The sequence below is a fragment of the Acanthopagrus latus genome, chromosome 7, assembly GCF_904848185.1.
Source record: "Acanthopagrus latus isolate v.2019 chromosome 7, fAcaLat1.1, whole genome shotgun sequence".
NCBI lineage: Eukaryota > Metazoa > Chordata > Actinopteri > Spariformes > Sparidae > Acanthopagrus > Acanthopagrus latus.
The window spans coordinates 15,837,308-15,888,261 of NC_051045.1; the positions used below are offsets into that span (position 1 = coordinate 15,837,308).

At 41.2% G+C, this 50,954-nt stretch overlaps 6 protein-coding genes across 12 annotated transcripts; 1 reads left to right on the plus strand and 5 right to left on the minus strand.

The window, feature by feature from the left end:
- Positions 1-1,002: 1,002 nt before the first annotated feature.
- Positions 1,003-4,597, minus strand: ssr4 (signal sequence receptor, delta). Its single transcript, XM_037105582.1, has 6 exons — positions 4,395-4,597; positions 4,056-4,174; positions 3,882-3,956; positions 2,568-2,657; positions 2,377-2,442; positions 1,003-1,660 (listed from the first exon to the last, which is right to left on the minus strand). Exons 1-6 carry the CDS (start codon positions 4,441-4,443, stop codon positions 1,556-1,558), a joined length of 504 nt encoding a protein of 167 aa, XP_036961477.1. The 5' UTR covers positions 4,444-4,597; the 3' UTR covers positions 1,003-1,555.
- A 2,545-nt stretch (positions 4,598-7,142) lies between these two features.
- Positions 7,143-19,915, minus strand: LOC119022805 (rho GTPase-activating protein 4-like). 4 transcript variants are annotated; one of them, XM_037104126.1, is made up of 22 exons: positions 19,864-19,915; positions 15,419-15,508; positions 15,056-15,227; positions 14,745-14,907; positions 14,448-14,510; positions 14,225-14,353; positions 13,980-14,108; positions 12,714-12,935; positions 12,524-12,625; positions 12,034-12,207; positions 11,425-11,509; positions 11,183-11,210; positions 10,987-11,086; positions 10,769-10,829; positions 10,336-10,413; positions 10,091-10,219; positions 9,889-9,994; positions 9,236-9,463; positions 9,093-9,148; positions 8,787-9,015; positions 8,641-8,689; positions 7,143-8,028 (listed from the first exon to the last, which is right to left on the minus strand). In XM_037104126.1, exons 2-22 carry the CDS (start codon positions 15,483-15,485, stop codon positions 7,885-7,887), a joined length of 2,514 nt encoding a protein of 837 aa, XP_036960021.1. In that variant the 5' UTR covers positions 15,486-15,508; positions 19,864-19,915; the 3' UTR covers positions 7,143-7,884. The 4 variants fall into 4 exon arrangements, with proteins under 4 accessions (XP_036960021.1, XP_036960022.1, XP_036960020.1 ...); XM_037104127.1 differs by lacking the exon at positions 19,864-19,915 and adding an exon at positions 19,673-19,696; XM_037104125.1 differs by lacking the exon at positions 19,864-19,915 and adding an exon at positions 18,198-18,335.
- A 321-nt stretch (positions 19,916-20,236) lies between these two features.
- naa10 (N-alpha-acetyltransferase 10, NatA catalytic subuni) lies at positions 20,237-23,006 on the minus strand. Of its 2 annotated transcripts, none has more exons than XM_037104129.1 (8): positions 22,811-23,006; positions 22,558-22,656; positions 22,381-22,439; positions 22,249-22,294; positions 22,041-22,156; positions 21,868-21,912; positions 20,945-21,029; positions 20,237-20,792 (listed from the first exon to the last, which is right to left on the minus strand). In XM_037104129.1, exons 1-8 carry the CDS (start codon positions 22,829-22,831, stop codon positions 20,610-20,612), a joined length of 654 nt encoding a protein of 217 aa, XP_036960024.1. In that variant the 5' UTR covers positions 22,832-23,006; the 3' UTR covers positions 20,237-20,609. The 2 variants fall into 2 exon arrangements, with proteins under 2 accessions (XP_036960024.1, XP_036960023.1); XM_037104128.1 differs by having other exon boundaries at positions 20,237-20,801; positions 22,811-23,005.
- A 2,018-nt stretch (positions 23,007-25,024) lies between these two features.
- zgc:158263 (ceramide kinase family protein) lies at positions 25,025-32,854 on the plus strand. Its single transcript, XM_037103735.1, has 13 exons — positions 25,025-25,472; positions 26,994-27,089; positions 27,328-27,465; positions 27,558-27,686; positions 28,183-28,246; positions 28,352-28,497; positions 28,581-28,655; positions 28,766-28,918; positions 29,179-29,284; positions 30,495-30,598; positions 31,586-31,782; positions 31,867-32,183; positions 32,377-32,854. The coding sequence occupies exons 1-13, from the start codon at positions 25,349-25,351 to the stop codon at positions 32,480-32,482; spliced, it is 1,755 nt and encodes a 584-aa protein (XP_036959630.1). The 5' UTR covers positions 25,025-25,348; the 3' UTR covers positions 32,483-32,854.
- Positions 32,855-33,915: 1,061 nt separating this feature from the next.
- Positions 33,916-38,238, minus strand: LOC119022638 (glucose-6-phosphate 1-dehydrogenase-like). 3 transcript variants are annotated; one of them, XM_037103736.1, is made up of 12 exons: positions 37,792-38,238; positions 37,114-37,151; positions 36,871-36,979; positions 36,566-36,783; positions 36,316-36,477; positions 36,092-36,217; positions 35,916-36,009; positions 35,636-35,822; positions 35,289-35,524; positions 34,524-34,600; positions 34,336-34,428; positions 33,916-34,230 (listed from the first exon to the last, which is right to left on the minus strand). In XM_037103736.1, exons 1-12 carry the CDS (start codon positions 37,918-37,920, stop codon positions 34,140-34,142), a joined length of 1,560 nt encoding a protein of 519 aa, XP_036959631.1. In that variant the 5' UTR covers positions 37,921-38,238; the 3' UTR covers positions 33,916-34,139. The 3 variants fall into 3 exon arrangements, with proteins under 3 accessions (XP_036959631.1, XP_036959632.1, XP_036959633.1); XM_037103737.1 differs by having other exon boundaries at positions 36,316-36,474; positions 37,792-37,920; XM_037103738.1 differs by lacking the exon at positions 37,114-37,151 and having other exon boundaries at positions 37,792-37,923.
- A 345-nt stretch (positions 38,239-38,583) lies between these two features.
- On the minus strand, positions 38,584-48,052 carry galnt6 (UDP-N-acetyl-alpha-D-galactosamine:polypeptide N-acetylgalactosaminyltransferase 6 (GalNAc-T6)). Its single transcript, XM_037103733.1, has 11 exons — positions 47,793-48,052; positions 46,073-46,578; positions 45,167-45,339; positions 42,057-42,206; positions 41,245-41,479; positions 41,050-41,167; positions 40,740-40,940; positions 40,450-40,581; positions 40,245-40,346; positions 39,988-40,146; positions 38,584-39,168 (listed from the first exon to the last, which is right to left on the minus strand). The coding sequence occupies exons 2-11, from the start codon at positions 46,552-46,554 to the stop codon at positions 39,055-39,057; spliced, it is 1,866 nt and encodes a 621-aa protein (XP_036959628.1). The 5' UTR covers positions 46,555-46,578; positions 47,793-48,052; the 3' UTR covers positions 38,584-39,054.
- Between the last annotated feature and the right edge of the window lie 2,902 nt (positions 48,053-50,954).

The following is a 50,954-nucleotide window of genomic DNA, read 5'->3' on the forward strand; positions in this document are numbered from 1 at the left end:
GCTGGAGTGCTGCTGCTGTGTCCGAACACGTACTTCTCCTTGACTATCTAGGAACACCAGAGGGACAGCGATGCCTCTCCTCTGCAAACAAAAATAGCCCAAATTTCCACTGAGAGTACAGCCGCAACCTTCCAACTGAACATGTTTACAGCAACAACAGGGTTGGTTTTATCCATTGATAACTACTTAATATGATCATGAGTACCCTTTAAAATGTCAGATTTAGCCCTCATTTGATTGTTTTAGTGTGGATTCTCCGTCAGTATGTGTAAATCATTATTTAGGGAAATTATTAGAAACTGTTAATCAGATCAGATATAAAGCTGTAAGTATATCTGTATAACAGTTTTTCATTTCTCCAGGAATTAGTCTGTCTTAGTCTGTTCCTGAGTTATGGTGTTGAATCATAGGCAATGAAAGTTTTTCTGCAGAACATTACGTCATCACAACATATACATGTAATCCTATTAGACATTTGCGTGAATGTTGTCATTATTAGCTTATGGATTATTGAGTTAAAGTGTTAAAGTAAAAGTGTTTTGTGAGGTAAGGTGACCTTTGACGATCAAATTCTAATCAGTTCATCCTTGAGTGTTAGTGTACATTTAGAACAGTGAACAGAAGGTCTTTGTTTCATCATTTCAATCCACTTTAACTTTCCACTGTTTTATCCCAGCATTCTGTTTATTTTTCATTTGTGTTCATCTGTAGTAGTTTCTTTTTCTGTGAAGCATTTGTATAGTTTGGAAAAGTTCTTTGTAAATAAAGTGTACTATTTTATTTGTGACAAATTTTGAAGGAATTGCATCAAGGCGTTACTGAGATATTGCATACACAAGAATGGGACAGATGACCCATAAACAATTTCTCAGGCATGGCTATCATCTGCGTAAAAGCATTGAAAAAAGAAAAAAACATCTGGAATAAGTAGCCACGTGTTCAGTCTGCCTTGGAGATAAAGCAATTTATAGAAGGTTTATCACATGAACCAAGACAACACACTGGAAGAAAAACAAGCCATTTATTCATTTCACTGAAAGAGATGAATACACTTGGCCTTTTCAGGCCAGCCAGTGCAGTCACGTTATTTTTCATTTGCATCGAGATCCTGACCTCTCCCTGTTGGTGTTCAACACATCTGTACAGTCCCACTCTGCCCAGTATATCCACACAGAAGGACAGAGGATGAACTGGTCTTGGATTAGGGACATTTTTTTTTAGCAGGACTTAATACAGTACATGATCTTAATTTGTTTGGTTGGCTTTTGTGGTCCAGGTTTACTGTTTGATTTTATCAAAATTACAAAATTTCCTCCACACTGACAAGACAAACTCATGACACAATTCATCTGTAAATTGATAAGCTTGATGGCATTCAGACACAGTCTGAATAAAAAAGAAATACAAAGACTGCTGCTCCTTCTCCTCGTCCCAAAGCAGACCATGCGGCGAAACCTTTTTGGCTTGACACCACACTGGATGATGGATCGTAGGTCATCGCCACCTGAATTCAGTCTTTTACGATCCAGTGGTTAAATAGTGATTGTGAATCTGATTATGCTTGGATGGTGCTCTTAGCGCTGAAGGCCATGTAGTAGACCAGGATACCAATGAGGGCCGCCACCACCTCAGTCGACACCCATGGGCCGTTCCATGCACCCTATAGAGAGATTAAAGAAAATAGAGGCTCGTCACCGGTTTATAGAGGAGAAGTAAACAGCAATGACCAACTACACGTTCCAGTTTCACCTAGTTCCAAGAATACTCTGAGCCTGAAAGCAACATGGGTGATTGCTCAGATTGCACCACATGTCACAAAGTACACAATGACCACAACTCAATAAAAATTCTGTTGTAGTGGGGAGGGAAATCCTTTAGAAATTACTTTGGTCTCTGGGGTAATTGGAAAAAAAATGTCAGTAATCACATGGCTAATTACACAATCTCGAATGTTCGGAGCAACCTTGTCATTCATTGGCAGTTGTATTTTTGGCCACCTAGTGAATGTACATGCAATATTCACGTCCTTGTAAGTCTGCTTTTGGTCATAATAGATCAGTATTTATAGAACCTTTTGCAGAAAAAAGGCTGTCTGCTGATCGATGCCACAAGACTGAATCAAAAGCACTTAAGTTGTAAAGTCCAAATATAGAGTAGAAAGATGCTACACAGCTCTGTAACGCTAAGAGGGGAATCTCAAAATCAGGTGATAATTCTGCGTTTATAACTTCACACAAGTATTCATGTGATTCAATGAATCCTATGAAAACACTTACTGTAGCAGCTCTAATTCTCAAATGTTTATTGAGTTAAACAAGGTTTATGGCACCATGAGTGCAGTCATGTGTTCGATCTGAGGGTCTATGGGAGACTCACCCTGTGGTCAATGTTGACAGAGAAGAGAGGCTCAATGGCATTTACATCTTCATTGTTTCTCTGGGCCTGGAACAAAGCAGATTCAAAATGTGCAATTCACATTAAACATTTTTTCCCCTCAAAACGATGGCACGTTGCAAAGCAAGTGGAGCTTACTGGCAGGAAACTACGATTGACAATTGAGTACTGACCTTGCGCAGGGCACTGTAGGACTCCTCATCGAAGAATTTGACCTGATATGTTCCAGAGCTGGCCTGTTTGTGAGGAAGACTCCAGGACACCTAAGGGAAGAAGTCACATGTTGACAAATATCAGATTTAGTTTTTTTAGAGTGTCTGAATTAGAAGCCTTCGCTCCTCGCCGAGAGGTTGTGGAGTGTGAGCCGCTGAGGATATGGGCTGTGCAGACAAAAAAGCTAAAGTGGTTATGTTCTGTATGGCCACTCAGAGGAAAAGATTGTACCCTGCTGTAGAGGGGTGGTTAATGAACAGGGATGAAAGTGTAATTTCAAACAGTCACTCCACAATGACAATCACGTTGTTGTGCTTCTTTGCAGGGAAACAGAAAAAGATGTCTTGAGTGAGGAGCTCATACACTGTCAACTATTTTCGTAATCAGCTAATCATTTAAGTAATTTGTTTTGGACTGTTGGTTGGACAAGATGCAATATGAAGATGTCGCCTTGGGTTCTGGGAAATTGGGATGAGCATTTTTCACAGTTTTGGGACATTTTAGAGTAACTGGCAGATTCATCCACAATGAAAATACATTGTTAGTTGCAGCTCTACAGGCCATCATATGAAGTGATAGGGTTGTTAGACTGAAGTGACAATTCCCTCCCAGTTCATGTACAAAAGGTAATGTGGGGCAGATGCTGATTATTGATCAGACAGTTGAACAGTCTGATATCAGAATGTTTTTGCTTTTTGATAAACTCCAGATTGTAACAGACTGTTCACCTTTACATAAAAATGTAACTCTTTGTGTCAAAATTGTTGAACAACCAGTGATGGACTGAGAGTACGATTTACTCAAGTAGTGTTCCCAAGTACGATTTTCGGGTAATTTGCAAGAGTATTTCTATTTACTGCTACTTCACACTTCCACTCTACTGCATTTATTGATACATTTAACTTCTAGTCCTTACAGATTCAGATTATTCTGTTTTTATAGGCTTTAAGCTGTGACAGGTTATCAATCAGATATTGTGGGTGAGAGGACACTGCATCAGAAGACATTTTTAAATAAGTCTATTCAATCTGCAATCTCACAGAAAAATCCCTGACACTGATAATCAGAAAGTGCTGAATGTTGGCCTGATTAATGGCCTCCCCATAGTTTAAATCTGTGACCATGTGACAAACTGAGATTTGCAGTTGGACAGCACTCAGTACCCAACTCATTGTGGCTCTATGCTCAGGCCCTCTTCAGGGTCCTTATCTTTCAGATCACAATGAGAGCTAACCCCTCACACAGTGCATATGAACTCGAAGCCACTTCCATACCTGGTACTTGCCAACATCCTGGCCTCTGGTCACTGGGAACTGTCTTCCATTGACATCAGCATACAGAGTCACACTCTGGAGAGCACAGCAGTGATCATCAGTGGAAGACAATGGCACGATAACACCAATATATAATCAGACTGTTTGCTCGAAGTGTTAGAAGTGGACTGTTACCTGAGCTCCGTTGGCACAGGCCAGGCTGAGCTCAACGATGAAGACAGACTCGGAGGAGATGACGGCGTCGGAGGTGGTGTAGGCCGACGGAGTGATGACTGGGTCCGTGCAGCTCTCTCCTGTAACCACACAATGCAGAGAAGGGTTAATGAAGTCTTTGACACCAAGGTATCATCTACACAGAGTTAGCAGCTAACACGCACATCAATAAGACTCATATTCTCCCTAACTCAAAGCACCAATCGAAGTGATTCAATGGGCTACTTAGCTACTAGCTATATCTGGTTAGCATTAAAGCGTAATTTAGCCCCGCAGATTGCAGATTCCCCGCTGACTTACCGGAGCAGGCGACCACCAGCAGAGCGAGGAAAGCGGCTATCCGAATCATGGTGGCGTCTGAGAGGTTGTCTAGGAGGGTTTTGTGTTGTTCCTGAGGTCCAGCAGCTCAACTGTTCTACTCTTCTCACACTGACAGAAGGAAAGAAGTCCACCTCAGCTCACCGCTGCTACCCCTCCGCGGCTGCGCAGGAATGACGTGGACTGTTGCGCCGTGAAGCATTCTGGGAAGCTACCGTGTCGACACGTCATCTGATCTGAGTTAAAACAGAGGATAGGCTTTGAATGAGTGAAAAAATTAGCCATTTTAATACGTTTTAACACACATCTGTTTGCATACAACACTTTAAATGTGGTATGTTTTGTGAAAGCTGTGAAATGCGTTGGTTTTTGTGTGATATTTATCCAGTGGTGGAAGAACTAAGTCCATTTAGTTGAGTTTTTTTTATTTTTTTTTTAGGTAACGTTACTTATACTACTGTATAAATCAACCTCATTACAATAAGAGAAATATTGCACTTTTTTACTTTGAAAAAAAAAATATGTGAAAGCCATACAGTTTACGCTGCAGATTATTTTGAGTTGAAAATATGAATGTGACAGACCAAAAGTAGGCTGCACGACAGTTTTAATAGACTCGTGCCAAATCAGCTAAAACATTTGAATGCATATTATTTATTCATGTGTCAGTGATTATAAAGCTATACAATAATACAACGTGAAAAGAAGGCAATCTGTTGACTTATGAGATCTTTTATTGTATACTTATTATATTTAAAATGTTGATAAAACTTCAACATTCTTATTAAAGGTCCAAGTGTAATTTTGTGGAGGACATTTTAATCAGAAGAAAAAGATCCTCATTGACTGATTTTCTTTATGCCTAGACAAACTAAATGAATAATGTTTTCATGACTAAATAAACAGAATAACCAACTGACCTTAAAGGACAAAACAGTTACATACAATTTTACTTTGTTTATATGTAGCGGACCCTGCCACCTTTCTAGCTTCAAACAGTGTTTTGGGGACCTTATTTTCCTCTGAGAACAACTTGTTCATTCACTTAAGGAAAATGCATATTTGAGTTTCTTTTATTGCATCATTAACATTGTAAAAATTCTGAGGTTAAACATACACTGTGACAAATTGCTGTATATTTACAGTGGATTTAAAACAGTATCCTACCGTATTTTATAATAATCATAAAATACTTTTAAATATTCATCCCTCACATGTGAATTAACAGTTAAATCAGTCATTTAACAATTACAGTAAATAACTGTAATTTAACAGCATAAAATAGTATTTGTAATGCATTGCTGCAAATTTACGGTGGATTACAACAGTATCTTACTGTATTTTTAAACAATTGTAAAATAATGTTAAATATTCATCCCTCACTTGTAAAATAACAGTTAAATCAGTCACTTAACAATTACAGTAGATAACTGTAATTTAACAGCATAAAACATAATTTTACATTATCTTAATGTATTTTAGAATAATTGTAAAATAATGTTAAATAATCCAGTCCAGTCAGTGTTCTATACTGTATATAGTATACTGTTAAAATAACTGACAGTCGTTGCATTGTAAAATAACAGTAAAATACTGGCATTCCTGCTGCCAGTATTTACTGTTTGTTTTTTTTTTACATTGAAATTCTTTACAGTGTAGAAGTTCTATTTTGCATGCAGGATGTTTTCTTGTGATAGAGTGAATTGCATAAATACTCTATGCACCACTGAATTTATTACATCCTTATGGTTTAAAGACTTATTTTTAGGTCTTGAGGCTGATATTGGCCAAATAACATTACCAATATAATACAAGCAAATCCCACATGCACTGTACAAATGTGGATTAGAGAGGTCTTTAATCAGCTAAAAAATCTTACCCACAATACATCCAAACCGTTTTCATCTCAAGCTTTGCAGAAGCATCCAAACATGTGGGTCTATTTAATCAATTACTTTTTCTTTTGTCTTTTTTTCCATCCTGCTGGCATTTTCCATGCGCGTCACCATTAGAATAATTCAGGAATCATAAATATTTGTACAATTTGACTGTCTTAATGAAAGGTTTCTCCATGTGTAAATGTTTAGTAATGTTTTCACTGTCATTCAAGTTAATAGACTTTTTTTCACAGAAGAAATTTTTGAATGTCACAGCAGCAAAAACAGATGTTATCAATAATGGTAATAACCAATGATGGCTGCTTTCTTAAATTCCATTACCATTTTGAAGCCAGGCCCTGCTGTGGTTAATCTGGCAGACTCAAAGTGGAATAGGCCTATCATTAATTACATATGGGCTAATTAAACTACTAATTAGAAGATTTTTGACCTTAATCTTTTGTTTTTGCAATAGTCCTATTGTTTTTTGTTGTAGTTTTTCAGATCTACATAACACATTTCTAAAAAGCCTTACACCATTCATATAAATAGATTTTATAATCAAGACACATTTGATAGTTTAAGCCTACTAATAAAAAAATCAAGTGATACATTCCCTATATTGCAGTCCTCATATATAGGTGACTGAAACTGCTAAAATCAAGAATACAATAAATAAATGGCTCAATAAACAGGTAATGTCATTAAATGCATAAATTATACAAAACAATAATAAATACATAAAAAAACAAATTGATATTTCTGTTTGGGAAAGTATATACATGTAGATGAATGAAGACATACAGAAACAAATCAAAACTGAAATATAAAGTCATGTCACAGTTTTCAAATTAATGCCAACATGTCCTTGTATTATCACCTTTAGTGCATTTAATGGCAATTTAATTTATTGAGTCATTCATTTGTGTCAGATTTTGGCAGTTTCTGTCCTACATACTCAAGCGAAAAAGGAAAGGCAAACCTAGCAGAATAGACAAAATATTTATTCGCCGTGTAGCCTAGATATACAGACAAATCAGAGTGTGAATCAAATTACAAATAATTAAATAATTAGTACAAATTCCTTACAGCTCTAGTAGTCACAGTTTTCTTATCTTTATGTGAATAATGGATGTGTATCTTGTATGGAGATGTGTATTTACTGACTAAAAATGACTGCCAAAATATGTCTTAAAGTGGAAACTGTTTAATATCAACACCTACACAGATGCAGATAGTTGCATAAGCACACTCAGCTGTACACAAAACACGTTCGTGCATTTCAAGTAATCCACAGTTTCCACATTGTACAGCAGGTCTGCAGTCTCAACAGGAGTCTGCTGTAGAAAACATGAATGGAAGGGCTTCTGAGTCAGGAGCCGCCCAGTGGAAAGAAGCCAATCAACAGACCTCAGAGAAGGGACTGTGGGTCAGTGATCTCAGTTTTCTAGAAATAGATGTGCTGAAAGCTGCTGTCAGAGCACATGACCCTACACCTCAGTTTTCATTTGTATCGTCTCTCTCGCTCTTCCCATGTCATCGACTATTGCCTGTCCTCTTCAGTCCAGTGGATCTGCTCCTTTGAAGGGCCTTGCTCATCTCCCTCTGCGTCCATCCCGCCTCCCTTTCCTTTGGGCAGCCTGGGCAGAGGGAGAGGAGGCGGCGGTGGTGGAGGGATCTGACACTCCTTGCCGCAAGAGGAGCTCCTTGAAGACCGAGTCCATCTGGCGACAGACCTCCTGTGAGATGAGATAAACAATGGTGGTGAGAGAGAGGGGAATAAAAAGACAAAACACGTCTTTGTTCTCTGCACCCACTTCTGCTCGAGACGTTCCGAGTGTGTTTGTCAGAAAAGTCAAACTGCACTGTCAGTAATTCGGTGCCACTTTCTATCAAGACTCTTAAAGGGTTTGTAAGTTATAACTCGAATATATTCACTAAAGCTCTGCAGAACCCTTAAAAGCGGTTTATAAATCACTTTTGAGTTGACAGCTTGACAAAACTCATTGCTTTGTGTTTTCCTCACCCAGTATAAAACATGATTTGTCTCTTTAGCTCTCATCAGTTCATCAGGAAAATCTCTAAAAAGAGGGCTCAACAACTTTGCCTCTGGAAAACATCTGAATCCATTTTATGAACATCTTGAAACATTAACAACTTCAGACTTGAATGATAACTTCAAGGAGTTATTGACATTTATAGTTGCAGATTACTCACTAGAACATCATAGCCCTATTACTTTTTATCTATATAAAAGTGATGGAAAAAGCCCTTTGTTACAACTTACAAACCCTTGGTTTGCCTTGTCACATAGTTGGACCAATGAACCAATGAGAAAAATAAAAACAGACCTTGTCTAATTGAATAGGAATATCCTCAGAAGATGAGTGTCCCTGATATCTGTATGTGCAAAAAAAATAATATGATGAAACAGTGAATATTAATTTAGCGCACAAACACAATCAGTTAGAAGGCTGAAACATTCAGTGGTACTCACTCTCTGCGCACATTGCCAGGAGAGTGGAGCTGCCTTGGCTTGCACTGTGGCCCAACAGGAATCTGGAGCATTAGTTTCCCACCCGAAGTGATTCCGCCCCCTGCTGGCCCACCCGACATCCTTCTGCTCTCGATGGAGCCACTGCTGTTGGCTCTGGGGCGGTCTGCCTTCTGTGTCGCGGCTGAAAACAAGCCTGTGCTGTTGTCAGCCGAGTATCCCGTTTCAAAATCTGTAAGCACATCACAGTCTTTTATTCTATTCAAAGACAATATCACAGTTGATTAACTAAGATAAGCACATACTTACCACCTCTGCCATGTGTGTACTCAGCCTCCACATCGCCTTCGTCAATGATAGGCTCACTGTAAAGGAAAAAAAAAACCCTCAGGGGATCCCTCCACCAAATATTGCATCCTTGTAGCGTTGTGTGTGAGCATCTATTCTCTCACCAGTCATCCTCCTCCAGTGTCATGCATTTCTCATACACCGGGCCTTGTAATTCACTCTGGCTGGGGAAGATGCTCTCATGCTGGATGATGAGGTTCTTCACAAGGGCGTTGATCTGAGGCTGCAGGGTGACGACATCGTCGTCGTTTTGCCCTCTCACCAGGCTGGGGCCGAAACACACAGCCAGGTTGTAAGGCTGCATCATGTTCTCGTCGCTGTATTGAGACACACTGGAGGCAGAGACACAGAGTTAGAGAATACATAAACAATATACAAAAGCATATTGATCAAACTAACTAAACGAGTCCACTGGGGACCAACTACAGCTATTAGATCTGGGAAAGGTCACTTAGTTAGTTAGGGTGATCTCCCCAATGATTTTAGATTCATTCAGCTTAGGTGGCACCCAAAACAGGCTACTGAACCCTAAAACCTGAACCTTTTAATGGTAGGGAAAACTCTGGAGTTTTCATTACATTTGATTCTAATAAATATACATTGTGGAAGAACAAGCCTCTGATCAAGCTAATAAGACACAAGCTAACTAGTAAAAACATTTTGTCCCTCCTCTCACTAGAAAAACATGGTTTCCTGTGAGACATTATCATTCATGTAGACTCACTTCCTGAACAGCAATGACTGTTTAAATACTCACTGATGAAGGAATGCAAAGAGGTATCTCATGACGATGATGACCGGCTTGGGGTAGGAGGAGATGACTGTTTTGAACTGAGCTGCTCTCTCCGCCTCGTTCTTTATTTCTGAGAAAAGGTGATGAAAGAGAGATAAGCTACTGCTGTGCGCTCTCAGTCACACTCATTTCACATTTCAACACATGTGCTCACACACACACTTACGAGCGTGCTCCAGAAGTTGGCTGGTGCTTCCGATGGGGAAGAGGGGATTCTCCAGACCTCTGAAGTAGAGCTTCAGCACTCCAGCGACAGAGTCCAGGTCACATCTCCGTTCAGCCAGTGGGTCCTCTCCTGCAGGGGAAGCCCACAGCACACTGCCCCACATTATTAATGCTCACCGGGGGGGGGGGTACTCTGTAAGGATGCATACGAGTCACAGAAACACACACAAAAACACACAGGCCTACCTCGCTCAAAGGCGTCCCTCAGGTTGTTGACCTCCATCTGAGACCCCGGCACCCTGAATATCCCTTCATGGTGGAGACCTGATGAGACAGACAGATTATTAGATTCCCTTAGTGATCTAAACGATCTGAGAAGATTCAGATTCAATGCTTATTGTAACCGTGTGTCTGGGGACAATCATGGTAAATACAGCTGCAGACTGTGTGTTGCTCTCAGCCCCTTCATTTCAAGAAACCGATGTCTGTTACAGTAGACTTTTACTCAAGCAATTTTTTCAAATGCTACACAGTGACTTGAGATGTTACTTTAGTTTTATTTGTTCAAAGGAAATAAAACAAATGGGATCACTCTCCTGTAATAGTCAAATATGTTTTTGCGCTTGAGCTGCAAATGCGCAGCTGCTGTTTCCGTGCTCCCTCCGTCTTGAATACTCACCATTTAGGTTGATGAAGCAAATGCAGCTTTGCACAACAATTGGGATCTGTTGTCCTGATGCCTGAAAGGAAAACACATCACAGGATGCAGTTCCCAAACAGCAAATCCAACACATCATTGCCAACCAAAAAAAGAAAGGTGGCAGTATATTGGATATACCACGACATAGAATCGATAAAGAGGACAGGGTGAGACGGTGGTGTCATGGTGGTAGCTACCTGTATGAATGAGAGCATGTCTCCATTAAAGAGTTTGTGGTTGTGCTTCAAATTGGCACTCGAGTGATTCTTCCTGATTCGCATAGACATTCCATTGTGTCTGCAGAGCCAAATACCATGATGTGAAGACACAGTTAACAAAATTAAACCAAGAACACACCAACTCTATATTAGAAGTAAACATTTAAATCCATACCTAGGCTGATGTCCATTTGACGCCTCAGCTAGGAGGAGAAAAAGAGGAAAAATAACCAGCATAAATGAGAGCCAGACAGTAAGGAATAATCAGAGGATCAATATTTAATCTTTGGAAGCAGGTTACAGTAAAACGATTTAGCTGGTAATGATGCCACACAATGCAGCAACTGTTATCAAATGACACTCTGGGTCAGCAGTTTGCCTTTTGGTGTTGATTCGTGAGAAATACAGAAGCGATACCTTTTTCCACGGCCACTTTGAGCTGGTCATGCTTGGCTTGCAGTTTACATACCAGGGAGCTGCCTAGAAGGTACTCTTTCACTCTCTGTGAAACAAATCAGCAAAAACTAGCTGTGAAATAAAACTGAAAATAGCAGTGCATGTTCAATGACACTTTGGTGTCTACATGACTGTGAGTCAGTTGCCTTGATCAAGTGTGCAGTACCCATCCTGGATTTATTCTTGCCACTGAAAATAACCCCATATATATCATAACAAGACTACACATGTCAAAAAATAAAAACTATACGGAAACAACTCTGGAAACTAAATGAAACTGAACTGCATTTAAAACGAAAAGGAAAAAGGAAAAACTAATGAAACATAAAAACTATGTAAATAAATCTGCAAATCAGATGCAACTGAAAGTCATTATCATGCTGTCACCATCAGTCCCTGTGGTCCTCATTATTGTCTACCAAAACCCAACAGTTTATCCAAGAAACCACATCTGACATCCATCAGCTGTATATCATATCATTCAAATCATTTTACCACCCTCATGGCGTGTTAACAAAACAACAACATATAAAAACAACAACATAAAAAAAAGAAAAAAAAGTGCCTTACAGTGAAGTAGAGGTTTTCTATTTCCTGCAGGTTGGCTCTGCGTCGGGCCACACTGGGCTTGACTGTCAGGTTCTCGGTGCTGCCCTCCTGAGAGGACCCACTGCTGGGGTCCAGATCATCGTCACTGATGTTCTCCAGCAGGGACGACTGGGCCGCTGACATGCTCTTACTGGCCTGCATGACAGTGTGTGGCAGAGATAAAAAAAAATAAAATAAAAAATAAAAACTAAATACAATCCTGCATAATATCATTCATTTATTTTGAAATCAACACACAAATTAAGTCCAATACGTTGTTTCTTCCCCACGTATTTACATATAGGCTCACCTTCATATATTTACCTGAGCTTTCCATCTACTTTGATAAATTACAGTAAGAAAAGCCCCGGGCTCATATGTGACGAGTTCTAAACATTTGTGGACAAAAGAGACTTAGCAACAGAAAAGTGATAATGAGGTGTTAAGGGTTGTGTGGTGTGGTGTACTCTACCTCCTCTGTCTCCTCAGTGACCGCTCTCAGTCTGGTTTGGATCTGTTTGAATCTGGTCTCCAGCTCGCATCTCATCTCACACTCCGCACTGACCTCAGTAACCTGACAGACACAGGAGAGTTCATTAACACAGAACAGCCCATTAATCCACTGAATGCACACACACACACGCACACACACAAATACAGACCTGGTCTCCATCGTGGGGCTGGTAGGAGAAGCGGAGGGGCATACAGAAGGTGTTATAGTTGTCCTGCAGGAGGGTGTCTCTGTCCTGACTCTGGTCCAATCCGGACACGGTGACTTGGAGCTGCTGCAGCCCCGTGCCCAGGTTCTGCTGGTCCCGCCACCGACTTGACAGGTAGGCCTGCATCACCCGGCTCAAAGAGATGTGGTACCCTGCATCTGCACACTGAGGGAGGCATGGACAATGGACAGTAATCATCTATATAACTAAGGAGACTTCCTACACACATGATACTAAAGACCAATGCCAGCCGACTGCTAGTGAAGTATGAGTTGTATTCAAGTAACATAAGACGAAGTTAATGGTGATTTAAGAGGAGGAGGAGAGACCATAACACAGTCTTCAGGGCAAGGTAAACCAACTGAGCTCTATAAGTGACACATAAGTTAAGAGTACAGTCGCCACAGTTTACCATAACTCATATATTAATAGCTTAATCATTTTATCAATATTATTTCTTTTTAAACTTCATTGATGATCATTCAAATATACAAACATGGCAGACACGAGAGAGAGACACAGATTTGCTGGATGCATGTTGTGAAACATTTGGATGTGCATTTCTTTGATACAGAACTTATATGACAATAACCAGGTCTTCCACCAATCAGTTCCTATAAAAATGTGGTCCCAGAAAGCTTATTTCTCTCAAAACAATCTTTTTTTTTTTAATGTATATGTTTATCGTTCATTTAGCATCCATGTAACATCACATTGATCATCAAAAGGGGGTTTATTCTACTCTGATGTGGTGACATTTGGTTAGATGAGACGGGCTTTAAGGAATAGCTTTCAATACAATTACAAATTGCTCATAAACACTAACAACGATGCTGCCAAGTAATATTAAAAGGGATGATAATTAGAGCAAAACAAAGCCATTGGAACTGACGTACACATGTGCTGTATTATGACAGCAAATACAGTGAGAGCCTTCATCCTAACACTCAAGCACGACACAACCCCGAGAGGCCTTTTTAAATTTGGTACTGATGACAGCTGCATGTGGGTACAGAACGTTACAACTCAAAGAAAGACAATAACTGATCTTAACATGTCATTCCTGATCGGTCCATGTGGTGTGAATGGCCCAAGAGGTGGTAGATCATAACCCTTTGTGAGACATTGTGTTTGTTTCTGTGCAAAGTTAAAAAAAAAAAAAAAAAAAAAAGACAACAGAAACAGAAGGGTGTGAACTGATGTGCTCACATCTATGAGGGTGGAGATGTCTTGAAGGTAGTACTTATTCATGGAGGCGTTGGCTGCAGCCAAGTTCAGGAGGTAATCGTTTCGAGCCTTGCTGCACTTCAGGTAGACTTCTTGGACCTTACCTTGTCTCTACAGAAAAAAAACAAAAAAACAAAACAAAACCCCAACCATCAATAAAAGGAGAATTAGATATTGTACACAAACACACTCTGCATGTATCACCACATAAAAGGGCATTTATTTACTTTCTCTATCAACCTCCCCAGTTTCTTTGCAGCACTCTGCTTCTGCTTTTCTTCCTGTTTCTCTGCCTCCTTCAGCTTCCCCTCTGCACACACGTATTCAGAGTGGTACTGGTAGTATGTCCTCCATGCCTGCACACATACACACATACACATACAGCCATGCTTTCCTTTATTTGTTTGGTGGACTGAAAGTGTTTTTTTCAGTGGTAGGTTTCACACTTACAGTTTGCAGCTCTGTGGTAACCTTGAGTAGCCCATCTTGCAGCTGAGTACAGACGTCTTTACTCTGGCAACAAAAGACCACAAGGCGAGATGGCACAACACAGAAGGAACACAGTGAACCACAACCTGTGAGTTAATGTCAAGAGTTCAAGAGAATTACAGTGATTCAAGGTCTGAAGAGGAAAGTGACGGCTTTGTTTTTCTGACTCAGGTAAATTGTACGGTACAGGTGTAGACCTGTCCCAAATAATGAAAGGCTCTGCTGGTGTTTGGTCAATGCCGGTGCTCATATCAGTACCTTCTTGGCAAGACGTTGTGTGTACTCTAGGCAGTGTGTGAGTGGCTGGAGGAGGACGTTGCTGCAGCTCTCACTGAGTCCACTGTGGTCCTTGCTTTCTTGGCGGGTCTGGGACAGCAGGGCCAGCCAGACCTGGGCCACCGAGTGAGTACTGGGCTCCTTCCTGAGCACAGGTAAAAGAGGAAAGGAAAAACATAAAAAGCTGTTTGTTACCACCAGGAAGGCTCAACAACTGCACCCTCAAATGAAAAATTAACTGCTAGTTCATTCTAGTGCATTACGTGCTCTTCCAGAGGCTGTTTTGCCTTTACCTCTTTATCCTAGAGGTGAACCGTTCAGCAAGTCTTTCAAGGGAGCGAGCGTACTCGCTTTCGATCTCACCCCGTCGTCGCAGGTAGTCCGTCAGGTCCTGAAGCTGCTGGCTCTTCTGCTCGAGTTGAAAGTCCAACACCTTCAGCTGGTCTACAAGCTGGCAACGTACCTCTGAAAGGCGGGGGGGACAGGGAGAAGGAAACACATACAAGAGAGAATATGACTCATTCTGAAAGTCTTACTGGGGTTGAGAGACTGAGTTTTTCCACACAAAGAGCACATGTTGATCACAGTTAAGATGGTGTGTGTGATGAAGAGGGAGGGGTTCCGAGAAGAGTGCCATTTTAAAGCCACCATTTTACCTTTGATTTGTGTGTCGTAGTCCACCAAGCCAACCTTTTCCTTCCGGAGTTTCACATGGGAAGTCATAGTTGCTCCAACTGGGTGGAATTCTGGATAAAAGGAAGTGGATATTTTGTGTGGTTTGCATGAAATCCCAGCTGTTTCATGTCTGTTGCAGAATCACAGTCTGCCTCATGTTCATGCAAGCTATTCTGATCTTCTTAACAGAAAAAAACCCATAAATAAACCAGCCCTGCGCCCCACTGCTGCACCCAAGCATGCCTCTCTACTCTACAAACTCTCACACCGTTGGTGATGAAACACCCCCCACTCAACCGACCACGCTAACTTCCTCCTGCAACAGAACGAGCAAAAAGTGCATGTTCATCTTACTGTAACACATCTCTGCAAACTGGTCACCCTCTGCTGAACGGCAGATGGCTAGAAAACCAGTTGGCATGTGCTGCCTGCCGCACCGGTCGGTCACACTGCAGAATTGCATTGGGGGCAAAAATAGCTCCAGCAACAGCTCACTTGCCCTAAAAATAGGGTGAACCCCAAGCTGCTACAACTCAGTGGGGATGTTTGTTCTTAAGACTATTGGTGGTTCTACCCACAATGCTCAAGTTTACTGATGCACTCACTGTACATTCCCAATTTTTAAGAATAAATGGCTCATCAACCTTAGTATTTATTGATATCTCTCTAACCAGATGACTGTGAACCTTTAATAAAAGTTGTATTTTAGTGCAGACCCGCCTTTACAGCAGACACCATGAACAAAAGTAGCTGTTGTCAACTTTGGTTTCTTTTCATTTTTAAAATCGAGATACAGCTCGATTTTAAAATATCATGCGACGATCAGAGTTCACAACGAACTAACTGGACGACAGAACCATTATAGAAAGTATATTCCCGTTTAGGCTCAAGTTTTATCAAACCGAAACTCGGGTTTAGAGTGGACAGACATCACTGTCATCACACAGACACCATTGAGTAACATTTCTCTGTAAAACAGTTTTTTTGGTTGTATGACAGAAACTGCGCTTTATGATATCTTGCCCTTTTCTCAAATCATCCTACGGACCTTTGACAATCTGAGAATCAACAACTAACCAAGTAGATGAAAGAGAATCTTTACAGAAAGTGTACTCCGGTTTAGGCTCAAGTTTATCTATTGAAATAAGAGTTTAGACTGGACAAACACCGATGATAATAATAATAATAATAATAATAATAATAATAATAATAATAATAATAATAATAATAATAATAACAACAACAACAACAACAACAACTGATGAACATTCATCTGAGATTATGAAGTTCAGTGACACTAAAGACTGACTGACATCTGATGGGCCTTTGACAATTTGGGAATCAACATCTAACTAAGTAGACGATGGAGAATCTTTAGTATATTCTGTTTTTTCCTGACCGAAACTGTGTTTGACAAACACACAAATCGACAGTCATCATCTCTAAAACAGTTACGTGATAAGCTCTGCTTTTGGTTTCTTGCCATTTTATTGTCAAGTTGTAAGACCGAAACTAACAACTCTGCATAACGTCTTGTCCTGTTCTCAGCAGACGATAGATAAAGAAGTGCAGAGAATAGGGCCGCAACATCTCGCTGCATGACAGTCTTTCCAAGCATTGTCTAGCTGAACTTTGAGAACCAGAAAATTGACAGCTTAGCCACTGGTACGTACAAGATATCCCTTGTGAGGATGACTTTTAGTTCACATCAGAAAGGGGAAGAGTAGGGTGTTTTCTTGCTGGATCATAACCCTCTGTACACAATCACCCCCCACCACACACACACTCTCTCTCTTTCCCCCATCCACTTCCCCTTTTTTCAGCAGCAAACACCACTCATCAGCATTCTCTTTAGCTGAGACGTTATCGGACCTGCTACAAATGAGTCTGCTGTGTTACAGCAAACCCAAAACTCCCTCATAGAAAAGGAGTCTCTCCCAATATTCAATTTTCCAGCCTATGTCACCCTTTTCCATTAGCCATTTCATACTTTCTCTGTGTGATCAGCAGTGAATCACCAGCTCCTGTCGTCACAACATGCTGTAATATTTTATTTTCAGTTGGTCTCAACCTTGCACTTGGTTTTTTCAGTTGCTGTAACAGTGATCATGCATGTTTCACAGTGAGGTTTTCACAAGCTCAAACACATACGTGCTGCCTGACCTATGAGACATTAATGACCTGAGGGCTGCGACTGTAGCCGACAATAACATATCTGAGATAATCAAGCGAGAAGGTCACTCATAACAACTTGCTTGGCAGCACAAAAACACGTTTGTTGGATCTAAACTGGCCTGTTTTGGTGAGACGAATGAAAATCAGGAAAAGTTTAATACATCCAAATAAAGAGAGAGTCCTACCTGACGAGGAGCAGTCTTGACTAACGTCTTCTCCACACTGAGGCAACTAGATAATGCCAGTTAATAGCACAGTAAGTGCTCAACTGTTTCACCTCCCCCTCACAATGGACACGGATGAATGTGGGTGGAGAGGAACTCATCTCTCTCTCTCTCTCTCTCTCTCTCTCTCTCTCTCTCTCTCTCTCTCTCTCTCTCTCTCTCTCTCTCTCTCTCTCTCTCTCTCTCTCTCTCTCTCTCTCTCTCTCTCTCTCTCTCTCTCTCTCTCTCTCTCTCTCTCTCTCTCTCTCTCTCTCTCTTTCTGTCACACACTCACTGCTCTCACTTTCTCGCCCATCATCACACTCTCACATTCAGTTTGAACCATCAGTGTGTAGTATGGAAGTGCAAAACGAGTAAAAACCTCTTTCTTCCCGAGCCTCTCTTTCAAGCTGCCTCTTGAACTCCAGAGAAGGTTTTCAGTCCAATCAGACACCAGCTGTTTTCACTGATTAGTCCCTCTGCACTCCGGCTATTCACTGGGTACTGAGTGAAATCAGCTGCCATGGTGTTCGGTTGGAAAAACAACACAGAGGGCAACTCTAAGCCAAGATTAGCTCCCATGCTGTGTGACCACACTTTGTGATGAGTGCAAGTAATTGCTGCATGATTCATCTGATAAATCAATTCATTCTTTTTGTCTATGAAATGTCAGAAAAATTGCGAAAAATGTCAATTAGTGTCTCCAAGAGCCCAAGATGAAGCTCTCCAACGTCTTGTTTCATCCACAGCCGAAAGATATTCAGTTTACTGTCACCGAGGAGAAACAGAACCTGAAAATAATCACATTTATGAGGCTGACCATTTAGATTTTTGAGCTAATTCAATTTAAGAGCTAATAACTTAAATTTATAAATTGATAATCAAAAGAGTTGGCAATTAAGTTTATAAATTGTAATCAATTAATCAGTGTAATCAGAGTAATGTGTGAACAGGGAGCAGTGACGGAATGTAACTGTAAAGTATAATTCTGAGATATTTCTACTTTACTTAAGGGTTTCCATTTTCTGCTACTTTACACTTCCAGTCCACAACATTTTAGAAACAAATATAAAACTCTTTACTCACTACATTAATTTGTAACTTTAGTTACATGTTACTTTGCAGATTACATGCTGCATCAGAGCCAAGGAAGTGCATATTCAAATGTATTAATATGCGATTGGAAAAAACACTGATTTCAATAAGGAACTGCTGAATATCTGATCCAACAGCCAAGCTAATAATCAATCAGAGCATACAACACTATACAGTACTAATATATACATAAGTAAATATATGTATAATTAACTCTAACTCTGAAATTATTGACTTCTACTTAAGTAGCATTTGTTCGAGGGAGTTTCTGTATCATCCAAGTGATATTTTCATGTTGTCTTTACTGTTAGTCCAGAATGACTGCCGGATACTTTTTACGACGCTTTTAAAACTCGAAGCTAATAAGGGCCTTTGACTTCAGATACATTTTCCAGTAGCTGTCATCACATGCACACTGGTGACAAAATAAAGTAACATTGCTGCTATCAAATCCTAACTCATCTAAGCCTGATCAGCCTGATTTGAACAGGCGCAGCGTTGTCATCTTCTCTCACCTCCAGCTGTAACGTGATAAATGGCATGAAGGCGTGAAACAGAGCTATTTTCAATGTGTCGCAAACCGACAATCTTTTCAGAAAGGCCAGAGTGCAACATTTGCTGTTATCTGTCATGCACTTCTCTCTCAAATACAACTCCAGTTTGACAAAGGGCAATGTTGACTGTAGGAGGTCACTGCTTAGTTCTCATGTATTGAATTACTTTTCAGTTTAAAGCGAGGCTGAACTTAGCACCTTGAATTACCTGTTAGCAATTAAGGATTCCCACTGTCTGTTAACTCAGCTGTGAAGAAAGAGGATTCAAGTCCAAAAATGTTTTAGGAAGTACTTTTGTTGACTAAGAACATTTTCACTCTCGTCACAAATACCATATATCTGCATGAGGAATTAGCATTGATAGGAAATGTTTTGCACAGACAGAAAAATGTGACGAACCCAATGACAGCGTGTACAGTCCGCTTCCTTCATTTCATATACTGGCGTCCAAGGGTCACATCCGCTGTAGTTTAACAGTGTGCCTGCAAGTCTTTATTTGATGATACCACTAGGAGTCACTAAAGTTGGGAATTGTAAAATCCTACATACTCTGTAAGGCCCATTCACTGTCAAAGGGAACCTTTATTATCATGTGATTGCGTGAAACAGAAGTAACATTTGTGACAGTGCGAATTCAACAATAACCACTTCACTGGCTGTGTAGCAACAAAAAGAATACATTGAGCCACTTCTTTAACTTCCTTCCTACCTACAAGTAAAACTACTATGCAGCTTTAACCATCACTTTTAGGAATAAGTGCCACGCCACAAATTTTATTTGAAAGATTTATTTGCAGTAATTCTGTTAAATAATGTAGAGATTAGAATGAAACAGCTTTGTTTTCAATTCTGTTAATCTCACAGAACTTTGGGCTACTTTTGATAATGACAACAGCAATCCAATAAAAACACTGAGACCAATCATTCACTTTAGTTTCATTTAGATAACACCCAAATTCATGTCATTATCCAACGACATTTTGTTCAGCACTGCACTGAAAAGTGAGACTTCAGAAAAACCAGAGATGAAAATGTGTGAACAGCTTTGATGCACAGATAGTCAGTTTGTAAAGTCAGAGACGTTGCCGAAAAGAGATAAAAAGTGGAAGTGAGTGATGAATTTAAAAATGTCTAGGACTGCAGCGTCATTGTGAATCAGACGAAGAATCTTTAACGTCCGTGCTTTCTGTCGCCTCGCTGACTTCGCTCAGCTCTTTGCTCTCTCCTCCGCTGTCTCTCTCACTCTCTCTCTCCTGGTCGCCGGATCCTGATGGGCTCTGGCCAGACGGTGCCTCCTGACCAGAGACGCGCACTCCAGGCTTTCTCAGCTGTGGGGCCAGCAGACGAAAATACAACAAATTTCACAATCAGAATCAGCTAAAATTTGACCGTCAGAATCAGCTCAGTTCGGGGGTGTTGCGTGTTAAACGAGGACCGCCAACACAAATTGCCACAGCAGATACACTGAGAGTCTAGTCACCTCGTCAGCCATGTGGGCCAGGTCTCTCTTCATGGCATAGGCATCCTCCCCGTCTGCGTAGTATTTAGGCTCCACCTCACTGATCCTGTGGGAGACCATGACAACAGATCAGCCACAGTCAGAGCAAATATCTAAGCTCTGGGGGTTTAAGCAAAGTAAGGAGTTTGGATTTCAAACAAACATTATTTAAATTTGACTTACTCTTAGGCCAAATTATTAATTTTATTTATTATATCCCTGGTTACTATGCAGAATGCTCTGGACCCTTAATGTTGGGAACAAAAGTTTACAGAAAACACAATTCAACAGTTGACTTAAATAAATAAATATGAAATAAAAATAAATAAAAACATTGTAGAAACTTCCATTTACAGTATACATCATGTGGGTTAAATGAAAATCAGGTAACAATGATGGCCGACACTTTCATAAACAAATATATTTGAAAAGGATCCCTTAAAATTGATTTTGTGCGAGAGTGTTTGTCAAGCATTGCGAGGCATTTGTCTTACTTGACTCTGATGGTCTATTACACTATCTACAACACTATTTAAAACACCTCAGAGATATGAATACACATTGCTGTTATTAGTGTAAATAAAAGATGCCTGGTCATATATATGTATAAGCCAAGTGTGCATTCACTACCACAAAGTCTTGTGGCTTAATACTTATTTTCTGACTTCAAAGATATCTTCAGCACTTCTGTGCTGCATGTATTTACAACATATTGGTCAACACATGAAAAATTTGCACGGACACAAATATATCTGCAATAAGCGGATTGGTCGATATATCAATCATGCTAATTTACTGGTTTAGTACCATTCATAAACCAAGCTACAGCCACACAACTTGTGTGACATTATCCTTGGAGCATTAACTAAATGTACTGAAAAGATGTTGGCAAAGAAACGACTTACTGGAATTTGAGTGTGTTGGAGTACAGGTGCAGGGCTGCTCGGTTGCTGCAGTGGAGATAAAATATGGGTAAGTCTATTGAAAACAGGAGCACTAATACACGTAAACGGAGCAAGGGTACATGGTAAACAGGAAACCATGCGACAATTTACCATGACACAACAATGCACAGTACCTTTTGCGAACATGAAGCGAGACATATTTAGCATTGAAGTTTTCTATCATGGCCCGGCTGGCCTGGTCCATCAGCTTCTGAGCCAGGCCAAGTCGTCTGTGGGAGCGTTTCACTGCCTGTAGTGCACAGATCAGGGTTTTAGTTTCCTTAGAGGAGCCAGCCATATACATCAGTAATACGAAATTAAGTTTTTCTCAGTCAGACTCACCAGGGATGTGATGTGACCATGGGGGACATCATCTGGGTCCTCCTCCCTAGAGAGAGTTCAAAACTATTTGTTGAAACACATTCAACATTTACTTTTTTCAAGTGGCGTCATGTAAAGGTCACAGATACTCACATCTTTGCTAGGACATATCCCACAATTTTGCCATTTTCGTCCTCTGCAATGTATGAGAGCTGAAACAACAACAAGGTGTCAAATATGCAGACGTATATACACTCTGGGGGTTTTGATGTCAGGACCACTGGTGTTGGCAGAAACACAAAAGGCAAAGGAAACTCCACTGAGAATTACCTGGGGCCAGGACAGCCCGTGGTAGAAATAGTATTTCATCTGGTAGTTTTCTGGCAGACATAGCAGGTTGCAGTGTTGCATGTTCATAAGATCCTCCGGCTGAAATAAAGAAACTGAATGTCAGAAAGGTGCATGTCACGATGATAACCCCTTAAACGGTGATATGATCAGCTAACGAGTATGCTATAGTAGCTAGCTTAGCTTTAAGTTAGTAGAACCAGCATGGCTGTCGACAGGTTTTCAGAACACTTACCCTTGCGTTTCGTATGTTCATTTTAGTGGTTGGTTTGTTCACTGGACTGTAGAAACAGAAATCAATTGTGCTATGTTACACGTATCAATCAATTCATAATAAGTACACTGGAAGATTTAAAGAGCTTCTCTCGCTAGCTAGCTTAATCGACTTGCTAGCAGAGAAGGAAAGGGAGGAAGGAGCGTGCCACAATAACGGCAGGCATTTCCGGTCACGATGTGCGCTGGGACTTCAAAGTAAAGGTTGCAACCGTTGCATGAAGCGCGAAAACATGCCATACATGACCTTTATTTTGAAGTAGAGATTGGCCTCGATGGGAACTCGGATGTTATGTTGTGGGTTGTTGTCTCACACTTCACACACCTACAGGAAGCATCAGGCTGCTCACCAGCCAGTGAAACCTGCTGGCTGCTGAGGGGCCCCTGATCCCCAGGTTCGACCCAACCCCATATTCAGTGTGTGCATACTAACAACCACTACAACGTCAGCTTTATTTGGCAAAACATGTCTCATGATCCGGTCTTGTGTGGACCTTGTATTGTAATATAGTTATTAAAGTCCTTATTAATTGTGTTGTTCTCACATGACCCATATTATTAAGTAAAGTTATGTTTAATCAATAGCACAATCAAAACTTTACCACAAACCTGCATGTTGTAAGGCAGTTAGGGTCAGTGGGCCAAAAGTGCAGTTTTGCCCTAGAGACCCCTATTACGTCAATCTGTCAGTGATGTTCTTCCATCTTGACTTTCATACAGCAAAACTTCAGCACCAATTTAGATATATATATATATATATACAGTAACATGTACGTGTTATCATTTATTTAAAAAAGAGAGAGAGTTGTTTAAAAATCTTTGGAGTAAGTCCGAGGAAAGTCTGACGTCAGTTGAGACAAGAAGATTTAGGTCTAGTCACAATTCCTTGAGTGAAAGTGCATGACTGTTCACAAGTTTTCACATACTAATAAATCCTTTCAGGTCTTGGATGCTGAGCATTAAAATGACTTGACATTAACATTATGTTAGTTATGAGAGAGAAACCTGTGAGGCCCCAATCATCCAGTATCAGTTTTATGTCTTTCATATTGGTCGGAGAAAATGCCTGATCAAAATTTTTATATTTTTGCTTTATGTCAAGTCCTCAGATGCCTAAGAAATATCAAGTCCAAGTGTAGATTTAGGCTTTCATGTCCAAGTCTCAAAACTCAGGTTGGAGTGCTGTGAAATCACTTGGGATCACTTGGGACACAGGCTTTTAATTTGAAATCCCCAGGGTTAGTTTCTGCCTGGCAACATGGTTGAGGGCCCATATTGTGTTGTTGCCCAGGAGGCCCCCTAATGAATTCGTTTTGCCATGTTTGCTACAAAAAGCTACAAATATCCTGTCCTGCCTGTGGGGATGGAGACTTCACTGTTCAATAAATGGAACATAAATCATGAGACATTATTTGTTGATTCATTACTCTTAATTTAGAACCATCATAGATTACTGATGACTATCATCATTACGTATTGCAGAAAATAAATGAATAAAACAAAAATCACATTTAAAAAGAAAACTACTGCTGTTAAAATGTGGCTGTAAGATTTAATGTATGCACCCTTAAATTACTCTCAGTTTGATATAATTGCATACAAACATTTCACATCAGCATTGGTTCAATGTATAGGTATACATTTATTGGACAGGTTGGTATTATTATTAGTTTTTTGTTTGTTGTTGAGGTTGTTATTTTATTACCCCTCAGTTTATTTTGTGGTTGTAATTGTTCCTTTTTCAAAAAACGTTTTAATTCACAGATATCTAGAGATATATCTGTAACACATCGTTTAGCTCTATAATTGCAACACTTACAAATTGATGAGTAATTGTGGTTATTTGCATGTCAAGCAAACTGCTTAAGAACTTTTAAGTACAGATCCTGTGTGGCAAACAGCAAAATGTTGAATTCTACGTGACTGTTAGTGTCATTAGTCATTTGGAAATGATTCGTAAGAATATGTCATTTGCATTTCCTCTACAGAGCTCTATTTGTTTTTTCACAAGTGAGCGTAATTTTAAAGTTCTCACTCTATCATCTAACCCTGCTGATCACCACGTTTAACTTTACATTTCATAATTGACTGTGACGAGGTCCAATCACAAGCCTTTGTGCTGCTGTCATAATTGGACAATCGTCACCACTTCAGGTGAAGCTCTGCCATCCAATCAGCAGCGCAGCATGCAAATGTCGCAGGTGTCACCAGCAGGGAGGGACCGTGGAGGAAACAGTTCCAGAACAACACGGAGCGTCTTTGGCTCTTTACGCGGACGTTTTTGTGAATGTGTCTTCCACGCAGGTCCTCAGGCTCATTTAGAGGAAGATGAGAACGTTCTCCCATTGGGCTCGCTGACCGTCACCCTGTCACCCTGTCACCCTGCTCTCCTCTCACAGAGATGTGACAGTAATGGGTGCCAGATGTGATCATTCGAGTTTTGCGAGGAACCAGAGAGATCGACGCTGCGGCTGAAGCGCACTTTTTTCTCTCTCTCCAGATGGAGCCAGACCTGAGGCTGGAGTCGAGTTTGTGGGTCGGGAACAAAAGATACCGGGCGGTGCTGACAGGCTGGCACTTCAACTGGACCGAGGTGGACAAGAAGAACCGCGACAAGAAAACAAGTAGGTGGCTGTTAACTCTTCAAACATCAGGCGGTCGGCTAACGTCGCTGTTTCTAGCCCACTTTCCTCTCTGTGTGCTGAACTGATGACACATATGACTGATGACAAACCTGAGCCAAGGAAACAAGAGACGACAACACTTCAGCTGTAGTCTCACTAGGAGGAGGGACGAGTTCACTGAGCTGCTCGCAGAAAACGTGAAGAACAAGTTAAACAGCACGAACGTGAAGCACAATCTCTCCAGACAGTTGACTGAAAACACAGGCTGCACAGGAGACACACACCTCCTGACACACACTGATATCAGGCTTGGCCTTGAACTGTCAGTCTGTGTTTTGTTTCAACGCTAAAACCCCCAAAACGTCCTTCAGCCTTTACTCAAGGAAAAACACCACACTGTAAAAATACTTTATTTGTATTGATATTAATTCATAGTTTTGTTCTTCTGTGTATACTTGCAGTGTATAAGTCATGCATACAACATAGTGACTGTGAATACACACATAATGTAATTTTTTTTTTTATTCTATCAAAGTTTATCTTAATATTTCATCCATATATCTTATCACTATGCTCTATCTTTCTATTTGCTTCCCAGCTATAAGCTCACTGACCTCAGTTTTCTACTGTTCCTCTATTAATTTAATGAGAAAATGGAAAGTGCTCTCAGGAATCCATCTAATGTCAGAGGTTGTGAAGACGTGAACGTGTCTTCTCTGTGATGACAACGCACTTGTGTCCATTTAAAACGTGACGATGATACATTAGAGTCAAGACAAGTCAACTCACTTTTAGTTACGCAGTCCAATATCAAAAATCACCAATGGGAAAAACCATTAACCGTAGAGAAAAGGGCAAACATGTAGTGAATGCTGTGTGTACAAAATAGACCAAAATAGTAGTAATGACATTGTGATTTCTCAGGATGACAGAACTTTAGACTCTGGCCAGGTTTTCCACGACAGTACAGAATATGTGACTTTACGCACGTTCCAGTCCGCTAATGTAAACAAACAGCCAGCTTCAAGTGTAACTCATAAGTTTCACAGAGCCCCTTTAGACACAGACACTTTGACTTATCATTAACAGGTGTAACTAATAATAAAGATGAAGGCCCTGCTCTTCCTAGGTGTGCCGGTGAGCCAGCGTGCACAATAGGCCTTTTTTCTCCAGGAGACAGCTTGACGTGTCATAGGAGGAAAAAGCACGACATGTGTGATATTAACGAGATCTCTGTTATAAAAGTGTCCCAGTAAGTCATGACAATGTGACAAGGAGCCAGGACTGAGGCGGCTAAATGGAGTTTACTCTACTTCAGTGCCACTACCATCACATGCTTTTCCCCATGCGACTTGTCAGACAGGACTATAAGAGAGCTTCCATGTTGGAGCAGCTGAATGTGACGCCCGTGCTTTAACGTCTACGCCGTGAGGACAGTGGTGTGAGGTATTCTATTCACTGTATGCAAAGGAGCGTGTGCACTGAGGTTTGTGCTGTGTGCGCTTGTCTGTGTGATTAAAGTTTCAGTACCTGTGGCGGAGGTGGTTGGAGTGGAGGAGGGCCGGGTGGAGATACTGCCCCAGAAGTCGGTTGAGGACACAGACAAAGACTTCACAGGTGGGAGACTCTCGGATATCACAAACCCAAGGCCACGGTCGGTGCTTAAGTAAATAGCAATGAGCCGGGCTCTTTTGCCATTGAGGTTAAAATGAGATTGGGTTGAGATGTAATTTCCATACAGGTGCGCAGCAGACAAGCTTTACAGTAAAGTGAAATATGTGCCTGTCAGCCCCCACGCTCAGGCAGTTGATATTGCGGTTTAACAGGGAGGTTTTGTCTTCTTTCAAATCTCCAGTTTTCTATGTGAAGCGCTTCAGCAGTGGTGGCACTTACGGGTTACTATGGAGACTGGGCCGGACCCAGTTCAGCTGCCCCAGTCGGGCCCTCAGAGACCAGTGGACGAAACACCTGCGAGCTGCTCTCAAAACCCACAGTAAGGACGGACAAATTCTTACTATGGCCCCTGTGTCTTTTTAATTTATAAGAACTGTACTAATTACCTTTGAATCCAAATCTGTCGGCTAGGTCCGCTGCGTCCACACAGGCTGTTGGTGTTCATCAACCCGTTTGGAGGGAAAAAGAAAGGAAGAAAGATCTACCATTCTGTGGTTGCCCCCCTGTTTGAGCTGGCAGGTATCAGCTCTCATGTGATAGGTGAGAGACAACAAAATGCAAAATTAAAGGGGTTCTAGGTAGTTTTGGAGAAGAAGTTCAACTCAAAATTTAAATATTGAGAATATTAATGAGATGAGAGGTGAAACGTCTTCAAGAAGCTGAAACAAGTCTAGTTGCCTACGATACAGCACTTAAAATTACCATCACCTGGATGACTGAGACCTTAATCAACAGGTAATAACAACATGAATTATAATGTTATAAAATAACTATACTCTTTTTTTCATAACTGAATAAACAAGCTGTTCTCTGAGAAAAATTAGGTCTGTTTGAAGATAGAAAGGTGGCAGGGTCTGCCACATATAAACAAAGTAAGAGAGTGTGTTTATTTTGTTTGTTTAGGCATAAAGAATCAGTCAATGAAGATCATTTCTTCTGATTTTAATTTCTTCACCATAGCTTCGTTGTGCACCTTGAAAAGTGTAATGAAAGTCATTTTTCAGTCTATATGTCATCATTACAATTATTTTTTTAGTGACTGAGCGGGCGAACCAGGCCAGAGACCACCTCCTGAAGAAAGACCTGGCAGGCTTTGACGGGTGAGAGCTGTCAGGGTGCAAACACTGTGGTATGAGAGCACAATAACGGCTAAGCTCGCTGGGAGGTGCCTCCCTAACAGAAGCTCTTGTGTTTGTTTATAACAGCGTGGTGTGTGTGGGTGGGGACGGCATGTTCAGCGAATTGCTCCACGGTTTGATTGGGCGGACACAACAAGAGGCCGGCCTTTGTGAGAACAATCCTGCTGTCACTTTGCAGCCTTGTCCGCTGCATATTGGCATCATCCCTGCAGGTACTGACACTGATACTCACACACTGATGGAGCGAGATCCGGGGCGGTGGCTGCAACACGTTCATGTGTTGTGTCTGTTGCAGGCTCTACAGACTGTGTGTGTTACGCCACAGTGGGCGTGATTGACCCTGTTACTTCAGCTTTGCACATTATCATTGGTGAGGAGCGACTTTTAATCATCGTTTTTGAATACACAAACAATATTATTAAATCTGAGCTCCATAGTTTAGCTTCTACTACCATTCTTACGTCCCACAATGCCTTGCAGGAGACTCTCAGCCTCTGGATGTGTGTTCAGTCCACCAAGCCTCTTCTCTGGTGCACTACTCTGTGTCTCTGTTGGGCTATGGCTTCTACGGTGATGTGCTGGCTGAAAGCGAGAAACACCGCTGGATGGGACCTCTACGATATGACTACTCTGGTATGAGTCATTCAGAGAACAGGAATGAGCACATGCTGAGTTACATTAGAAGCTGTTAGATTATCTGTATTTATTTTTAGCTTAAAGCTAAATTCAACCTGAAACCATCGCTGTGACTGAGATGAAAGAACTTGTGGCTCATGGGTGAGTTTTATGGAACGAAACCCCACGAAGTTCCCACGCTATGTTCTTTTTAAAAATGTTGTTTGTACATCTAGTGCTGTGCGTCTCCAGCAATCTGATGGCTCCTCTTTGTCTAGGCACCGTGGTGTACCTGAGCAACAGAAGCTATGCAGGCATAGTTCACTATCTACCAGCGGACCCGCAGGACTCCAGCCCGAGAGATAGAACACGCTGCCTCTCAGGGTGAGACTCCAACAACTGACAAGACATGACACAAAGAAGGGTATATACGCAGTGTGATTAAGGGAGACACATCATGCTCATTTTCATTTTTCATGATTCTTGCATGGCAAAATACCTGCTAGGCGTAGATTATTTGATGATAAATATTTGATATGACAAATATTTGACATGGTGACAGTGTGATGTCATGAAGTCACGAAATCAAAGGCGGGTCTACTGATGAGGCATTTCAGGAGTGGTGTTTACTGTGGGAGAGAGGAGCTTCTGTTGGTGTTCAGCGTATGACCTTTTTTAACTTTCAATACCTTTTACATAAGTGCCCATATAAAACACTGAAGGAAAGGAAACAAATGAAACATGATAGGTCTCCTTTGATAATATACATAAAAATGACAATAGGAAAAGGAGAAGATTTGAGTGGGATCATAATCCCATGAAAATGTTTTTTAAAAAAAACAAAAAACAAAAATTTATTTTAACAATCTTATTTTTCAAATGGAACCTTGTATTTACTGTTTGGATGTGATTTTTTTTTTTTTTCTGTACTTCACCAGTATCACAGAGGTGATGTTCATTCACTTAGTTTCCAGTGTTATGTGACTGAGACGAAGCTATAAGTGAAACAACTATCACATAAACAACACCAGCACAATGTTTGCATGTTGTGTCTGTCCATGAGTCCCAGTTGTTTAAGGGCAAGAAGTGGAAAGGTGGCAGTGTTGGAAGAATGATCATAGTAATGTGAACTTGTAATGTGAAAAGGCCAAGCCTTTTTTCATTCCTGGCCTTTCTGTAAGCTCTTACCCTTAATCTGAGGGTGATTCTAACTGGCCCTTTTAACGAGAGAAGGAGAAAGTCTCCCTGGGGTCACCATCCGTATTATTCAAGTTCAAATTAACTATTTGAGATGTCGTAACTGCCACAACCTGCAGCAGGGACTCAGGTGTTGGGTGCACCTTAAGGAGGGTAGGAACCTTGTCAAGAGGAACTTGATCTGGATGAAAGGTGAGACTCGGCCGGCCGTTGGAGTGAACAATGCCTCGGTCTTTGTCTGAGGCAGCTGCCTCTGGCTGTCAGCAAATGGTTTATGATGCTCTTATGAATGGGTGTCAAGGTCGAGGAGCTTGTTATTTCACAGACTTCCAACCAGTGTGAAAATTCATTGTGTGTGTGTGTGTGTGTGTGTGTGTGTGTGTGTGTATGTGTTCAGGTGCAGTGTGTGCTCCAGAAGCACTGAGAGACTTTTCCATCAGTCTTCAGATTCAGGCTCCCTGTACAGCTCCCACAGCAGCCAGTACACCAGTGACTCAGAAGGTAATAACACAAAAGTAACACATAAAAGTCCTGTGTTTGTGTTTTGTGCATTTTATCCCAAATCATGTCTGATTTAAAGCTTCATTTTTGCTGCTTATCCTTTAGACTGGAGTTAGATCTAATGGGGAATGGGAATCTTGGCAGTTTCCTTATCTGTCACAGTGTCATTTATCATCTGTCACTCATTGGTCATCCTCATAAATGAATAAATTACACTCGAAAGACAAAAGCCAAATATTACAAAATTGAACTTAGTCAATGAAAGTTTTAGGGTCATCTAACATTATTCTGTCTAATTATGGCAGAATGAATAAAGTTAATAAACAAACTGACCTTAAAGGACAAACACAGTTTCATACTTTGTTTTACTTTGTTTATATGTGGCGGACCCTGCCACCTTTCTAGCTTCACACAGTGTTCTGGGGACCTTATTTTCGTCTGAGAACTGCTTGTTTATTCAGAATTAGTTGAGTTCCGGTTCATTACCTCAATAATATTGTAAATATAAAAATGTCATAGTTTTGAATAAATAAATAAATACTCTGGACTACATTGTGCCCCTTTAAATGTGTAGTGCAGTGTTCTTTTATTGTTAGTTCAGACACCTACAGTAAACAGCACATTTTTTTTTTTTTAGAAGTAGAACAAATAAACCAACAAAAGAAGACAATGGACAATTAAATGAGGATGTGAATGAACAGGGTGGATATCACAAAGGTTTAGAGATACAGAGGCAAGTTGAAGCAGAAACATCATGTATGTCACATTCCTTAAATTAATATATGCCTAAAGTTATTTTTGATACCAATTTTGGTACATTTAATGATAATTTAATTAATTAATTATTTTTAAAATTTATTTCTCTATTTTCTTTATCTTGGCAGTTTCAGTCCTCCATAGTGAGGCTCATATAGGGTCATCCGTGACTGTAGGATTTGTTTTGTTAATGTAGCATCAGGTCTTTCTTTCTTTCTCTTGTCTCTCCAGGTGAGTGGGTGACCGTGGAGGGCAGGTTCCGGTGTGTGTCGCTCACTTGCATGTCTAGCTCTTGTCCCAAGTCGCCTCTGGGCCTCTCTCCCTCTGCCCACCTGGCGGACGGAACAGGGGACCTCATCCTCGTATGGGACACTCACCCTCTGGGATTCCTCAAGTTCCTCTACAGGCACACGACCACACAGGACCAGGTACGGGGCGCTCTCGCATTAAACCAAAGCTGGACTAGCAAGTTCAAACACCGCCTGACCAAATTCATCTCACGCTTGTCTTAGTTCGACCTGCCGTTTGTGGAAGTCCACCGCGTGAAGGCCGTCCGTTTCTCCCTCCCCTCTGGAAAAGAGGAGGAGGGATATGAAGAGATCGGAGGGACGAGTAGTGCAATAGATGATGAGGAGAGAGGCTACATCGAGACTGTGAGCAGGAATGGATCTCAGCAGCACCTGGCAGAGGGATGCACAAAGCGACAAACGACAAGCGAGCAGAAAACAGCGACCCCCTTCCTGTGTGGTCTGTGCTGCAGCAAAGCTCCTGCTGTGTCCGTGTGGAACTGTGATGGAGAGATCCTGCCCAATACTGAGATCAACTGCAGGTGAGAGAGTTCAACTGTCCATGCTGTGTTTTGTGTTGTCATATGATACTGTACTGTCGAGGTTCAAATTGAAGTGTAATGCAGCTTTTTCATCCAGTAACAGACAGAAAGCAATAAACTAGAGTGCACAGGTTGATAACCATGAGTATTTTTCTGCAGCACATGTTTTAACTGTGTTCACTTCTTCTCTCAGGATTCATGGCCAGTTAGTGCGTCTGTATGCCAGAGGCATTGAGGACGGAGCAGCTGTACACAACTGCAGCAAGGAACATGACAACAAGTGTGAAAGGATATTCTGAACCAAGTAATGTAATCGAAATGATTGACAATGAGAAAAAGGGGGATGGTAGGGATGTTTGTAAGGAAAAGCTAAAACCTTGCAGCCTGTCATGGCCAAAGAGCTCCTTGTATTTCAGGTACTTTTACATTGCAATCATGAAAAAACTATTTATTCTTATATTAATGTGCGTTCATTGAAAACTGCTCCTAAAAATACTATTAACTTATCTGTAGTGCAGGTTTTTCTGCACAAAAACACAAATGTGCACTGTTTGTTTGCAATTTCTGGTCTTTAAAATGTACTGTACTTTTAATTGAGCTTTCAGAGAATAAAATCATAAATCATCGGGCAGCGTCAATAGAAGTTTCAAGACAATAAATGACTGACCTGACTCTGACTGACTTATTCTTTATTGTCATCAACATTAGCTCAGTAGTGCAGAGCAGTTACGGCTTCCTTTTTGTCGTGCATAAACAGTCATGCAAGGGGAACTGTTTTTTTCTTTACTGTTTTTGTGTCAACATAGCTACCCATTTTGCTAGTCCATGATATTATTACTGCGCACAGTAAAAGGCGCTAAACTAGCTGCTTGATATAAATAATTGCAATGTGTGACACGGAGATGTGGTGTGAAGTCACAAAGTCACAGAATTAAAGTGAGACTACCAACAAGGTGTTTCTTTCTGTAGGAGACAGGAGCTTCTGTCGGTGCTGACTCTGACCTTTTGAACATAAATTATCTTTTATATGCACAAGAACTTATTACCCACAAAAAAATCTAAAGCACGGTAGGTCTCTTTTAAACAAATTAAATCAAATTACACGTGAGAGTAACAAATATAAAAGTATGATGTCCCAGAGGAGAAGTTATTTGATAAACACGTTTGTCTTTGCTGCACTTCCCAGGGTCCTCCGAGTACCCGAGCCACATTATCTGTTATTTGACAGAGTGTGTGTGTGTGTGTTGTGTTTGTTGATGGGATTCCTCCAGCTAGACCACGAACCTGGCAGAGAAAGACATGGGTGGAAAGAGACGTCAGTCTGCTGCAGGCGGTTGAAAAGTGAATTGAGTGAGTGAGTTGTAATGTTAAAACTTTTTTTTATTATTTTACAGTCTGGAAATTAGTGTAAAGCACCTACCTGGAAGTGATTCTTACCTAAAACGGGACATTCAAACTCCTCTTTGTTTACAACTGTTCTTTCAAACCAGACCAACAAGCACTCCTAGTTGAAATATTATGTGTATATTATGTTGTTGCTTTGCATGCATCACATTCAGTGACATTGTGGTGACTCACACAGGCCTGCCGGCAGCAGAAAACAGGCTGGCTTATTTTCTTAACATACCAGCAATCGTGTAAGATATTCATGCTCTACTCGCCTGACATGTCTGTAGGCTGTAGGTGTTAGGTGTGGCCACTGCCATTAGAAAAAAAGAATGAAGGGCGGGTGGCCGAGTGAGTGATGATTTATTGAGAAATGTACAGGTGAACACTCAAATCAGGCTACTACAGTTATTTTTGTCCTGTGTGATTCGGAATAAAAAAAGCAGTGTGATTTTTTTTTTTTTTCATGCAGACAAAATCAAACAATAGTACAGCAGTGAAAGATTGCAGTAAACTTTATTTTAAACTTTCCTACAGTGTTGTGTGTGTGCATGTGTGTGACGGGGGGCATCATGTCGAGTGGGGCTGCACCCACTTGTATGTTCCCTCATAGCGGAATCCCGCCCTCTTCACGAGATCATCCGACTCGTTTGGACCGCGACTACAGGCGCAGCGGAGAAAAGGAGAGGAGGAAGCAAAATGAAAGGGGAAAAGGAAAACCTTCTTCATTTCCTTATATTCTGTCTGATTGAACAGATGGTGTTACCTTCCATATCTGTAAGGGATGGGGTGTGTCTTCTCCGCCTCTACTTGGTGGAGCAAGGGGGTGAAGATCCTCCAGGCCTCCTGCAGCTCGTCACTGGGACAGAAAGAGGAGCAGTCCCAGTCAAGAAGCGGCTCATTGAGAACAACACACATAAACAATGAATGACAACAGCAAGTCTTATAACCAACCTGCGGACAAAATGCATCTGATTTCCACAGAAGACATCCAGTATCAGCCTCTCATAAGCATCAGGCAGCTTCACGTCCTAGACAGAGATACAGGCGACAGGTTAAGGGATCTGACCTACATGAAACTGAGTGCTGAAATCTACACTGAATACTGTAAATGAACTAAATATATATTCTCAACAAGAATGGCAATTAGTAGATCCATCCTCCATCAAAACTTCATGGAAATCTAGCCAGTAGTTTTTGTGTAATCTTGCTGACAAACCAACCAACAAACAAACGGACACACAGGTGAATAACTGGAGCCAACATTAGCTAGTATTGCACACTGTTGGTGTTCTATAGCAGCGGAAGAGGAGCAAGGCACCGGGAGCTTGCATCAGTGTCACATCCTTTGAATTCTCACATCTTTCACATAGAAATCTTACCACCGTCAGTTGTTTCACATTCTTGTATATTTTTCCTTTAATACGAAAGTGGACAGTATTTGGATTAGGATGTGATGGAGAGGGTCATATATTCTGTTATACAGAGACAACTGAGTTCAACTATAAACCGATTTGGTGCATCTTTAGCCTACATAGCTATTTTATTTAATACCATCAATATTACTGTGAGTCTTTCAGTATCTATCAAATACTTTTAAGTGACATGATGTGTTGCAAATCAATCTGATAGTTCAAATAAAGTGTGACCAAGTTTTCTGTAATAATATTCTAAGAGTAAGCTACACATGAATCATGGAGCTCGTGGATACTGCAGCACCTTGTATCTGCTCTTGTAGGTGAGGTCCAGCTCAGTCTCCTCCGGGCTGAAGAACACTCCCGGCCTCTTGGTCATCATCTTCAGGTAAATGGCTTCGTTCGGCTGCACCCGCACCACCAGCTCATTCCTCTGGCAGCTTTTGCCAAAGATGTCTCCAGGCACGTCGGTGAACTGCAGACGCACTTCTGCCTTCTGCTCATTCAAAGCTTTACCACAGCGAAGAATAAAAGGGACTCCTGGTGGACGGGTGGTTAACACGATGGGAGAAAATCAGAAGGGATGATTTCAAGGTAGTGGGTAATTGAGGAAAAACAAATATACACCTTTTTTTTTTTTTTTTGCCTCACCGTCCCATCTTTCATTCTGGACATAGAGCACTGCGGTGGCAAACGTTGGTGTGCAGGAGCCCTCTGGTACCGTGGGGTCATCAAGGTAACCCAGCTTGGAGTGCCCCTCCCCCTCGGGGTCACCCACATACTGGCCGAGCACCACATCCGATGCAGCAACAGGCGCGATACACTTCAGCACCTTCACCTACAGCACATCAAGGCAGCAACAGGAAGGCAGTGACACAGAACATAAGCACTAATGTTTGACTATTTCCCACCATCCAGTCGCCGGTGTTACCTTCTCATCCCTCACGTCAGCTGGGCTGGTGGAGGCAGGTTTCTCCATGGCGACCAAACAGAGCATCTGGAGGAGATGGTTCTGCATGACATCTCTACATCCAGAGACAAGAGTCAGTGCAACTGCGACACTGTATTCAGTTTGATTCACTTTTATCTGAGGATGCTGTTTCTCACCGAATGATACCAAACTCATCAAAGTATCCTCCACGGCCCTGAGTGCCAAAAGGCTCCTTAAAGGTAAGGACCACACAAGCCACACTGTTCCTGTTCCAGATGGGTCCAAAGATGCGATTTCCAAACCTGGAGGTGAGAGAATGAAACACTTCTGAAATAAAACCATTCCGTTTAGGTTTATATCGGTGTAAAGTGCTTGAGAATGCATGTCCAGGGCATGTTACCGGAGCACCATGAGGTTCTGGACCATCTCTTTGCCCAGGTAGTGGTCTATGCGGTAGATCTGCTCCTCTGTGAACAGGGTGGACAGGTGGGCTGACAGCTCCTGTGAGCTCTGGAGGTCTCGGCCGAAGGGTTTCTCAACAATTATCCTGTTCCACCCTCTGTTTAACAGACATAGCTCATTTAATTGATGTGATCAAACAGCAGGTAAACAATTGCCTTTATGGCTCACAGAATCAACCAGACACTGACTTGCTGCTCATGCACTTGGCTCTGATGTTTGTGCTGACTGGGTGGTAGACGGTGGGTGGAAGTGCCAGGTAGAAGAGTCTGTTAGCGTCCGCTCCTCCAGGCAGAGACGACAGATGAGCGTTGAGTTGAGCGAAAGAGCCGTCGTCATCATACCTGCCTCTGATGTAGGAGTTCCTCTTGAAGAAGGTTGAGAGACTCTCATTCTCTTCATCAGCGACCTAAGGGAAATGATTAACAATAACTCCTGAAGAGTCACCCTAACAGTGTCGCGTCAGATGGCGGTCAAGGAGCTAGAAGTGTCCTACCTTCATATGAGGCAGACATGCTGTCTTGATGTCCTCCACGGTCAGGTCAGACCGAGCAAATCCCACAAAGTAAGTGTTATCTGGGAGCAGGCCATCTCTGAATAACCACCTGAAGGAGGCACAGAGCTGGTGAGAAGCGGTGAGGCAGAACACCACCCAAGGGTCGAAGTCCTCATGATACAAAGTGACCAAACAACATTCTTGCCAGCTCTGTCTGCGTTTGAGCAGTAATCATGCACTCACCACAACGTTGGATATATCTTCTTTTTTGCAAGATCCCCCTACACAAATAATACAGCAATAAAGTGATCTGATTATGAAGCTCTACTGATTATCACAATCAATAAAGAGTCCAAAGAGCAGGCAAAGTCCAATAGTAACTGCCACATTTCTTTGGACCGGGTGGAACTGTTGAGAAATGTGACAACTTTGACCACTCCTTCCCTGCAACACTCTGAGACTATGTAAAGTTAACATAGATCACTGGCTTTTGCAAAAGCTGACTAGATTTTGGGCTCAAGGCCAAGAACAGTCTGACAAAATGTCCCCCTTCTTTCACCGCTGGACAAAGGGAAAAGTAGATGCAGCACATTTAGTCAACATGTGCTCATTCCACAGCTTTTATATTGTGATTACCACACTGTGATATCCCCCAGTGAAATGTCCTCCTGCACGGCTTTGTCAACTGGACTATTACTTACTATTTAAACCGTTATTTTCACTCTGTAGTGCAATGTACTGTATATATGAGCTGACCTCAGCAAACAAGACAGTTTGTTGACTTATGACATCTAGAATCATTTCTGCAGACCTCTGTTAAATATTGTCGAAGGGAAATTGAAAGTGCATCAGATATAACTTGAGAAAAGAGGAAACTGGTTATTTCTATCATGTTCTGAGAAGTTCAGAAGTTGTACTCACAGAGGCTCCCAAGATTATGAATGCGTGTGTGTTGGAATGACTGGACTGCTCCTCTCCATAGAGCTCCCTCCTGAGCTGTCCGAACACCTCAGAGCGACTCAAAGGCTCAGTGCTCATCTTCTGGCCCATATGGTGTCAGTCTGTGCCTACAGCTACTAGTACAACTATTTCCCTCTGGCCACCTGACACAGGCAGTATGGTGAAATTTCAATTGTCATCCTTCCTTGCAGAAATTCTCAGCGAGTCAATGCTGCCATCTATAGTTGCAAAGAAATAATGTCCCTGCCTAGTCATGCCCCAGTAGTGAAATCAGGTCTGGCAACCTGTAATACATCCTTTTCATTCACTTTAACTTACATTTCAGGTTTATCAAGGCAAAGCCCAAAAACAACAGTTGGGAGGAATGTTCTTTGCTCTAAAAGCACATCTTGCCAAATGTTGTGCAAATACAGTCAGTTGCCTCAGACCGAGAAAGTCTGCAGAAGGAGTTCTTATCAGTGCAGTGCTCTTTTCACAAGAATGAACAGTGTTTGCATGCATGCAGCTTCTAAATCCAAATGATTTTAGTAGCAGTAACAGAAGCAAAGAGTCAATTTAAGACTATTTAAACATAAACATACCATAAATAACAGAAAAATATATTACTGTATACTGATAGTGATGTAATTAATCAGAGCATAGCAAAGCTGTTGGTCAACACTTAAATATATTTTACTGTTTAACTGCAATCCTCCTGAAATGGATGTACAGCATACACTGATAAAAAAAATAAACCTGTAATACAAGTTATCATTTAGGTGACACAACAAAGTAGACTTTTTTTATTTAAAAAAAACAGACATTTCTTACTCTTTAGTGCATATTTCTTCATTTCAACATTCAGACAACATTGTCAGACAAAACAAAGTCAGATAAAGGTGATTTTCCAAGCTGGAGTGTAAATTCACTGAATTAAGTTCACTGCAGTTGACAGCCACTGCCCCGCAGTCAAGCTGCCGCTTCTGAAGTCCACGATCCCAACCACCTTAAAAAGTCTCACTGGCGTTTCCATCATAAATACATTTAAAACAAGCCAAATCCAACCTGAGCATCTTCACCAGATGTGACTCTCTTTACTTTGTCCTTCATCTTTAACAATTAACTCAGTACGGCCAAATGCCTCAAGCTCCACAGCACAAAGCCCTTATGGATTGATGTTCAGGTGGCTCCTCTGAGCTCAGTCTGAGGAGGTGCTACAGGTCACCCGATGGGCAGACTGGGAGGTCAACTGAAGTGCCATTGCTGGTAGAGGTCATCAGCGTTACACTGGTCCATCTGAATCTGGTCTCCTTTCAGTTTTAAACACTGCCCACTACTGGGATTCTTCAGAAGATTTTCCTGGACAGACAGAACAATTACACACTGAATAAATATGACATTTAGGGAAATACACTTATTTTCATTTCTTGCCAAGAGTTGAATAAAAAGCTCAATAGCACTTGCATATCTGCTAAACCGAAGGCCCTGATGCATCAAACTGACATCAAAGACCTAGCTGCCACGGAGGCTGACTGTTGCGACGCCTCACGTCTCATTTATCTCAGCCACAAAGCTTCAGAGAATACAGCAGGCGACCAACAAGCATTTACATTCTGCAACTGTGTGAAAGGAAATGACACTCTGATATACAAAGTGATGTTACCATTAAGCAGCTTTTTTTGACACCACACTCACACATATAGCTGCTTCTAATGGATGATGTGTCTGATAAAAAGTTGTGAATAGCACTGATGAGGCAGAGGAGAAAATAAACCAACCGTGTGGTACACAAGCATCAACACGGATGTTCACTGACAGCTCCAGGACCTTAAGGCTACAGCCAACAGGTGGTTACAGCAACAATGACTAGTTCTGTCCAAACAAACTGTCCAAACAGTTCAAGCACCTCCAAACCTCATTTAATAAAACAGTGTCTCATTTGATTAATTGGTGTAAAAACCAAAGCACAAACAAATCTGTAGTTGTATGAAAGGAAACACAACCTCATGGTGACAATAAGTGTTTTCCCTTCTTTGTTTAATATGTATTTATGCAAATTTAACATCACCATCAGCTGTATCCTTATATTTATCAGACAGATAAGATACTGATACCGATTTTTTCAGTTGAATCTCAATTACAAGCATTTCCCAGAACTATTCTGTGAGCGCTCCTCACCTCTGTAAAGACCCACTCCTGTTGTGGTGACAAACTGGTGCCCTTCCCCTTCCGCTGACATAGCTCGAGCTTCACCGGCTCTGACTTGGGTGCGGCATGAACACACAGCTGATTCCCGATGTTGTGACGCAGCTCCTTATGAGTTGAGTATTCAAAATACTGGAAGAGACAATCAATCCAATCAGAGACCTACTAACTGTGCCAGAGAACATCAAATTATCCTCAACTCGTAATTTCACACGTGAGAGTCAGTTTACCTGGTTGCCTCCCATGTTGTGACACTGGTACATGATCAAAGGTTTACCACCCTTGTTGTTCTCGCCAGCATCCAGGCAGGTGTTAGATCCTGAGTTTTTAAGCTGGTGCAGACACAAAACAGTGAGATTCAGCCACAGTTGTGCAACATTTGTGGTGCGATATTTGAGTCATATTCACAGTCAGACAAAGACGAATGTGACTTACTGCTCCAAACTTTTCTGGGGTTAAGTCAGGAACGAAAGCCTCTGGGTAGACTGTGTTTAAGTACCAGGTGAAATTCTTGCACTTCAGCCTCTCTCTCAGATTGAGACGATCAGAGATGTCCCCATACCTATTCTGTAAACAAATAAAAAAACAAAAACAAAATAATCACTTAGAAATACATTATCACACCAACTTGTTGTGGCAGGAGGTATAAAGGGCATTTTATTTGTATGTATTCATGTGCATTTAGCATTTGAACTCTCTTGCTCCTATAAGCTGGTCAAACTGACCTCTCTGGCCATAACTGCAGCGTTGTTGTTACGGCGATAGTAGATTTGCTTGTAGTCATCCATCCAGACTTCAGCCAGGCGCACCTGGTTGCGCGTGATGACCTCTGTGCCCTTGGGGAAGGTGTGGGGGCTCTTAGTGCGGAAGACATGGCCCACAAAAGAACAAGGGATGATCTCTAGCTGACCTCCACACTGCCACACCTGTGAATCACATTTGACACAGGCAGAAATTCAGAGTCTTACGTGATAATGACAGGAAGGCCAACTGAATAAAATATTGAAGTGTGAAAGCAGAGATAAAGATACTGACCCTGAAAGACATCTCGATATTTTCACCGCCCCAGATCTCCATCTTGTCATCGTATGTTCCAATGTGTTCAAAGTACTTTTTTGAGATGGAGAAGAGACCTCCGGCAAAAGTAGGTGTTCTAAAAAAAGATCCCAAAGCTTTATACACTTAAATGATTCAGGGTGTTCTCAGTGAAACCAATATGATCCTTCTTACTTTACAGGGGAGGTTTCGTCCTTGCGCAGCTTCCTCGCTTCCTCTGGAATTGGCTCCCAGCCAAAAGTCAGGCTCCAGTCAAAGTTACCTCGGTTGTAAGCCCGGTTGGTGGCCACAGGCTTGTTGAACCGAAAGTCGTTGAGGTCGATGGTGGTGATTTCTGGACTAACCACAGCAGTGGGCTCCTCAACTATGCGGGCCAACAGGGGCTCTAGCCAACCATGGAAACACTCACCTACATGGGGATGAGAGAGAAGTGAGAAATCACAACATATCCACGTCTTTACCTCAGTTTAAGGTGTAGAAAGAGCTGGTATTACATAACATTTCAGAACCCATCAGCAATCGTCTGGTGGGAAAGGCCAATATATCAAAAAGAGCAAACAACTGCACCTAATAATTGCCAGTTATTGATGCTGGCTACAGACAAAGGAAGACTTAATTGTTAAGATTGACTAGATATCAGTCTAATAATTTATATGTATACAGAAATGTTTAGTGAGAAAGTGCAATAAACACTATGTGCAAGTGAGCTTTATGTCCCAAAATTTGGATGGGGCTCAATATTATGCAAAATAATCAGGATCTTCATTTTATAAAAAAAAAAAAAAGCATGCAATTTAGCTAATCAACAATTTAGAGAAATAGAGAAATATAGGAAATGGGAGACATTTTCTTGCAGAAGTATGAAGCTTTACAGTGAGGATAGAAAATAACCCCTTACACCTTGGCAGTGCTTTAGTTTTCAGTGAGCTGCATACAGCTGCTAAAAAAGGTGACTGTGGCTTATAAAGTTGTAGATGTTTTCTCACAGTGTGCATCGAGAAAGGTTAGCACTTCGCCCTGAGCAATGCTGGCACCCAGCAGCCTGGCAGTGATGAGGCCTTTCCTCTCTGGCTGCCTTACGACACGGACAATCTTCAACTGACGGACGTATTCCTCCAGTTGGCTCTTCAGATGCTCTGAGGGAATAAAAACAACATTTTTGTGTCTGTCGTCATTCAGCTGAAAGTTTTTCAGTCTTACGTGAGTGCCAGTGGTGCAGTTATGTAACACCATACTCAGAGCACACTCTGACATCACTAATGTGGTTACTTTTGCAAAAGAGCACGCTCTGAACCACAAATACTTCAGACTTAGAACCAGAAGTGGTCATCGACTAAATTTATTTTCAGCTTGATATTTAATATAGCAGTTCACTGCCTTATAGACCATATTTACATCTGTGAGACCACTTCCAGAAAAAATAGCGTTCAAGTGGAAATGTTGCTGGTAAAAACTGGGTCACACTTCCCTTCTAAAACAAATATGACCACAATGCATGCTGCACATTTGTCATAAGTTTCAGTCCAAGACCAACTACATGCCTAGTTGTATGAGACAGAGCTGCCTCACCGGTAGAAAAAAGGGAAGTTTAAGTGTAGTATAAAACATGTAAATACAGTTGAGGGCAACTGTAGCTTGTGACGGATAACTGATGGTTTATAATTCAAGCTCAGTCAGTAATAGGTCACTGAAAGCTAATGAAAATGAAATGCTGAAATATCTGAATATACGATGAAGATGAAGTAGAGTACATGACTTTTTATCACTCGTCATTCTTAAGCCTGCTGTGTATGTAAGGAGTTGACACAGCTTGAATAAACATCTGATAAATCAACATGACAACATTAGATTCAAAACGTGTCAATAAGTCAAGTCTAACAGGGTGTATTTGTATAATCCTACAATTATCTTCTCATTATAGTACAGTTGTATAACATGGTCTGAAAATTACAATAATATTGTTTATTGCAATTATCTGGAAGAATACTGTATTATCTTGCAGCTTGTTCCACAAAGCAAGATAAGAGAAATGGGGAGCTCAAGCCCTGACTTGAGTCTAACAAGTCAATCGAGCTCAAGCCGTTTAATAAAGCTCAATTCAAGTTTACACACAATCAATACAGGTTCAACTAGTTAAGTGCAAGCTATTCAGAAACAGTCCATGACCACAGCTTGGAAAGGCTGAACAATACACATGCGAGTTTGAACTAATTTGTGATTATCCATGGACCAACTATGCAGCTCAACTGGTGGAGCGTGTGCTCCATGTTGAGGCTCTCAGCAGATGCTTTGGTTCAAATCCAACCTGTCACCTTTTACCTACAGGGAGAAAAGAACTAATCTACAGGGGAAAATTAAGTTTTAAAATGGTAAGTTTGCTAACTGGTTATAAAAGCAATAGTATGTCTTCACTATACTGATATTTCATACTATCAGTATTATTATCAGTATTATTATTATCATTAGAACACACACACACACACACACACACACACACACACACACACACACACACACACACACACACACACACACACACACACACACACACACACACACACACACACACACACACACACACACACACACAGGTTCAGTTCCTTATTTAAAGACTTCCTTAATTTATTAATAAAAGTATACAACCACAGGCAATATGTATTCTAGAATGAAGATAGAGGCATATGGATTTAAATGTGTCATTTAAATGCTACATTTCTGGTCAATATTATGTTTTGCAATTGTATTGCACTGTTAAATGTTCATGAAGTTAAGAGTTAATAAGTTGAGACTTTTTTTATGAAGCATAAGCCTAAATGTTGGATATCATATAATGAAACACAAATGCTGATCTATATCTTTACATTTATCATTGTATATTTTGTATTTATGATTTAGGTGAGTTGATTTTCTATCAACTTTATTTGTTGGACTGATTACTGTTGATAAAGACAGATAATATGTCAGCAGGTCAGAGAGTCAGTTGTAAAACCAATGCATGTCAGCTTAGAAAAGGCTCAGATGACAGACGACTGCCCTGGTCCAGTCCAATCTTGGCATGTTTTAAGGAAACGTATCAACTGGAAAATGAGTCAGACTAACTGGAATAAACCTGGCTTATTCGGTAATCTTGCGTTATGGAACATGCTGTAGATCTGCATTTTAGATGAGTTTTGATTCAACTTTACAATCATAGCACAGTTTGGCAATTATCAAAACTACATATAGATAAACTTAAAATATGAACAAATACACAGAACAAACAATAAAACAACAGGGTAGGTAGGCCTATAATAGTTAAACAATCTGCTTATTTTACTTAAGGTCAGGAAATGTAACACTTTCCTATCTTATATTGAGACAGCTCAGTTTTGTTTTGTCTTTCGTGCAATGATATATGATTGTGTCTGCACAGTGATCATCTCATGACACACCAGATTGTAAAACTGAAAAACACGTTCCTATGCAAACTCAACACGATGCTGCACTCTTCTTTTATCGTTGAGAAGTTGGCACTCTCTACTTTAACATGTACTTTATTGGAGGCCAGCCTTGTGTACACCAAGTCATTTTCATTTATGACACCGCTCTTTCCCTCACAGTAAGAGTCGCTTTTATTATTATTATAAAACCCCAACTTCCTGTCACTGTGTTTGTGCATGCTGTTAAAAATCCCAAGCTATAGTCATTCTGGGTTATCTTATCAAACGTTCACATCTTACGGTGACTGGAATGCTGCCCTAAAAACTCTGAAGGTCAATTAATAAATGACTTACAAGTGCAGACTTAATAATTTCTAAATACTTTCCCCATACGTAACTTATACAACCAACCACAGCTTGCTGGAGATTTCCTTTTGTGTTATTTATAAACATAAACGTGAAAACGAATGTTTAATTTTATCTACACACCATTAAAAACATAAGTACTATGTGACAGGGATTGGATTTTCTTTTTAGCATTACAACTAATGTCAATATTGGAAGCAAAACGATGCTAAAACAGAACTCCAAGCCTCTCAAACAGGGTCTTTTTCATTTTCCGGCTAGTGAGTTTGTCAAGTATGTCTTGTCATCTTGTGTGTTTACAATTCTCAGACCTGCAACACTGGCGTCATCCACCAAGATGATCTCTTTGAGCAGGGAAGCAGGAGAGGTGTGCAGGACGCTGTAGACCGTCCTGAGGAGAGTGGACCAAGCCTCATTGTGGAAGACGATAATAACACTGGTGGTCGGCAGCGGAGGACAGCGACGGAACTTCCTCTCCACGCACCTGAGTGAAATGGGTCACGCCAAAACACAGAGACAAAGACGTGGGAAAAGTGGGAGGCATATCTGATCAAACAAATACTAAGCCAGTGCCACGTATCAAGAGGCCACTGTTTGCAGGTATTCAAGGTCTGCCTATGAAAACTTCTGCAAATACATAAGCAATCAGTTTTAGCATTTTAAAAATCACTAAAAAGTCCTGCAAAGCAACTAGTTCAATGCATGTCAAGCCTGTAACATGGACAGATGTCAAGTTAGATAAAGTTCATAGCACATAACACAGAATAAAAAAAATGTGTCAATTATTTTCTCAATTACAGCACAGCCCAACATGACAACCACAAATGTATTTTGGTCCACAACCAATTTATATTTTGTCCATTCATATTTTCCTTTTGTAGAAGAGTAAAGAAACCAGAATATATTCAAATTTAAGGAGCTGGAATCAGAATTTTTTACTTTCTCTCTTAAACAATTACTCAAACAAATTAACTGATTATCAAAATACTTGGCAACTAATCAATGAATTGGCTCTAATGTGCACATAGCCGTGCAGTTGTTGTGAAGTGCTTTTCCTGTGTAATATAAAAATACTTGTAAATAATTTACTGCTCTGAGTGTGACCCCAGCTGAGACGCAGCGCATTATCTGGGCTATTGTGTACATGTCAGCACACTTGTTGGTAAAACAGTGATTAGTCCAAACTATCTCAGTTTATTTTGAGAACATGTTCTTACTCTGGAGGTCTCGTGTCATCCCCAAGACTACGGCTAAGCGAGATGCGGTCGCTGGCAAACTGGTTGAAACAGTGCCGTGTCATACCCTCCTCCTTCTCCTTGTTTTCCTCTGGGGACATGTGGTCCTTCTGAAATGCCTTCCCATCAGCCCCAGGGCTGTTGGGGTCCTGTGGTGGCCTCTCCAGGTGAGGTTTGAAATCAGCCTGAGTGTAGAATCCAGGGGGACAGTTGACGTCCTGGGTGGGCTGGTACTCTACTGATGGCGGTTGTGGAGCTCCGATTTGGAAGCCAATGTTGTTGACGGCATGTCGGACCATTACGATCACCTTGTCCTTTTTGTTCACTAGGTCCTGAAACCAGGGGTCCTCTGCCGAGGAAGAGCCAACATCCCTCTGGAGAACCACAAGGGCCACCAAGAATAGAGTCCCCCCAAAGAGTGCCAATTTCAGGGGGGACATGCGCCGGCGAAGGAACAGGCGCATGTTTGCGAACGGGTTTCCTCAAGGCTGTTAAAAACAGAAACAAGCAAAACACACTGCTCTGAAACCTTAATCTGCCTTTACATTCAGAGAAAGGACAATGAGCAAAGAAAAATCCCCTGAACCAGTCTGTGCCTCTGTGCAAGTGTCCTAGCAGCAGGTGATCTAGAGCTTGCTCCTCCCTCCCCTGTCTCTTTAGGAAACAGTCCCACAGGGCGGGCGAGGAGAGATCAGGGAGGTGTAGAGTGTGAACAAACACACCACACCTCTCTGTAAACACCTGAACTCACCTGCTCCGGCCACAGTCCTCCAGGACCCACGTGGCAGCAGGTGGGCCGCGACGCTACTGGTTCCACCTTGCAGCTCTCACATGGGTTAATGAATGACACACTGTGACACCGGCTCCAAAGACACCTCACTACTAATGATCATCTGTCATCTGCTACAGGAAGTAAAGCCTGCTACGTGGAGCATGGCAAGGACCATAACATCAGAGCACTAGCACAACGCAAAGCTGTTTCCTGCTATGTGATACAGGATATCACGGCAACGTAGGAGTGTCCTTAGGTGATCACTGTTCAGTTACAGACTCACTCTTACTTGGTCATAATTAATTCACCCTATTCTCAAGCCAGCCTGCTTCATAATTGATTCAAGAGGACACTCTTTTGGTGTTCAAGAAAAGGGGAAACAACCACAGACTACTCTGAATTCGTCCCTGCTAATGAGCAACCAGTTATTCCAGTTTGAGCTCAGCACAGTTAAGTCCAAGGGGGGAAGAGGAAGGGAATTTATTCAACCACGAACCAATCAAACAATATCATGTGGAAGTGACTGAAAAACAACGACAAAAAAAAAACATTATGTCCCACAGGGCCAGCTTTTAATACCTTAAGGAGGAGACACATGATTGTCAGAGCTATCATTTTACAATATTACACAATCATATTCACTTCTCAATCACTTCAGCCAAAAGAAGACAAACTGAAGACATAGAAAAGGTGCTGACCACGGTCAAAAAATCATTAAGCAAGGCACTGTGGCAAAACTGAAAGAGGAAGAGTTGACTGAAACTTTTGTCTGCTCTGCTTCAGCGTGGCAAGGCTCTTAAAAAAAAATAAAAAATCTTAATATCTGACGGACATTTATAACCCGTCATTCAAAAACACCAGCGACGCGAACACGCTGCTAAAAAGTGAATATTTAAAGCGTTTGTCTCTGCCCAACACGCCGCCACTTACCTCAAACTGACGAGCGGTAGTCTGTAACACCTGTTCCGGCTGATCTGGTGCCTGTTTTATTTTGTGTGGGGAGCTGCCACACGGGCTCGCCGGCCGTCCTCTCAGGATCGTGAAGTTGTCAGACTGGAGTTTTGAGGGAAGCAGGATGCGGCAGCAGGTCCGTGGCCTCCCGGATTTTCCTCCGAGAGGAACAGGTGCCATTTGTTGAAATGATTAGCCGGAGTGAGGCCCCTGCTGGCCGCGCGCGTCCTCAGCAGTGCTGTCATTTAAAACTGAGCACGAGCGCCTTGTGCTTAAAAACATTATAGTATAGATGCTTCCGGTGGCGGGAAAACAAAAGAAACTCCAATCAATCAATCAATCAAAACAACAAAATTAATATTAAAAATAAAATTAAAAATAATCCAAAAAAAATGTTTTGGGTGTGATTTTTTTTAAATATTGTGCAGCTACTAGAAGTAAAAAAAATATATAGTTGAGATTTAAAAAATAAATAAATCCATTGTTAAAAAAAACAAGCAAAGAACTAGTGTAGTAGTGTGTATTACAGAGACATCACAAGTCCCTACTACATCCCAAGCATCACCAGCCTATTAAAGCAACATTGATGCTTTTTCATCAGGGATTAGGAGGAATTTATGTCGCTTAATTAATGTTCAGCATAGAGTGCTGTAAGTGAACATTGCCATTAGCTCAACAGAAATTCATTATTCATGTGAAAGCAATTAAATACTCTCTCCTGTATCACCCCCTTGAAACTGTAGACTGATTTATTCAGAAAAAGGAGAAGGAGGCGTCTCTCAGGTTACTGTCACAGGGAGAAATCTTGATTGCAGGCTGCTGATTGACAGGAGGGCTAAATTAAAGCCAAACAAACAGAGCACCCATGAACAGTGTGGTGGAGAATGAACTGTTTTGGAGGTCGTTTTGTTGGGAAACAAAGAATAAATCAACTGATTCTTGGCCCTATGTTTGGGGAAGAAGTGTTAAATGTCTGTAATATTCACAGGCTTTTTTTTTCTAAAACAGTATCAATCAGATATTTTTCCATTCCCCCCAATTATTCTTAAAGGTGCAATATGTAAGGATGCTAGCCCTAAAGGGTAGTAATAGTTTGAATTGGCAGGAAACAACTGCCATGATAAGCCAATATTACACCAGGAAAGCTATGTTGTTTAAAACTTGTTTTACAATCTGTCAATTTAAAAGGTTGCTTTTATGCTTTATAAAATCAGGAAACTGATCCTGAAAAAGATAACACTTAAGTCTACTTAGGCAGCCTAATTTGTTTCCTCTTCCTTCCTCCTTCCTCTTTTTTTTTCTAAGCCATTTGTCAGATTTTACAGTGTACTTTGAGAAATAAACACATTTTTCTGCTCAAGCACAGTTTAATTTAAAGGTGCAATAGATAGCAACGTTAGTTTATAACATTAAGTAATGCACTTTTGTTATCAAAAGACTGTGAAGAAATAACAGTTTAGATGTTGTCAAAGACATATCAGCTGAAGCTAGCATGCTAACCAGCTAGCTCCTTCTTGTCCTGTATTGTAATGCCAGTATGTACCTGAAGGGCGATAATCACATAGGGAACCAATGGCAACACTCACTTAGTGCTCCAAGCTCCAAGGAATAGTCAGCTAATATCATCACTAGCTGCACTGCTAACTGAGCAAACGAGCTACCAGCTTCTACAGATAGCAGCTACAGATGGCAGCAGTTAGCGGTTACTCTGGTGGTGCTGCCCCCTGTTTGTTTGGAGAATGAAGTTGACCTGGCCAATTGTTACGTATTGCACCTTGGATAACACATCAGAAAAAGAACAAATCGAGGGTAGGCAGTCCCGTAGTTCCCTTCTGTAAAATGAATTTTACTGTCATCTGCTGTAAAGATCTAAGAGCATTATCAGGAACCATAAACCAAATAAAGACAGTCAATGCAAAAAAACAGCCATTTATTAATTTCTTATCCAAAGGGAAATGAATCAGATCAATCACTGCACTATTTCTTAATTTCTGCCACTTTTTAAAGGAAAATGCAACAGTGTTTCGATGATCTTTCATTTTAAGGACAGAGAGGGATAAGCGAAAGTGAGGATCTTTTTTGCTGCCTATGAAAGCAGCAGTTTTTAGGCTCAGACAGAAAAGTGAGCACGTCAACACCAGGTGTACAGCTCGTCTAACTATAAAACACACCTCCACTTATCAGCCAAAATGTAGTCCAATCGAATGGGCTTCTAGTTCAATGATTAATTTTCTTCCTCAGTACCAAAGGCAATGTAACGAGTGGTTTTCTTCAGTAGTAGTTTCATATTTGTCATGACATACATTCATATTTTTATTAACCTGGGGGGTTTTTCAATCCTCCATGTGCCAAATACAACCAGCTTGGGTCAAATACTGTTGTGTAAAGTTGTGGTCCATGAAGTATGCGGACCTTGGAACTGCATAATCTCAAGGCAATATCTGTGAGCAGACGGAGAAAACCTGCATACAGTTAATCCCGAAGCTGTCAGGAAACCAGCTCACTTGTGTAACACAATCCAAAATATAAGTTTCGTAGGCTTTTGCTTATTTAGGTCTGGAATGAAATCAGTCATAATCACAGTCCAGTAAAAGGCGCAGTAGACATAATTCTCTTCAAAGGATCATTTTGACACAAGAAATCAGGAATGGGCACACAACTCCAAAGAATAATAGAAAACATGCCTCGCAGCAACCAGTTTGGCAAGAAAGCATTGTCATACAGTATCATAAAAACCTCACAGTGAAAAGTTACAGTATGCCCCTTTATAGATAAAGATCAGCATTCAGCTACGTGTGTTCACACCCATACGTGCACACACACACCCAGTCACCCAAACATACCGTACTCACACACACTTATATAAAATGTTTCATAACAGTTTAACAATCTCTCTTCAGTACCATGACACTATCGCAACTGCTCTTCCTTCATTTTGTACTTTTCAACCAAAAATACATTGCAAGGAGCGAGTAATCAATCGTACATTTCAGTGAACAACAAACAGCCTTGTGTCCAGACTGTGGCTAATCACAGGCTGGAAGAAACAAAGAAGGCCCTGATAAGAAACACAGCCAGTCCAAGCCAAGGTTATTGTGTTTTCTATCTGTGTACTGTGTGTGTGCGTGTTCTCCTTCATGA

Coding starts and splice junctions, on each gene's coding strand:
- LOC119022638 (XM_037103736.1), bottom strand. CDS start 37,920: ATGGGCCAGAAGATGAGCACTGAGCCTTTGAGTCGCTCTGAGGTGTTC. Junction 34,429..34,523: donor CAGATGCATTTTGTCCGCAG/GTTGGTTATAAG, acceptor TTTCTGTCCCAG/TGACGAGCTGCAGGAGGCCT. Junction 34,231..34,335: donor ATCCCTTACAGATATGGAAG/GTAACACCATCT, acceptor CTGCGCCTGTAG/TCGCGGTCCAAACGAGTCGG.
- zgc:158263 (XM_037103735.1), top strand. CDS start 25,349: ATGGAGCCAGACCTGAGGCTGGAGTCGAGTTTGTGGGTCGGGAACAAA. Junction 27,687..28,182: donor TATCAGCTCTCATGTGATAG/GTGAGAGACAAC, acceptor TTATTTTTTTAG/TGACTGAGCGGGCGAACCAG. Junction 30,599..31,585: donor GTACACCAGTGACTCAGAAG/GTAATAACACAA, acceptor TTGTCTCTCCAG/GTGAGTGGGTGACCGTGGAG.
- LOC119022805 (XM_037104126.1), bottom strand. CDS start 15,485: ATGACTTCCCATGTGAAACTCCGGAAGGAAAAGGTTGGCTTGGTGGAC. Junction 12,936..13,979: donor ACATCTCCACCCTCATAGAT/GTGAGCACATCA, acceptor TGCCTCCCTCAG/TGTGCAGATGCAGGGTACCA. Junction 8,029..8,640: donor TTCCTATTCAATTAGACAAG/GTCTGTTTTTAT, acceptor CTCATCTCACAG/GAGGTCTGTCGCCAGATGGA.
- galnt6 (XM_037103733.1), bottom strand. CDS start 46,554: ATGCGCCTGTTCCTTCGCCGGCGCATGTCCCCCCTGAAATTGGCACTC. Junction 45,340..46,072: donor GATGACACGAGACCTCCAGA/GTAAGAACATGT, acceptor CATTTCACTCAG/GTGCGTGGAGAGGAAGTTCC. Junction 40,582..40,739: donor CTGCAGTTATGGCCAGAGAG/GTCAGTTTGACC, acceptor ATTTGTTTACAG/AATAGGTATGGGGACATCTC.
- naa10 (XM_037104128.1), bottom strand. CDS start 22,831: ATGAACATACGAAACGCAAGG. Junction 22,440..22,557: donor ACGGGCTGTCCTGGCCCCAG/GTAATTCTCAGT, acceptor TTGTTGTTTCAG/CTCTCATACATTGCAGAGGA. Junction 21,030..21,867: donor TCCAACACACTCAAATTCCA/GTAAGTCGTTTC, acceptor GGTCTCCCACAG/GATCAGTGAGGTGGAGCCTA.
- ssr4 (XM_037105582.1), bottom strand. CDS start 4,443: ATGATTCGGATAGCCGCTTTCCTCGCTCTGCTGGTGGTCGCCTGCTCC. Junction 3,957..4,055: donor CCTGTGCCAACGGAGCTCAG/GTAACAGTCCAC, acceptor TGTGCTCTCCAG/AGTGTGACTCTGTATGCTGA. Junction 1,661..2,376: donor CTGTCAACATTGACCACAGG/GTGAGTCTCCCA, acceptor ATCTCTCTATAG/GGTGCATGGAACGGCCCATG.